Below are 72,089 nucleotides of genomic sequence, written 5' to 3' on the forward strand. Positions count from 1 at the left end.
AGGAGAGCTGAAGCAAGTGGTACCTGTGTGGGCTCAGCTCCTTTTGGCTACAGACAGAAGTCCAAGCTGTCTCAGATGTGCTGCCTGTGCAGGTGCCCACATTTGTTTCCCTTGCTCTGCTCACATGCAGCCTTGGGTGCAAGTACCCTTTGTCCCTCATAGCCCATCACTGCCTTCAGCCTTTGCTGCCCATCTTTTTTTTTAAAATAAATTTATTTATTTATTAATTTTGGTCACATTGGGTCTTTGCTGCTGTGTGTGGCCTTTCTCTAGTTGCAGCGAGCGGGGGTTACTCTTCGTTGCAGTGCATGGGCTTCTCATTGCAGTGTCTTTTCTTGTTGCGGTGCATGGGCTCTAGGTGCACAGGCTTCAGTAGTTGTGGCATGTGGGCTCAGTAGTTGTGGCATGTGGGCTCTAGAGCACAGGTTCAGTAGTTGTGGTGCACGGGCTTAGTTGTTCCACAGCATGTGGAATCTTCCCGGACCAGGGGTTGAACCCATGTCCCCTGCATTGGCAGGCAGATTCTTAACCACTGCCACCAGGGAAGTCCTGCTGCCCCCATCTTGTGGAGCTGCACTGCAGGTAGGCAGAGCCCTCCTGGACTCTAGGCATGTATGTAGTGGAGTGGCCACTGTCAGAGATCTGGCTGCTTCTGATGTGCTATTTGAGTAAATGCCAACAATGGCAGCCACAGCCCCACCCATTACTGGGTTGCCTCTGTGTCCCACAGCCAAGTCTTCTCTCCAGTCCAGTGCTACGATGTGTCATGGAGTGAGTGAGGCTGGAGTGTTTGCTTGGGAAACCTGGCAGCCATTAATGCAGACCTCTTTTCACCTGCCCCAGGGCTTCAAGCACACGAGAGCTCCTCAGGAGCTGAGTTCAGTCTTCCCATAGCCCTCCTGTTAGTCCTAGGGATCCCTAGGACTGGGACGCCCAGTCTGTGGTTCAGCCCACTCAATCCCCAAGACAGGTGTCCACCCATGCAATCTCCTTTTTCCTCTGAGTCCCCTCCCAGGGGCACAGATACAAACCCAATCATTTTTCTTCCCTCCCTACTGGATTATGTGTGTATCTTTTCTTACAACACTCCTATTGGTTGTACAGGAGTCCTTCTCCCAGTTTCCAGTTAATTTTCAGTAAGAATTGTTCCACATATAGATGTATTTATTATGTGTTCATTGGAGGGAGGTAAGCTCCACTTCCTCTTCTCCACCATCTTGATGGATCTCTTATAAACTCTTATATTAATCAGAGTCTAGCCAGGAAAACAGAAACAATTCTGAGTACCTTTTAACTTGGTACATGAAGGTTCAACCAAGTTAGAAGATGTGTCACCGCATACAGTCTTCAGTCAGAACTTGATTACTGAGGCTGGGAAGTCCCTTGATCTGTTATCCACAATCTGGAGGTTCAGGAAATTTGATGCTGTAGTTCCAAGTCCAAATCCAAGGCCTGAGTACCAGGAAAACCAATGGTGTTAATCCCAATCTGAGTCCAAAGGCCCAAGAATCGGGGGTGGATAGTGTTAAAGTCTCAGTCCAAGATGGAATGTCTGAGAACCAGGACTCTGATTCAGGGATGGATGTCCCAGTCAAGCAAGAGAGCAAATTCTCATTATTCTACTTCATATATTTAATTTTATTTTATTTTCTGACTTAGCCTTCTGTGATCAGATCACTTAATCTCTGCAACATGGAAATCTGTGTCACAGCATAATTGATTAATTTCAGTATTCTTTCAATTGTATTTAAATACATGTAATATAAGTATACACACATGTATATATGTATATTTCATTTTATAATTGATGTTAAGTTTTAATTACTTTACAATTTTGCATCAAGTTGAAAAAATGTGATCACCTCAAAATATAATTTTGATTTGAAAAGTTTAAGTGAAATCTTTGAGGCACATAAAGCTATGTGATTAAGATATATATGTATGTATTCAGTCATCTCAATGATCATTTTGATTCATGATGTAGAAAATTTTTTCTAAATTAAAATTTTTATGTATATCATAGAACTAAGACTAATTATGGCATATTCATATATAAAAATGTGAAGTTAAGTGATTCTGTTACTGACATTTCACATACTCTCAGACAGAAAAATATAAATTCCTTCTGCTTTTAGATTTTACTTTTTATGCCAAATATATGCCCTGGTCTAGTGGCATAAAAAGCTCTTCAGCTGAAACCAAAATGCAGTAAAACATAATACAATTTTTATACAGATATATATATATATATATACACATATATTTGTTTTGTTTTGTTTTTAGTAAGACTCCAATTTGTACTCATTCAAGTAACAAAATATTACAAATCTGAAAATACCAAATATTGATGAGGATGCCAATGCAAGGACTTTCTTATCCACTACTAACGGATATATACATTGATGCAACTATTTTGAATAGCAATTTGACATTACCTCCTAAAGTTAACCATTCACAAACCTACGACACAAGAAATCCTCTCAGTAATTTATCCAAAAGTAAATCATTAGAGTATAAGAATTCTGTACAAGAATTTTCAAGGCAGCACTGTCTGCATTAACAAAACCTTTAAACAATCCAGGTATCCATTAATAGAACAGTTCGTAAGTAAATTCTATTATATCATACAATAGAATATTATGGAGCAGTCAAAAAAGAATAAACAAAAGTGATAACAGCAAAATGGATCAATCATAGCAATATATTGAGTGAAATGAGTCTTCAAAAGTCATAAATCATGATAGATTTTACACACACACACATACTTTAGGAAGAATTATGGTTGTTAATATATAGAAGTTAAAGCAAGAAAAACAGGTGTTGAACACAGTACACATATGTACTTTTTTGAAGTATATATTATGATTCAGTACACTTTGTATAAAGAGAATGTTGAATATAGATTTGAATAATGAAGGTTATTTTGGGTGCACAGGAGCAGGGGCATGCATTTGTGGTGAAGACCATATATTTGAATGTAAGTCATTGATAGGGTTTGAGGTTTTGTCTTGGGTGATGAGTTAGAGCCATCAGGAGAGCCCTTCCTCTACCTATTCATTTATTCTGATTCCACTCATGCCTTCAAGACAGTTTTAAATTAACATTTTCACCCATCACTCCTGTTCCCATCACCCTGGTCTGATTTCTTCTTTTCTCTCTGCCTGTAGGAAAATGTGTAATTCTGTACAGATTAGTTTAATTCAACAAAACTTCATTTTCCATGTAGTAGTGTGGTGGTTTGGAGATGGATTGAAGCCTGGCTGTACCCATTCTAGCTGAGGGATCTTGGGCAAGCTACTTGATCACTCTCTAGCTCTGTTCCATTATCTATAAACGAGATGATAATAATTGTTCTTATTTCTTAAGGTTGTTCTGAGGGTTACATATGTTACTATACAAAGTGCTTAAGGGAAGGCCACTGTGTTTGGCACTCAGGATTTACACTAAGCAATTCCAGGAGCACCAGTGTAAGTGGTGTTCTTAGAATTGTTCACTATACTGCCTGAACAACCATAAATCGTTACCCTACTTGGAACACTACCTGGCACATAAAATTAACTAAGTATCTAAAAGTATTAGCTAAGGTTGTGATACATTGTTTCATAGTGATAAAAAAAATCTATATCATTAGATTATTTGTTGATTTCTCACTTCACCTCCTTTCCTTCATCATCTCCTGGAGAACTTTCTTGCTCCAGCTCTCCACTTACATTTAGTTTTAACCACTGTCAGTCAGCTCACTGTTCTTTACTCTGTGTAGTTTCCCTAGGAAACTACAAATTACTAAAACTAATGGAAGAAAATGGAGAAAAATTAAAAAGATAAATATCCAGGTAAGACAGTAAGAAAATTATCTTAAAAAGCCTCCCTTAGAAAAGGAACCCCTCTTGCACTGTTGGTGGGAATGTAAATTGATACAGACACTATGGAGAACAGTATGGAGGTTCCTTAGAAAACTAAAAATAGAACTACCATATGACCCAGCAATCACACTATTGGGCATATGCCCTGAGAAGCCATAATTCAAAAAGAATCATGTACCACAATGTTCATTTCAACACTATTTACAATAGCCAGGACATGGAAGCAACCTGTGTCCATCGACAGATGAATGGATAAAGAAGATGTGGCACATATATGCAATGGAATATTACTCAGCCATAAAAAGAAATGAAATTGAGTTATTTATAGTGAGGTGGATGGATCTAGAGACTGTCATACAGAGTGAAGTAAGTCAGAAAGAGAAAAACAAATACTGTATGCTAACACATATATATGGAATCTAAAAGAAAAAAAAAAAGGTTCTGATGAACCTAGGGGCAGTACAGGAATAAAGACACAGACGTAGAGAATGGACTTGAAGACACAGGGAGGGGCAAGGGTAAGCTGGGATGAAGTGAGAGAGTATTATTGACATATATATACAACCGAATGTACAATAGATAGCTAGTGGGAAGCAGCTGCATAGCACAGGGAGATCAGCTGTGTGTTTTGTGACCACCTAGAGGGGTGGGATAAGGAGGGTGGGAGGGAGATGCCAGAGGGAAAAGATACGGGGATATATGTATACATATAACTGATTTACTTTGTTATACAGCAGAAACTAACACAACCTTGTAAAGCAATAATACTCCAATAAAGAGGTTAAAAAAAAATCAAGAAGGATGGAAACTCAAAAAAAAAAAAGAGCCTCACTTCTCTATCAAAATGGCAGGCAAAAACGTTGTCTGTCCTGAATTCTTGTTTTTGAGATCAACACAATTAATTCTCTTCTAAACACCATAGAATAGTATTTTAAAAATTCAACAAATAGTGCACATAATAAATTGCATGTGTAAATATTCATACAGAAAACTCAAAATATTGCTAATTGAAACCTGTAGCTTATTTAAAAACACCAAAGTCAATATGAAGTCTGTTTTAGCTATAGAGGATGATTCATTTAAAAATATCTATGAATGCAATGACCATATTAACTAACTAATCAAAAGGTTTTTTTTGAATCATGGAAAAATATTTGGTAAAATATAATATCTCAACAAAAGAAGAAATCTTATTAGACCAAGAATAAATACATAATTCTATGATGTTTCAAAACATGTTTATATCTCAAATTGTCAGTATTGCACTTTAAGATTGAAATCAGAGCATTCCCTTTAGATTCAAAGAGGAGCAATGACTGATAATTAACATCACTGCTTTGTTTTGAAAGTATTAGGTAGTTCTATTAGGCAGTAAAAAATTACAAAATATAATCATAACATCTGTTTTCATCATTAAACTATATTCCTCTTAAGAGCAAGAAACTATGTCAGATTGGTCACTATATCCCCACTTCCTACTAAGCTTATCACACAGAAGGAGATTGTGTTTCGTTTTATTTCTAAAATTATTTTTAAGTAAACTACTGCTTCCTTTCAAATTTACCAGACATTTTAAATTTTCTAATTTCTTAATTATCATAGTCAATAAAAGCTAAAAATAATCGTCTTACCCATATTTAGGGGAAGAAATTGTTCTTCCCTTTACCTACCATGTCTTTCCCATTTTCCTTCATACTTCTTAGAAGAGAGATTATTAGACATTATTCATTATTAAAATGATTATTTTTTACCACAAGAACCTTATATTTCAAAATTTTTTCTCAGGATGTTATCTTTTTTTTTTTAATCACATTTTTTTTAGTACCTTAATTGACATGCTTAATTGTTTTCAATGCTCTATATTATTATGTTAAAAGTTTTGACTTTGTTTTTCCTGAGTTCTTAATTTTGATTTCTATTTCAATCGGCTAGAATATGTCTATTTTAAAATATATCTATGTATATATTATAGATATATTTATACATAGATAGATATATTTACTATATATAGTAAATATATATTTAAATAAATAGTAAATAGATATATCTACTATATATAATATATAGTAAATATATCTATTTATCTTATTAGATAAATTTTCTAATAGATATATGTGATTATTTCAGAGCCTTGAATATTCACGAATGCCTCATTTTCCCACCCAAATAACAACTTCATAGGTAAAATTTTGTGTCAAACTATGTTTTATTAAAACTTGCAATTCTCTCTTCTTTGTACATGTTGTATTATTCATGAGAAATATGCAGCTTTTTTTTATAGCTAAATTGTTTTTACTACCTAAACAATCGTAAGGTTTTTTCTCCACTATCTTTGCAGTTCTAAACCTTATTGAGAAAAATCAAATAAATAAGAGAGATATATAATTTTCATGGATTAGAAGACCTGAAGTGATATCAGTTTTCTCTGGAATTATCTCATTGATCAAATATCTAGTACTAATTTTTAGTGGAACATGATGGAAGTATTCTAATAAGAATTCTACCTATCTCTCTATCTCCCTATCAACTATCTATCTAACATCTATCTATCTATAGGTATCATATACCTAATAGATATAGATATCAGATATATCCAAGATGCCACTTGAAAAAGAAAACAAGGTAGGGAGCTCATTCTAATAGATATTGTCTTGATAAGAGGCTACAAAATGTATGACAGTATGGTATGCTCAGGATAAGAGGAAAGAAAGAACAATAGAACAGAAAAGAGATACTCAGAATTAGACTCATTCCATATGGTCACCAGATTTATGGTAAATGTTGGAATACAGAGCAATGTGAAAGAAACTATCTTTTCAATAAAAATGCTGGGATAATGGATATACACCTGGAAGAAAATGAAACTCCATTCCCATCTCCCACTGTATACAAAAATCAATTTCAATTATTAAAGGCAAAACAACAAAGATTTTAGAAGATGAATGAAGAATATCTCATGACATTGTAGTAGGAAAACTTTTCTTAAACAGGACACATTATGCATTACTATAACAGAAGAAGACTGATGAATTAGAAGATTGATAAATTTGACTACAGGAAAATTGAGAACTTGTTTATCAAATGTAATCATTGAGTGAAAATGGAAACCATGTAGTGGGAGAAAATGTTTGCAACATATGTAACTACCAAAGGACTCTTATTCAGAATTCCTACAAATCAATGAGAAGAAAACTGATAAATCAGTAGAGAAAATGTATTAAAAAATGAACACCCAATTCACAAACAGGCTATCCAAGAAGCCAAATGAAACTGTATTCAATCATAGAAATTATTAGGGAAATGTAAATTAAAATTACAATATCATACCAGTGCGCACCTGTCAGAATGGCTAAAATGAAGAAGACTGAGAATAATAAATGTTGGAAACGTTGTGGACTGATAGTAATTTTCATATACAGTGTTGATGTTATTGTCAATAAGGACAACCACTTTGGAAAATAGTTTGATATTATCTGTTAAAATTGGATATAAACATATCTGTAACCCAGCAATTCCACTTCCAGATATAAAATCAACAGAAATAAATGATCATATGCATTAAAAATATGCACTAGAATAGATGAATTATTCATAACAACTCAAGTTGGAAACAGTGCATATGTTCTTGCACAGTAGAATTATTAAATGAACTGTGGTATTTTCATACAGTGAAATGCTATACAGAAATGAAAGTAATACACTATAGATGCTCACAGCAATGTGGATGAGTCCTGCAGCCATAATTATTTTAGAAGATTTCAATAAAATGACAGGCATACTACATACGGTAAAAATACTAATCCATAACATTAGAGACACATACCTAGCTGATGTAACTATAAAAAAAAGGAAGGAGTTGATCAACATAAATTCAAGATAGTAATTATTTTTTGAGAAGAGTGAGACTTTTGTTAATGGGGAGAGGCCTGCTTAAGGCTTTGGTGATGCTGTTGCTGCTCTAAATTTCTTGACCTGGGTGGTGGCTTCATGTTTATAATTATGATAATTTATTAATGTGAACATTTATATTAGCCCCTGTGCCTAGAAGAGTGTCTGAAAGCCAAAGTTAAATTTTATGAAGACTAAATTTGTATGAAGAGTAAAGACAAAACTGAAGGATGCTGTGAACTGTCTTGAAACACATATTTCTCCCTATTCTGTATTCCTGTGATGGAAGTCCTTGGGTGGAAATCACTTTGTGGTATATTGTTTTCCTAATTAATCTTACTACAATGAAGGATCTACATTCAACTCTTTTTAAAAAACATTTTATTGGAGTATAGTTGATTTACAATGTTGTGTTAGTTTCAGGTGTACAACAAAGTGAATCATATATATATATGTATATATATATATATATATATATATACACACACATATATATATATTTATCTCCATTCTTTTTCAGATTCTTTTCCCATATAGGTTATTTCAGAATACTCGGTAGAGTTCCCTGTGCTCTACAGTAGGTCCTTATTAGTGATCTATTTTATATGTAGTAGTGTGTATATGTTAATCCCAATCTCCTAATTTATTATTTCCCCCCAGGTTTCCTCTTCGGGAACCATAAATTTGATTTTGAGATCTGTGAGTCTGTTTTCTAAATAAGTTCATTTGTATTATTTTTATATTCAACTCTTGTCTTCTTCAAAATCTATTTCCTTACTTCTTCCAGGAATACAGGCAACCTTTATTTAAAATAATGTGTCTTTACCATCTAGTTTCTTGGGGGCTCTGTTTCAGAGGACTCATTGCACATCCCTACTTGACCAGGATAACTGCAAATAGAACATAATGGTAACTTTATAACATTTGACCAGATTGGTCAAATCCTCTATACCTGCCTTTGGCCTGGAGTTACCGAGTTTTCCCTCTTGGTTGTTGGCTTTGGCTTTCTGGAATGCCCACAGACTGCAATTTTATATTTTATGAGTTATTTCCATTGTGTTAATTAGATGATCTCATTATTTAGTATTTTTAGCTTCAACTTACAAAGGGGTAAATCCTTCTCTGTTACATTTCTATGATTTTGTGTAAGTCATAGTAGAATGACTAAATCGGGTCTAAGACTTGTTGGTTTCTCTTTGAAAAAGTATTAAAGATCTTTAATTATACACTAAAACTTTTTGGAAGTAGGGAAGATGAATAGGAAGGCATTGTTAACCTCTATATAAGGGATATTGTTTTTGTTTTATTTTTTGTGTGTGCATGTTTTACAAGGGGAGATTCAACCATATTTACCTGCATTATTGGTGAATGTCTTGTGATGCCTGTCCAGTGGGCATCCTGCCAAGACTGGATACTAAGTAGAAGAGTGAATTGTCCCACCTGTAGGTGATCCCCCTTTTAGTATGGACTCACTTTATTTAAACTGTCTTTTAATCAGCTCCTGTTTGGCACAGACGGTAGGAAAGCACTTTACAGAATTTTAGGTCAAGCTCTAGGTCTGTTGTGATTTGCAAGGTATTTGGTCTTGAGAAGAGTATTTCCCAGGATGTCTGGGGAGAAAATGTTTTTCTGCTGAGCAGAGAATCACAGGCCATTAAGAGGGCACCGGAGGCCCCAGGCAGAGGTGAAAAAATCAACATGTTCTTGTGGTAGAATGACTTTTCCATCAGATTTCTGATTACCAGGAGCCAGCTGGGATGATTTTTTTAAACATAGAATTTGCAGCTACAAAACAGGGTTGATTTCTAGCTTCTACACTTCCTGACTGTGTGGTTTAAGATAATATTTCTCAATCTTGTTTTTCATTAATGTCCCACTAAGAAGCCTTTTTTGACACGTTTTCCTAATTGTTCCTTTATGAGATTTTAATAATACTAGAAATACTGTATATCCATTTATATACTATATGTATATCTGTGCTTCATACTTATAAAAGGTAAGCAGAAGTCTTACTCTTTATTCAATACAGGGTTAAGAATGACTAAATAATACTTTTAAGTTAAAAGAAAATTAAAAAACTGAAAAGCTATAAATATTTAATTTAACCTTTTAATTCTATTTGTTGAGTAACTTTTAATGTAATTTATTTACTTATATAAATTATAATATATCAAATTATATATGTAAACTAGCCATTTATATGAATATATAATATCAGTAGTAGCAGTGTAATCAAATTTTGGAAAAATCATACAAAACAGTTACTTTTCCAGCAAAAGTAAAACAATAAAACAGTTTCTTAGAAGTATTTTAGTACTTTTAACTTTGCTTGATATGAGAAAATACTTTTTAACTAGCTGTTAGAAACTTATGCAAATATTGTCAACATTTTTCTTTTCAGTACTGGAAAAATAATTTTAGGTTGAATATATTTTTAAAAATTAAAAAAAATACTAAAATATGTACTATTATTTACTTAATTTTCAAAGCCCAAGTCACACACAAAAGCACTGAGAATCAAATAACATCCAAAAGGCTGGCGACGGCAGCCAACAGACATGCACAGACACTCATGATATAGCTTTAAGATTGAGCAAAATCAACGTAGAGAAAGCCCTTCAATCACAGTCAGCTACTCATCATAATTTTATAGCTATGTGTCATATATATTTTGTGCATGTCTCATGAACTCACAAGGTCTTACAAGGGGGGATTCAACTGTGTTTACATGCATGATTGGTGGATCCAAGGTCTCTGAGAGCCTTGGATTTTTAATTAAAAATATAGGGATGTTATCAAACTCAGGTTTAAATGGTGGAAGCACTAATACAGTGCTTTGTTATGTACTTTACTATTGTTCAAACAGCATTTTTTGAGTGTTAACTATGTGACAGACACGATGATAGGTACTACGGATATACAGTTGAATAACACACTAATGACATGTTGTTCCTACTCCTCAAAAGTTTACAATATAAATAGATTGATAAATATGTAGGCAGATGGCTTTAATACAGTATGGCAAGTGCAGTTGTAGTAGTGGGCAAAGAGGAGGTATCTTATCTTAGATTTTCTTGTGGGTCAAGGAAACATGAAGATGGCAGATCATTTTCATCTTAAATGTGAATAGAAAATGAATTTGGTAGAAGACTCTTGGTGTATGAAGGCACAAGGTGAACAATCTGGTGAGGGAAACAACATGTGCAATGACAACGTGAAACAGTATAATTATGTGTCACTTGTAGAAGGAAAAGCAATTCTAAAGGTTTAAGAGGTAGGCTTAAAGGGACAGTGTGCTGGGAGGTGAGCTTGGGCTATCGGTGGAAGACAAGTCACAGCAATCTTCGTGATATTACATAGCTTGACTTTTATTCTGTCCCTCAGTGCTTCTTAATCTTTCTCACCAAAGTACACCTAACAACAGAGACTGCTATAATAATACTGCACTGATACTTTATCACTTAGCTTAAAATTTCATGTAAATTTTAGATTCTACTCCATTATATGTCTACTTAGTAATATAGTAATAATTTGAAAATTACTTGCTAAATTGCTTCCAAAAATATTTGAGTAAAATTGATGGTCTAGAAATATGTGCCATGTTTTTATGCTTTGAGTTTCTCTTGATACATCTCTATATGTGTGATAATAGGCATGCCTGAGTTTGAGGAGTAAAATCTTAGGTATGATGAAAATTTAAGGATCGTAGAAAGGTAGTAACATGTCATATTTCTTCTTTAAATAGAATATTCAGGTAGCAGAAAGGAGGATGAAGTTGAAGGAGATAAGAGTGGAAATAAGAAAAAAAAAAAGAGTGGAAATAAGTAGGGGGCTGCTGCAATAGTTCAAGTGAGTGTTAAAGAAGTTAGGCATTTTCCCGCCTACAGAAACTGGGAGATAGGCCCTATCTTCCTTGATGATTACATTGCAAAAGGATGGCTCCTAGGTCCTTTAGAAGCTCATTCCTGGGTTGCAAAACTAGCAAGGAGTTTTTTAAAAGATTTATATGTCAAAGGGACAGGAAAAGTATTTACACTTATAAATTTTCTAATGTAAATACTTCAAAAAATCTGAAGTTGGAGTGGGGGTGTCTATAGTCAGGAAAAAGCCTGTCTAAAGTTTATTTAAGATGAAGGAAACATTTAGGACATCTTTGTCTGTGCTAGACTACACTTTAAAGCTGGTCACCATCAACTTGTATGTAGAATAATAAGAGAAAGAGAAAGAGAGAAGAAAAAAAGTCAACATATAAATAAACACATGTGCATAACAAGCAAAGAGGAAATATCAGTAATTCCATGGACACGGGCCCCTGTATGCACTTTCTTTGCTTTGAAAGATTTACTTGATCAGAAGCAATGCTATTTGAAATATTATCACAGTGGATAATCAGGATCAACGTTCTGCAAAATAGCAAAGTAGATAGGTCTGTGAATGGTGGTGCTGGCAAGAGCACATGCGCAGGGAAGGTTAATCCATATCCAGAATATATGTGTCTATTTCATTGAAGATGAATCTCTGACCCCTCATAATGGAAAAGGTTCAACATAATCAACTGCCACCAATTGGCTGGCTGATTCTCCTCTACACTGGAAAGGGGTTTCAGGGGGGATCTCTTCCGTTGGCAGGTTAGTCACTCAGCAGTAATAGCTTCTAGGTCAGATGTGGTAACAGAAAGTCCAAGTTTTGAACCCAAGCATTGTCTCTATCCCTGCCACCAAGGGCACTTTGTACATGGGCTCATTTACCTTGTAATGAAGTGTCTATGGATAAGGACTGACTGATGTGCGTAATTTTGTCCACTGGACTATTGAAAGCCTCCTTTAGTGAACATTCACATGGTACAAAAATATTTCACAGTGTTTGCCCATTCTGAGAGGCTCATCCACATGAGTCTTTCCAGACTTTTTTGGATACTTATCTTTCAGCCCTGTTCCTTCCAAATCTATGATCATCCAATCAAACCATCAGCAGTTGCCTATGGGTCAGCCATCTTTCAGTCCAAAGTGGAAAACTAAATACACCATTTGAACTTTTACCCATGGGGAATACTTTACTTTACTGCTGTCATTCACTATCACACTATCTATTGCTGCATCCATCCACTTTATTTCTTCCTGTTTGTGGAACTCCGTATGAGGCTGTAGGTGTGTATTGAAGGAGAGGAAGAAACACAGCATGAGTAATTGTTAAAGGAGGGTGAGCTACCTGCTCATACATCTTGTATCTTCCATACCTGTGTGAACCCAGATTCTTTTATACTTTTTTCCTTTTGATTACAGATTATGTCAAACATACCCAAACTCATGGTTTGGTCTATCAGGTTCCAGTTTATGATAGGAAGCTCAGATTGCATGGCCAAATTATGTTAAATGGATAGGCTTTCAATCTCTATATAGCATTCTCATTTGCCAAAGACACTTAATGTCATTAGGTCTACACTCAAAAGACCCTAGTGGAAAATCAGTTTTCACTGCAGTATGGATTTGCCTTCTTTTTCTCAAACCCAGCAAACTTACCGGAGACTTGGTAGGTGGTCAGAGTAGCACATTCAAATGTGGAATATGTTGCCTCACAAATCCATAAAGACTTACCGTGTGTTGTACCTATTTTTGCATGGTAGATTGTGAGAGATGCAGTAACTCATTTTTCAAACTCAAGAGGATATCATCACACACTCCAGACAATTTTACCCCCAGAATTTTCACTGAGTTTATAGGTCCATGAATTTTCATGAGATTTATTCCTTATTCTCTGAATTGCCTCTTACTAAGACATCTAAAGTACTTGCTACTTACTGTTTATCAGATCCAGTCATCATAGTGAACCAATGTGATATTTTGCAGAATATTGCAATGTCCAACATCTCATGAACTATGTTGTGACAAAGAGCAGGACAGTTGTATTGTAAGATATTATGGAAAAACCTGGGCGAACTTTCTGGCCAACCCAGTATTAGCCCTGAGGAAAGATTGTAAAGGTGTAATTTTGGCCTTCTCAGGTAAAATAAAACTACTTTTGTTTGCTGTCATATGTTGTTGCAGGAAAACACATTAGCCTGGTCAGTAGCTGCATACTAGGTGCCAGGGGCCATATCAGTTTGCTCAAGTGAACATATTACACCTGGGAAAACAGCTGCAATTAAATTCACTATCTGATCAACTTTGTGAGAATCCAATCATCCTTCAGTATCCGTCCAACTTCCTAACCAGCTAACTGTATTATTTAAGTGAGCATGGGATAAGTATTACTACCCTTGCATCTTAACAAGTTTTCAGTGTTGGCAGTAATCTTTGAAATTCTCCCAGGAATGTAATATTGCTTGTATGAATATTCCAAGGGCGTTCAATTGGGCCTTTCTATTATGGACATTACCCCATGGCCCAAAGGGTCAGTTTAGGTATTCTGCTAATTTCCAATTAGTCTATTTTAATTATTCAATGACTGTAAGAACAAACAAACAAACAAACACATGATGAATCTGTGGATTTGCTGGGTTCACTATCATTCAAATTTGGGATAAGACTCCATTCATCACCTTACCATTATTCATCCTCACTTTGTGGGTTTGTGGGTTACGATAGCATTTTGAGCCCCTAGGAATTAATGACAATTCACCATGCCTGGTAATCCCCAGAAAGTTTACCCTTTTCCTTGTGCACTATCATTCTAGTTATTGGCTGTAGTTCCCTTTGGGAAAGGCTTGAAGAAATAATTATGGAATATACCAATGGCATTGCTGCAGTGTTCTTCTACAAGGAGATCCAAATTCCTCTTCAATTAAAAGATTCTGTGTTGCATGGTTTCCAATAAATATAGATGTAAATTTGTGTATATTATATAGTATGTAATTTCCTAGCTCTGTACATTAATAATGTCTGAGAGCAGTGACATCCCACTAGCAGTGAGCACATCTATCACCCAGATCTTAGTTTTGAAATACTATTCTCCACTAAAAGAAACCAGAGCTTTTTGAAGAAATGGCTGATTCTAAGGCTAGGGTAGGGAAAGTAGAAGATGAGCCTGGAACACCTTGTGCTACCAAAAAGTAAGGAGGTGCTCAAAGAATGCTGGAAATATGTCAAAAGGGTATAGGAACCAGTTAGAATGGGTTCCCACTGGCCAAATCTGGAAAAAATAGAGCATCAAAGTAAATGATAATAGTAACAGATTATAGCAATTAAATAAAATAAGAACCATAAATCCACACACAGTTATAACATTTTAAATGGATAACTAAATGGGTAGAAGGAAGGCTTTTCCTTGTGGTAGAAAGGCAACTACTAAATGTAAAAAGGGCCATGGTATTAGAAATTCACCATTTGGCAACCACAGAAGTAATAATTAATTGAGGCAAGAAACAGCAAGAGATGTTACAACTAGTGGGTGAAGGTGGAGTCACGAATGGGACTTTACACAGTATCAAAGTACCTCTCACAAAACATGTGTTAAATATAAAGTGGGGGAAAATATCACTTTAAGTGGAGAAATCTGCAGACACCATCTTAACCAAGCAATCAAAGTTAAAATCACTGGTAAGGGGACAAATAGACACCATGCACATACCACTCAATAGGTTTCCATGAAAAAAACACAGCATTTATGATATACTCACTGAAGATACTTAACCTGGGTCTAATGGAGAGGGAACAATGGACAAACAACAAACTGAGGAACATTCTACAAAATAACTACAAAACACACTTCAAAATTTTTAAAGTCATGACAATCAAAGACAAAGGAGCTGTTACAGATTGAAAGATCCTCGAGGAACATGACAGCCAAGTGCCAAGTGTAATCCTGTATTGGACCCAGTGCTATGATGGATGTTTCTGGAACATTGCCAAAACTTGAGTGGGGTCTCAGGGAGAAAGATATACAGGAGTTCTTTGTACCATTTTCACAAATTTCTGTAAGCATGAAACAAATTTTAAATAAATTTTTAAAATAAAGAATAAGAGATTCTGTGTCTTTGAAAGGCTTTAACTAAAAGGTTATAATTTCGCATTGTGATGACTCAAGTTAGGTTTTGGCTATCAGACCCAGAGTTATTTCTGTTATATGGTTCAAACAGTATCCTGGTAGGCCACCCATCTGTTTCATTACTAGGGACACTGTGATCAATTAGTCACTGTCAGAGATCTTTAAAAGCCAAAATATTTTTTTCAAAAAGTATTGTAACACTATTTATAATGACTTTTATAGCACTGTACATTCATTTCCCGCTATTGAGTTTTTTGCTATTTTGTCATACATTGTACATCTAAATACTACAAATCCCATATTACATTGTTATTTTGTATTTTATGTTATTCTCTAAGTATTTGGCTAGTTTTAAAAAAAAACATTATATTAAATTTTTTTTATATTTATTGAAATGTTTATTGTTCCCAGAACTCTGCATCACTTCAAGTAGATCCACATTTTCACTTGTCAATCATTTTATTTAAAATTTAAGGACGTCCTTAAAATTTTAAGGACGTCCTTAAAATCTGATCCAGTATCAGATTTTCGTTGGTGAGCTCTGATGACTAAAAATTCTCTCAGTTTTGTTTTTCTAAAAGTGCTCTTATTATACCTTTATTTATTTTATTGATAAATATTATTATTATACCTTTATTTTTATTTAATAGTTGATGTACAATATTATATGTTACAGATGTACAATATAGTGATTCACAATTTTTAAAGGTTATACTCCATTTATAGTTATTATAAAATAATGGCTATATTCCTTAAGTTGTATAATATATCCTTGTAGTTTACTTTATACACAATAGTTTGTACCTCTTAATCCCCTAAAATGTTTTGATTACTGGGATATCCCTGCTGCCTTTTGTGGCAAACATGTTCATCTTGTCTTTGGCAGTTAAGTGCTACCACTTGGTCCCTGCCATTCTAGGAATCCCATCATCTTTATTGAAATCAGGGGCCCATCTCAATTGTTACATCTCGGTTGTCATTTCTGGCTAACCAAGGAGAAGAAGCAGAGATTTTCAGGGATGAGGGTGTGAATCTTTAATGTATTTGATCATGCAGAATGAAGGGAGTATCCTCTGGTTTTCTTGGTCAGTGACTGTGCAGATCACACATTAATCCACTCCAACATTCCTGTCTCCTTAAGCTTTGAATTCCCTCCTGCTCATCCTTCAAGGCAAGCCCTAACATTTCCTTCTCATTGTACATAGCCATTAAATCGTGGTTTCAGTCAATCAATCAAGTAAGATATCAGAAACACTTCTAGGTACATGAAACCAATTCATTAAATTCTGATTATCTAGTAAGTGTACTCATATAAATGCATTTTGCTTGACCTGTTATTATATTCCACCTTCCCACATATACTCTCCAGGATTCACAGTCTTGCAGTTCTTTGGAGTATAATCTATTTCATCTGGGTCTCACCGTGTAACTGATACCTAGAGTGTACGCTTACAAGTTATCTGTCCCAGAGTTTTGAAGCAAAAGAAGAGTAGTCTCCTCAGACAGAAGAGTGGAAGCTACTGGTAAGGGAGGTTCAACATGTCTCAGAGATTCAAGTTGCTCAGTTTCATCTGAGTCCAACCAGACGTCCTCATTTAAAGTTTTAGGGGCTATTGTTTTCTGATCAATATCCTGATGTTCACATTAGAGAACTCAAGTGGTATAGAAGTAGCAAATGAAAAAAACAGCTACTTCCTCTAGGGTTTAGGCACAGCAAACAAGGAAAGACTAAGAATTGATCAGATTTCTTTTACCACAAGACTGAAATTCAAACCTTTTTGGAGGGGGTGGCTGGAATAGGAAAATGCAGTCTGCTAGTAACAAAGAAATTTGCCAGAGGTTGCAGGCCAGAGGTAGTGCAGTGTGTAAGAGTGGTCCTCCACATGACTGGAAATACTCACCAGAGGTTGCTAGTTGGACTGGTACATAAGAATAGCCAGGTGGGTGGTTAGAAAAACTTGCTGGAGAGTGCAGGCCATAGTTCTGTGAGGATCATGAGGGTGAGTGCTACTGGGGCTACCTACACACCTGGGCCCTCCCACATACCAATCTGCTGGCAACAAAACAAAGCCTGCACACTAGAATATGGAAAGGATAGCCCTTCCTTCTATTGTGGCTTTGCAGGGTCCCTCCATTACCCTCTATTAACAAAGCCTAACAATAAGCTGGCTGGCAGAGGTTTCAGAGTCCAGATCCAGTATCATAAAGCAAGGAAAAGAAGGGTGGATCTGGAGCTGAGATGAGTAAATTGGAACTAGTATAGATAAGAAGACAAGTACAGTTTTGGACATTGGGATTGTTGACTGAAAAAAATGCATAACCTAAAAATTTTAAATTATGTCTTATTCATAGGCCTTACTGAGAACTATAGCCTGGGATGGCAGCCTCTCACATAGCTCTGAGGGACTGTTCCAAAGACGTAAAGGAGGAGCCAGGATGTATAGGAGTTTCTGCTGAAAAAAAACCATGTAGTTGAACATCAAAAGATTATAGCTGATCACAATATACATCTCAAGTTAATGATTTTAGGGCTTTTTTATGTATGGGAAGATGCCACAGTCTGGGCTTTATGAAATCATTCCTTTGATATACATTTTAACTTTCTAGGATCTTGTTTTTCTCCATCTTATATTCCCTTCAGGGTGCACCATCAGGTGGCTGCAGTAACTGATGGCTTTATGGCTGCCACATATTTTGTTTACTGAAATGGCAGGTTTACAGACATTCTTTGTCCATAGGATTGAGGTACCTATAACACATTAATGTAAATAACTAGCAAATCTTTAGATGTGATGTTCCAAAAAGATTTCAGGGGTTAAATGTAGTCAGAGTTGTTATCCACATATGAGTGTTTGAAATCTCTAAGAAGAACATGCAGAGCGATGGCTAGTGGGCTAAAACAAGAGCCAGAGGAAATGTTATTATTTAAGGGTTGGTGAAGGAGGAGGAGAAGCCTACAAAATAACTCTGGAAGTCCGAGTAGGACATTCAAGGGTGATAGATTTCTTGGAAGCCTAAAGAATAGAGTTTCAGTGCTTCCCTGGTGGCTCAGTGGTTGAGAGTCCGCCTGCCGGTGCAGGGGACACGGGTTCGTGCCCCGGTCCAGGAGGATCCCACATGCCGTGGAGCGGCTGGGCCCGTGAGCCATGGCCGCTGGACCTGTGCGTCCGGAGCCTGTGCTCCGTGGCGGGAGAGGCCGCGACGGTGAGAGGCCCGCGTACTGCAAAAAAAAAAAAAAAAAAGGAATAGAGTTTCAATAAGGAGAGAGAGATCACCAGTGTCAAATCTAGCAGAAGGTCCTAGCAAGAAAAGACATGAGTAAAGGCATTATATATTCCTGATTTAAAGCAGTCTGGAATAAAATGAATCTAAGTTTTTTATTTGGAGACATATATGATTATTTTGAGAAGTTTAGTTTAAAAGGACAGACAAGAAGCAGAGCTGCAGGTGTGATGCAGGTGGCAGCTGAATGATCGAATGAAATATCTAACTTTGCAAGGAAAAACCTGAACATTTTTAGCCTGCAGATGTCCTTTGCTTGGCTCACATTATGTTCTTTTTTAAAAAGGTGACCTTGGGCTTCCCTGGTGGCTCAGTGGTTGAGAGTCCGCCTGCTGATGCAGGGGACACGGGTTTGTGCTCCGGTCCCGGAAGATCCCACATGCCGCGGAGCGGCTGGGCCCGTGAGCCATGGCCGCTGAGCCCGCGCATCCAGAGCCTGTGCTCCGCAACGGGAGAGGCCACAACAGTGAGAGGCCCGCGTACCGCAAAAAAAAAGAAAAAAAATGTGACCTTGACAGTCTTGGTGGAGGGCATGAATTATCTTTTATTTTATTATCCTTTATCCATCTTGAAACATTTATTTATGCTAACTGCCTTATTCCTGCAGACATTTTAGAATACTGACATTTGCAATGCATGTTTCTTGAATTGAATGAATGGACAAAAAGAGATTGTTAGTAACTGTTCCAGAAAAGCAATTTATAGCATTATAAATATAATGAACATTGGGATTCAAAAAGAGCTTTGAAATAGTTGATCTCCATGCCTTTATTTTCCTTTCTACTGGGAACATTTTTTTTAATTGAAGTATATTTGGTTTACAATATTGTATTCCATGCCTTCATTTACTGTTTGTGTCCTAAGACAATTGTTGTCCTAAGATCAGCAAAGGTAAATGACTTTCTCAATATCACACAGCCAATAAATGGCAGATTGTGGTTAAAACTGAGGCTCTTATCCACTCCACTCTTAAGAACATCACCATCGTCTACATGGCACGTTCATTCCCATCCTGTCACTCTCCTCAGTATTTAGTTTCAAAAAAAATGTGGACCAAAGAGAAGGCTTATAAAAGTCTCTTTAGGAATTGGCCAGAATGTGATTTAATTGTTTTTCTTTTCAACCAGGAGATTTTTCCTATGTATTATTAAACAAGTTAAAACTCTGATTTGCAACTTGCTAGCCCTGGTTTTTAAAGTCAATAATATCACTTATTTTCACCATACCTTAGAGAATCTCTTGGTGTATGTCTTCTTTCAGCAATACTGAAATGGCTGAAAGAAGTCATTACTGGAAACTATGTAGTCAGTAGAAACACCATTCTTTAGTCTGCGAAATTGCTCCTTGTCTCTCACTAACAGAGATGAGGTGAGAATGAAGGAAGTAATGTTGATAAATTGCTTTGAGATTCTTAGATGTCAGTGGAAACCAAATATCAGAAATCTCAGTTTTCCTCTTCCTTCTCCAAGGAGTGTATTTTTCTCAGTGTTGCATACATAGAAAACCAAGGAATATCAAACTACAGAAAAGGGAGGGAAACACTCAAACTACTTTTGTAAAAATTTTCATGGAGACAGGAAGGAAATGAAAAACCTGCTACCAATTGTTGAACAAATGGTCTTTCTGACAAGGCTCGCTGAGATCTAGCTTGCCCCTTTACCTACCTTGTTTTTCATATGGACTGAAGAGACAGTCGAACTCAGTAGTTAAGAAGAGACTTCTAGAGAAAGACAGATATGGGTGTGATACCAGGAGCTGCTTCTTGCTGTCGGTGAAAACTTGAGCAAGTGATAATCTCTTTGACACTTGGTTTCCATCATTATCAAATAGAAATAAAATGATTCTAATTTATTAGAATAAAAATAATAAAAGAAATTGTAAGAAATCAATGAAAAATGCACAGTAAGTGCTTAGCAAAGTGCTTCACAAGCATTTAAAAAAGGTTATTATTTATTACTATTATTACTATGGGTAATAATAATACTAGTAATAATAAAAATAATCATACAGTCCTTATGTCACTATTTGGTATAAACCCTTCCAGTCACTTTGCTCATGCCAGAAAGTTAATGTTCAATAGTATGGATTCAGGGTCATGAAATTTGTTACTTCCAGATTATAACACACACAGACACAAACACACATTATACTACATCTAGATTGGCTTGCTCATCCTTCCCAAACATGTCAAGTCATTTTGTACCTCTCTGGTAGATGTTTGCACTCTTTTCTCCACTTATCAAGAAAACCTTTACCTCTATTGCTATTTTAATAAAATCCTACTTGCATCAAAACACCTATTATAGAAAGCATTTCTAATCTCCAAAATAGCAGTTTTCTCATTCATTCTTGTGTGGCCCACTGTTAAGAAGATTTTCTTCTGTATTAAATTGTAAGCCTTTAAGATTATGGACTATTCTCTCTTTATCTGTACACACACAAGCATTGGGCTAGTGCTTTGCAAATACTATTAAAGATGCCATACAGTCTGTGAAAAGAATTAAGTTCCATTTCACTCCAGATGAAGAGGGCAGTCCATCTCTGCCTCACAGGCTATTGATTGCCCCTTTTATTACGTTTTCTTGCTTGGCTAGTTGTTTCCCCTACCTGGTTGTAGATTGGCAGTGGATGTGGTATTCTGTAACATATGACTGTGCTCTGAGGATTAGGAACGTTGGAAGTAGACCGCATGAGGAGAGAAGGAGAGAGGCAGTGTGATGGGAAAGCATCCCAAGTTTGCAGAGCGGACTGCATGGTTTAACTCTGACATTTATTAGCCATGTGACCTTGTATGTGTTCCTCAGCTTTCCAAGCCTTTGTTTCTTCACCTGAAAAAAAGAGAATAGTTATTTTTACCTCATAGAATTCAATAAAGGACCAAATGAGATAAAATGTGAAGCAACGTGTGCAGATCTTGGCACTCAACACATTGTACTTAGTGCAAGTTACTTTTTTTCCTCTTTTTCTCCTGAGAGGTGTCCAAATATAATTTATCACCAAAAGAATAGGTTTTTGTCCATCTTATAGATAAGATATTCAAAGCATATAGAGTTTTTATGAATATAGGTCACTTGATAATTGAAAATGAGCAAATGAACAGATGATAAACTAGAATTGATAGTGAACATAGTGTTTATAAGGCATAAAAAGTCATAGAACAAGTGCTCGTTAATCTCTTAACAATGTCCATTACAGAATCAGAGGTGAGTGAGATTAAATTGTCAACCTTATGATATGGTTTTTTTACCTTCTAAGTTCTTGGTTTCCAAGTGACATAAAATCAATTGAAGCCTGACAGCTGTTTGGTAAGCCATGTAAAAATGAATTCAGTGAGTCAGCTGAGCTCCTAATGGCTAATGTCTTCAAAGTAGCAGATATGTCTGATAGGTCTAATTTGTCATCAGTTATTGCTGGCTATTCTAGCAATTTGGCTGGAAAAAAAAAAAAAAGGATGGGTTATGAGTCCTGTTACTGAGTTTTTCTTCTCTCAACAAAAATATCAAAGCACTGAATTATAAACAGCATTAAATATTAATAAGTTACATATTTATATTACAAACAAGCATAAGAGTATACCCTGATCCTTCTTGTTCTATATTTTCTGTTATTATACATTAGGAAACTTTAATACAATTCTGTTGTATCTCTTCCCAGAAACATACCTTCTCAATTTTTACAGTCTTCTTTTTGAGTCCTGCTGCTGATCAAATCATAGATGGACAATTTCTCTTCCTTTCTAATTCATTCTAATTAAAGCAACAATTATTATTTCCCTAAATTACTTTAATCAGATTGCTCCCTACACGAGAAACCATTGTGGCTCTTAATTAGCACTTGAATCAAACTCTTCAGCATCTGTCCCAAGGCCTTCAAGCCCTGTTGCTTATTTTACTGGTTTTAATCTATGGTACACATATTAAGATAGAATAAGCCTCCCTCTTTTCATTTAAGCTCACCTAGTCACTTCTGTCTCTGAGCTTTCAGGCTTCTTTTTCTTCTGGTTAAAAACATGCTCTTCTTACATTGTAGTAAGTTTGTCCACATCTAACTTCAGATTTTTTTCTTTAAATTCACCATCTTATTCATCTCCTCTGATTAACTCTCCTAGATTCTGGCAAATCCCTCCAGTTTAGCATTTACTTAGTTTGGGTGATAAGAGTTCTACAGGGTACTCAATAAACTTTAGCTATAATATAGATATATAATAAAACATAAATATATAAATTAATTATATAAATCATATAAATATATAAATATAACATTAAATTACATAAATTATGTAATAATAATTATATAAATTATATTTATGTAAACATAATAAAAATATATTTATTCCAGGCTCTCTTTAACCATTTTAGACATATGTCAAAAAAATGAACACAACCCTATAAAGAAGGTACTTTTTTTTTTTTTTTTTTTTTAATAATAGTTATGTCTGACTGTGGAGAATTCAACTATTACTTTGAAATAAACTTCTGAATCTATTAACTACTGTTTAGATTTGATTTACATTTGAAACTGACTCTTCAGATGGAATACAATAGCAGAACCCACCGTCTTCTTAACCAGTTTAATTACCTTTCTCTGAGCCTATCCAACTCGCTTACATTATTAAAGTCTTTGGAATTTAGAACTATATACTTATTTTATAGTCATTTTACTAATAAGGAAAATGAGGCACAGAGAGGTAAAATACCGTGCACAAAGTAATTGGCTGGTAGGCGTTGGGAGTGGATTTTTTTGTACTCTTCATCACCAAATGCTAAGACAGCTGCATTAGCTTACATTCACCGGTGAGTCTTCTCTGTTGGAGGTTTTCTGTCTTAGTTACATTTTCTCATTAAACTCCTATATTTTATTGGCAGAACCGAGAGGTCAGAAACTCCACAGATGAGTCACATATCTAGAAATATGCTGTCCATAGAATAGAATCTCAAAACATATTGCTGCCCACTAGCTAATATTTCAGGATCGTTTATTTTTCTTGTGAAATTTTGGACTAAGGTTTTAATTTCTCATGTGGTTTTCACTCAAATTTAAGGAAGTAAAAAAGTTGGACCTCTACAAAATTTTGAAGATGATGTTTTCTTCATGTACTAAACACTACATGTTGGACATTGGGCTAACACTGGGAATAAGCAGGGGAAAAAAATCACCTCTGGGCTTCCCTGGTGTCGCAGTGGTTGAGAGTCTGCCTGCCGATGCAAGGGACACGGGTTCGTGCCCTGGTCTGGGAAGATCCCACATGCTGCGGAGTGGCTGGGCCCGTGAGCCATGGCCACTGAGCCTGCACGTCTGGAGCCTGTGCTCTGCAGCGAGAGAGGCCACAACAGTGAGAGGCCTGTACTGCAAAAAAAAAAAAAAAAAAAAAAAAAAAAATCACCTTTATTTGATGGAAACAGCTATCCCATTGGAGGAAATGAATACTAAAACAAAAATAGGCAAAATTAATTTTATTGTAATTAAATTATATGAAAATATAGTTAATTATAATTTTAATTGCAAGTTTATTATAGTTTTCACAAGTTCTCTGAACTAGACATACAGGGAATTATAGGATTGCATAACTTTTTTTTTTTAACATCTTTATTGAAGTATAATTGCTTTACAACGGTGTGTTAGTTTCTGCTTTATAACAAAGTGAATCAGTTATACGTATACATATATCCCCATATCTCTTCCCTTTTGCATCTCCCTCCCTCCCACCCTCCCTATCTCACCCCTCTAGGTGGTCACAAAGCACCAAGCTGATCTTCCTGTGCTATGCAGCTTCTTCCCACTAGCTATCTATTTTATGTTTGGTAGTGTATATATGTCCATGCCACTCTCTCACTTTGTCACAGCTTACCCTTCCCCCTCCCCGTGTCCTCAAGTCCATTCTCTAGTAGGTCTGCATCTTTATTCCCATCTTGCCCCTAGGTTCTTCATGACCATTTTTTTTTTTTTTTTAGATTCCATATATATGTGTTAGCATATGGTATTTGTTTTTCTCTTTCTGACTTACTTCACTCTGTATGACAGACTCTAGGTCCATCCACCTCCCTATAAATAACGTTTAGGGAATCAGAAAAGGGTTCCTTGAGAAGGCAACATTTAAGACTTAGAGGATCATTGGAAGTTGGTGAGTAAAAGGGATGGGTATGGAGGAGCATTCTCAACAAAAGAACAGCATATGGACAGGTCTTGAAAGGATTAGGAGTTGGAAACTTTGAGGAGCTAAAAAGAAAGCCAGAATGGCTGGACCACAGTGACTAACAGGATGATAGAGCGGGATGAGGCTGGAGAAGTAAGACATGGGCCGAAAACACAGGACTTTGTGCATTGTAGTGTTACCTGTGTTTAGCACCATAAAATCCTTTTTCTGCATCCTTGTCTTTCCTCCTAAGAGAGCTCCCTTAGCCCTCAATGTTTCTATGTGCTCTATCTCTTTCCCCTCTCAACACCAGCTCTTGTGAAATGATAAACTTTTCAGTACTGATTGCAGAGTCTTAAAGTATAATATTGCTCATGGACTTTGGTATTATAATAGGAAGCAGAGCCTATGTTTTTTTCCAGCCAAACAAATAAAGATATACTCACTGTCTTTTACTCATTGACCATTTAGATATGTGAGCAGAAGAGCAGCTATTTTGGAAGTGGTAATACTGACATCATTCCAGTAGGCCACCTACCTGCTAGTCTAGACTTGGTAATTATATGAAGAAAAAAGTTCTTTCTCCTTATTCTTTGTCCTTTAGGCATGTCATCTTTGTCTTTTAGGCACATTGTCTATGTTTCCTGTCCTTGTGAGGGTGAAGGGAGTGGGGATGAGAAGGATGTGGGTCATGGCATGTAAAGAAGACAGTTGAAGCATTCTATATGGTGTGTGTGTGTGTGTGTGTGTGTGCATGTGTGTTAATAGGAAAGGCAATTCCAATCCAATAAATTTGGTATATAATTCTTTAATCAGGTGGCTGGCCACTCTAGCCCATAAGTAAATCAACATTTTTTTAAATAATCCTGAATTTTCTACATGTTTTTCACTTAAAGGAAGAACACACATTATGAAGGTCTTTCTTCACATATCATGAATCATGTGGTACTTGAACCTGCCACTTAGAGCTTTGATTAATAGTATGCTTAATTGCTTTCCTTTTCCTTCTCACAGCTGGCAGATGGAGTGCTATAGATGTGACTGAACCACAGGGATGGTATTTGTGTTGCAAACAAATGGTGTTACAGTCTGTGGATTTCTCCTCTTTGATCCAAATACCCTCAAGACAAAGCAGAATTCTTGAAAATTTATCTGTGTTTCCACTTTGGTCTCTGCTGCCTTCTTAATTTTTGGAGGAGCGCTTTGGGATTTGGGCCCATTTCAATGTGAATTTGAGGACTGTAGCTTATTTCTGTTCAGTTCTCAAGATGAGTGCCTCAGAAAGTAGAAGCCTTGAGAGTGATAATCAGGATATGTATTGTTTGCCTTGAGAAGAGCATACATTGGCATTCCTGTTCTTCATGCTCTTTGCTCTTGCACGGAATGTGTAGCTACACAATCAGAATAAATATGTGTCATTCATTCACCGGATTAAAAAATATCCATTTGGATGTTTTGCAGCCCCCAAACAATTTTATTTTTCACTTTTGCTAGTATTTCCCTTCAACTTGGGATACAAGGTCTATTCAGTTCCGTGGCCTCTGGGATTGGAGCCCTTGGGAGAAGGAATCTCTCTTACGAGGTATACAGTATGAGGGACAGGCAGGTTCAGTGTTATCAGAGGTGAAGCCATCCTCTTCACAGGTAACACCTGCTGAGGGAATGATGTTTTGAGGGACATTTTAGTTGCACAAGTCCTATTACCTGAATTGAAATGTAGCAGATGGGTAGAGAATAAATAAATAAGAATTAACTTTCAAGGATGGAGTTTGCTGAGCAAAGGTTTTTACATGGGGATAAGTAATGTTCAATAGCACCAGGAAAATAGAAAAACATTAAAATAATACATTTTGGATTTTGAGGTTAAGTCAGTCCCCTGTTCCCTCCCTCATTCCCACCTTCCTTCCCTCCTCCCTCGTTCTCTCCCTTCCTTTCCTGCTTCCTTCCTATCCTTTCTGGTTTTGGTTTTTTACCAAAGTTACACACACATAGTCTTTAAGGCATTGACTAATCTTCAATCTCTTAGCTCTCACCACTGCCTATAACCCTTACCCCTCACGACAGCAAGAACACTTTCTTTTGACTATGTTTTGGCTTTTTCATTTACTTAAGCTATTTAGGGCTATTTTTATATCCCTAGGTAACTTGCTTTATTGACATCTTTATTTTTCAATTAGATTATTTTTTATTCTCCACTATAGAAGAAGAGGAAATAGTCCTTTCCTTTTTTCACCCTCGTTTGACAGCCCCTGTTACACACAAAACATTCCTTTCCATTCCCATTGTCCCAGTGTTGTTATACGGCAGTTTCAGTCAGATCAATTCCATGTGTATAGTATTTGACTATGTAAGCACTAGTCACAGCTGAGCCATGATGCTTCTTTGGATTATGTTCTCTGTCCTGTCTATCTTTTTTCCCCCTTATAATTGTATAGTTGTCTCATTTTCATATAAAATAATTTCTATTTACTTATCATTAATTGTATCCCAAATCCTCAGTCAATTGTCTAAATCTCAATATATTTAGGTGATTTAAAAGTTTATAGTTTCAAATTTTTGAAGATACTTTTGTGATCTTTTAATCTTCTGGTTGCCCTGATACTGGGGACATGGTAGTTCTTGTGAGAACTCCTTTACCAGCATTGCAGGGCCTCCTTTTACCTGTATTCTGATAAAACCCCTATCTCTTGTATTCCATGTCTTCCTTCTAACTTTTTCACTTTGTTTGTGCACAACCTCTAGTAGCTGTGAAGAAAGGGAGTGATGGGATTTAAAATTTTCAAGATCTGGCCTATTTGAAATATTTTTATTCTATTCTCACATTAAGTATATAAAATCCACTGTTAGACATAATTTTCCTTTTGTCTTTTGTAGGCTTCACTGTCTTTACTTTCCATAAATATTATGTTTGGATATTCTGATCCTAGGTGTAGAAGTGAGGATGATGATATTAGTAGCAGACTCACATAAGATTGTTGTGAGGATTTAATAAATTACTCTGAGTCAAGCACTTAGAAGAGTACCTGGCATATATTAAGCTTTTAATAAGCCTTAGTTTTTTACATTCACTTAGGCAAAATTCTTTTGAATAGTGTGTTTGGGTGAATTTCTCCTCTTCCATTTCTCCATTCTCTCTGCCTGTAACTATATTATTCCTGAGCAGGATCTCTAAATTTCTTATCTTTTCTCTTCCATTTTTTGTTTTTTTGCCTTTGCCTTTTGTTCAACTTTCTAGGAAATTTCCTTACCTCTGTTTTCTCTTTTCTTCATTTTTAATGCCATATTTTAATTTCCAACACTTTTTTTTTGTTGTGTGTTTTATAGAATCTTGTTCTTGGTTCATAGATGCCATATCTTAAATTTCTGAAGATATTAATTGTGATTTAACTTTTAATGCTTTGTTTCCTGTGAACAGTCTACTTTTCTTCTAAATTTAAACTTATCTTTGTTTGGTTTGGATTCTTTAAGTTAGAGACTTTTCCCAGGTACTCAGTCATGCTTAATTGTCTGCTTTATTAGAGACCTCTGTTGTCTAACCATTGGATACAAATCTGTTTTTATTGAAGTATAGTTGATTTACAATATTGTGTTAGTTTCATGTATACAGCAAAGTGATTCAGTTTTATATATATATATATTTCAGATTATTTTTCATTATAGGCTATTACAAGATATTGAATATACAGGAACTATATTCTTGTTTCAACAAGGACAATTCAATAAGGATGGTAAATCCTTGCTGCTTATCTGTTTTATGTATAGTAGTTTGTATCTGTTAATCACATGCTCCTAATTTATTCCTTCCCTCTCTCCCTCCCTTTCCCCTTTGGTTACCATAAGTTTGTTTTCTATGTCTGTGAGTCTGTTTCTGTTTTGTAAATAAGTTCACTTGTATCATTTTTTTAATTACATTCCACATATAAGTGATATCATACAATATTTGTCTTTCTCTGTCTGACTGACTTCACTTAGTATGATAATCTCTAGGTCCATCCATGTTGCTGCAAATGGCATTATTTCATTCTTCTTTATGGCTGAGTAATATTCCATGGTATATGTGTTCCACACCTTCTTTATCCATTCACTTGTCGATGGACATTTAGGTAGCTTCCATGTCTTGGCTATTGTAAATAGTGCTGCTATGAACATTGGGGTGTAGGTATCTTTTCAAATTGGAGTTTTTGTCTTTTTTTGGATATATGGCCAGGAGGGGAATTGCTGACTTCTTTTAGACTTCTTTTAGATCCTTAAAAATTCTATGCTTGTTTTGCCCTAAGAATATTTGTCTTTTTGCTAGAATGATCTTCTTCTGGGTTTTCACAGAACTTTCTCCTTTTTACATTCGACCTTGGCTAATTACAATGTCTTCAGAAAAGCCTTCTCTGGTGTTGCAAGTAAAGTAACAACCCACTGATTCTCTACCATATCCACTGATTTTAATTCTGTATAAAGCAAAGATCACTGTTTTCTGTTTTTTATGTTTACACTATTTATTCCTACATGTACTGTATTTCTGTTTATTTTTTTATCTCCAATCAATTAGTTTAAAGTTCGTGAATGTAAGGACCTGGTGTACAACTATATTCCTACTAGCACTCAGTGGTCACTCAGTAAATATTTTTTAAATACAAAATAATATATGTAATATAAAATTGCTTATTGAAGGCCCTGGATATAGAGGTATGAGTAGAAAGCCATTACTTTCCCCCAGTACTCACTCTGCAAATGTATTCCATGAACTTCTTTCCCCCTGTGGATTAAATGTCCACCAGGTCCAATAGCTTTTCCGTTTGCTTTCACAAACGAAAAACCTCAGCTAATTTTATATTAAAACTCTAGACCCTCACCTAATGAAAAACTCTCCTGCCCTAGTGGGCTTGATTCCTTCCTGGAGTCCTATGGTAGGAAACGGCCAGGAAGGAAAGCCCAGGGGACAGCATACAATTTTCCCACATTACTCTTTCCTCTTCAGTGCTCACTCACTAAGAATTTTTTGTCTCCTTTGAGAGAAAACTGGCTGCATAGCATATCATTTATACTGGGACTCTCTTATGAGGAAAAGGGCATTGTTAGGAATTACTCCTGCACAGCAGGCATCAAGTGGGACTGCCCCTGGCACACTAGGACAGGGTACATGGTTTTCTTATTCTAGGCCCAGGAATAGTGATGGCGGGGAGAGATAAAGGGCAGAAAAACTTTCAGTTGGTGGGTGCAATTTTAACTTGGCACCCAAGCTTTCAGCATGGTAGATGCACACTTGCTGGGTTTTTCTTGCATGGAGCACCTTTGAGGACTTTTCAGAGCAGCACTGCCCCTGCCTCCCCTATACCTAGACCCAGAAACCTCTCTTTCTGAGGTTTCTGGCACAGGTGTTACCACCTCTGGCTGTTAGCCATGGCCTCTGACTCAGAATCTGCATTCTCAGTCTCATCCTCTGCCTCCTTCTGCTGAGCTCACTTCAGAGCAGGTGTAGAGCTCTCTTGGGTTCGTGTACTTTTCAAGATGAATTAGTGTCACCTCCTCTCTGGGGGATCCATGTTGGGTACCTTAGTCTCTGCCATTAGTTAATGGACACTTTGTTCTTCAGTGGCCCCCTCTCTCTTTTCTGTCAACTCTAGATCACTTGTCTTCTGTAGCCATAAGTCAGGTACAACTGGTGTACAAAGGGATAACCCCATACCCCCAGGGATGTGTCAAGCTCCCTAAATATTTTTCTGAAGGCCCGTTTACAAGGTTTGGTATAGATGATCTTCCATCTTCCTCCCACGACTCTCCGCAAACTCTAAAAAATCCTTCCGACCATTGATTTTAACTTCCTGAAGTTTCCTTTTTCCTCCCTTATGGAGCCTGGGGGTTGGCAATGGGCTATTAATACTGGCAGCACCAGTTCTACAATTAATCTCTACAAAGGCCTAATACTTTCATACCTAGAATATGGAGTTCTGAGCACATATGGTAGAGTTCTTAGCCTTTAAATCTCAGTTCAAACTCCAAGACAGTAAGAAAACGTCACATGTAATACCCTGTTACACTAATTTTAATCAAAGACTGTTTATGTGCTGAAAACAACATTGGGCATTTTGCATGTTATTTCTGCTTTAATCCTCATGATAAGTCCAATGAAGTAGTAGCCATCTCCATTCTACAGATGAGGAAACTGAGGCCAAGAAATGCTAAATAATGAAAAACAGACAAATCACAGTCACACAAATGATGAAAAGTGGAGCCTGGATTTGAATCCAGGAAGACTGCTTTAGACACTATAGGCTTGATCACAATACCGTGCTGCAAGTGAGGGGTAGGTGAAGTAGGCATGAAGTTGTCTGCCTCCTTCACTCCTTGTCTCGTCTCAATCTTACCCTAAGTGGTTTATAGCATAAGGAGACAGCAAAGGCATTTTATGAAAGCTGATTAATAATAGCAAGAGAAAGTTCTGTTTGCCATGTAAATAATCCACTTTAAGGTGTGTGAGGATCCAGGCTAAACTGGGTTCTCCCAGGTGAAGTATAGGGGACAACTGCAAGATGCAGCTGGTACCATGCAGGAAACAGAGAGAGAAAAGGGAGGTGACCTGAGGGGGAGAGTAGAGAAATGTTTTCATCTTTCTCTCAACTTCAGGTTTTTCTGCTTAGCTCCAAGGAAGGTAGGATTCTTTCTGATGATGGAATGAAGTTTTCCAAATACTCAGGAGCAAAATGGCAGTTTACATATAGTATAGAGGAGAGAGAGCCAGAGTATTTATCAGTAAGAATATAAATAGAACAGAGGTGAAGAGCAAGTCAGGTCCCATTGATTTTGGCTGCCTTTCTAATAATTATCATGACTATTTCATGAATAAAAGTATTTTGTTCTTGCTTCTCCAGCAGTTTAAAATATTTTCAGTTTTATTCCTTTATTATCCCATTAACACGTTGCTAAATCATTGTATTTGTAATCTTCTCCATCTTAGAAACCTCCAGTTCAAAATAGTTTGGCTAAAATAGATTTGGAAATTAAACTTGATATTTTACTGGGGAAGGTAATAGAGTGTAAGACACAATATTTTCCAGCAGGAAAAACATTCTCAGTGATTGTCTAGTAACCATGAAAACTATTATGTTTGTTTTAATATTGACATTATCCATCATCTATACAACTATCAGTTCAGTTAAGATAGTTAACTTATTTAATGATATCCCATAACCTTAGCTCCCTTACCCCCACCTTCCTCTACTAATATATAGACATTACACAAATAGATGGACAGTTTTTTACAGGAGGGAGAAATGCATGTAATATATCTAAGGGCAGCACCAGATTAAAATTTAAGTAGTCTCACATTATAGAATGCATTTAGACTCATGAATCCAATGCCTGAATTTATTGCTTCCAATAGGTCAACTACCAAGAACTGCCTTTTTTTTTTTAATAAAAATGATTTTGTTACACTTATATAAATTGGCCACACAAAGCTGCTTAGTCAAAAGGTAGGCATTATTGTTGCTGTCTGGAAATGGAGTTTGATTGAGAGCTACTGTGATACTTAATTCCCAGCAATATCCATTGGACATAAATTAATGTTATATTAAAACCCATTTTCTCAACTGAAAACCCAGTTTCTCAACTGTAAGTTGAGAAACTAGAAACATATTAGGTGATGTTTATCTTTGGGTCTGTGGTCTGTGCTCTGCTCCAAGGAACACATGATCATATTGCTTGGCCTCTCACAGCTAGAGCAGGTGTTTGCTCTTCTGCAATGGCTGGGCATCTACCATGACTTCTGTCACTGCTTTCCTGATGACAGTTTTTCTCCTCTGCTTGATGAAACCAATTATCTTTTTTTCCCCAAGAGTGTGTCAATTATGTCACTGTCAATGTTGCAGCCAAAGGGACATCAGTCTTGCTTTCTGTTAAATTCACTCTGAAGTCTTGGCATTTTATTCTAAGGCCTTTCTCTTTTCTCTCTGCCTTTTGAAAATGTTCTTCCTGTACTGTAATTGTATTTTGTTGTCTCTTTTGATATGAAAGTGTCTGCACTTGACATCCTTGTCAGAGTGTTTTTCTTTATGTCTAGTACTTTATTGTGTATGTCACTGTGGTTGTACAATTGCGTCACAATATTTGTCACATTCTCAATTTTGATGTTCAGTATTTGTCTATTACTGCCACAGATACAAGATAACTTTCTATCAAATACTTTTAGAGCCTTCAGACGGTCTCAAAGAGTAGTGAAGAAGTTATTCCTTTTATTCCTGAAATGTTCTGCAGACAATTCTAACAAACAGAGGAAGAGCTTTCTCAAACCCACAGAGTTCCCCAATTATTTATTAAAGCTGCCAATTTCATTGCATCCTTTTCATCAATTCTTATTTTCATGTCATGCTAAATAGATAGTTGAATATTTTTTTCATATTCTTGTTTGAATTTGGTGGCTCTCTTGAAATGGAAGTTTGAGCTTTATACTGTGAGCACTGCCTGTAGCAGAATTCTAATTTGTAGGGGAGAAAATATGCCTCTTGGAGTTGATATGATTGTAAAAGTATGTGTAAGATGCTATAAACATTAATTATATTTGGAGGAAAAGGAAAATTAAAAAGTTTCTTCTTATTCTACAGGGTTATCTAAGTAAACTCTTAAGGAATAAGAGAATAATCTGCTCCTAAGAGCTAGAAGTGATTTCGATAATACAGCTATGAGTTATGTTACTGTTTTTACAGAATATAAAATGAGCAACAGCTCAGTGTTAATGACTTTTGTTTTTCCCAAAATGACTCAACATCCTTTGGTTTTGAAGGCCATAATTCTTCTTGAGACCTCTAAGATCTCTTTTACCCTTTAGTCCTTCTAAAATTGTCAGAAACTCAAATTGGAACTCCTTCCCTTTTTGCAACAAGGACTTATCCAAATTTAATTTCTAATGCCCTCTCCCTCTTGATCTTCCTTTTATTTCAACCACTTATTTCTTCAGAAGACAGACTAGAATTTTAAACTTTTGTTAACATTGAAAGAGCCCTGATAATTTTAATTTCCAATCACTTGGTTAACAGGGAAAAACAGTGAAATCTTGGGTTAGGGACATGGTGAAGGTGTCAGAGGTTGTATCGTTTGAATCCAGCTTTCCCAAATTCATTTCAGTGCATGAAATCTTTCTCTATCCCAGGCTATGGCTCTTTTCATGCAGTTATTTAGGAATAAAAAGTAAATACAAAAGCAAAATATCACTGAGAGTTCTTCTCAGTGAAGGAAAACTCATTGGTGTTGGTCATCAATCCCAGTACTACAGTTCAATTTCATCCTATATATGTATATGCCCATCTGTGCTCATGTTAGCACAAGATGTTTCTCTCTTGTCTTTAGGAAGAAATCTTCAATTATGAGTAAAGGGACAGAATGGCTTTCCTTGCTATTTTAGCTTGTTAAAGTAATTGCTTAGTGTTTCTTGTACTAATTAATTATCTCCCTGTTTATTTTGTGCAATTATTTGCTTTTACTTAGTGGGTAGATAATGAATTCCTGTTGGCAGAAGGGGATAAAAGCAGAAATTAGAAGAGATCTAAAACCTTGACTCAGGATTTGGAACATGAATGGGAAAGTTCAAAGGCATCATTAGGATTCCATGTATTGGCATGAACTAGCATTGCCTTTGGTCACTTTTTGAGCATCAGTTCTGCTTGCTGAATTACTGAATTATGGTTCCTCAGTGTTTGAACTTGCAATGAACTGCTTGCTCTAATAGGCTTCATCTTCATTATAAGTTGAGATAACAAATAAGTGTAAACATGTAATTAGAAGCTAGAGCCCTTAAAGATTGATTTATTAGAAGACAAATTTGGGGTAACAAATATAAGGCTATTAAGATGTTGACCGAAGATTAAGACAGTCACTATCAGAATTTTATATACAAGTGTTACAGTCACTCTTTAATGAAACAGTATATTTAAATAAGCAAATTATTGCCTGCATTTCTCCTTGACATTTCATTAACTCATGAATTACATATTCAGTCTGGCCATCATGATATAAAAGCTTGGTTGCTAAATAGCAGATTAAAAAATTGATGGTGAATATTTCAAAGATTTCAGTCTCTCAGCAGTTCTTATATCGATCCCAGCAGTCTATTTCACAATGTGTCAGCAGACAAATGCATTTTAGATAAACGTGATATATTCAATAGGATACCATTTTTTAACAAGATTTATAACAATCAGTTGACATGTTCTATGATCTACTTTCTGATCGGCCAAATTGATTCTGTCAAAATCAAAGGAAATTGCCCCTAACATTTCTATTTGTGTTGTTTGCAGCTTGTTATTCAGTTATTTACTAGAATGTGATACACATATATATTTTGAAATACCCATAAGATTTAAACACGTTTTGAAGTTTTAAAGTTTTAGAAAATGAAATTATTTGGATTTAGTTGGGAATTTGTCATATGTTATCTCAGTTGGAATAAATTTTCGGCTGTGAATATGATATCAGAGCAAGATGGGATGAAAGTGTTAGTGATGTTTACAACTTCTAGGCATGAACATTTTTCCTGTTCTAATTAGCTTGAATGCCATTATGAGACATATTAATGAATTTTATAAGGAATTTAAGCAATTTTTTAAAAGATGTGAGTCAGAAAAAATCTGCAATTAAATCATTGTTTTGCTACATTCGTTATTTAATTTTTAAGAAGGAACTTGCTGTATACTTACCTTTTATTACCTATTATTATATGAGGTAATAATATAACTTTTGATGCTGCTGTGCGGATTGAATGTAAAGAAAGAGGGAAAAGTATCTAGATCGTTCTTGCTTGGCATTTAATGCAGTGTCTCGAGGATGTGTTAGGCACTTAGTACATATGATCTTTAATCTTCCCACAATAACAAATAGATAATATTTATTGAGAACTTACTAAATGCCTCCCACAGTTGTAAATGTTTTTATATGTAATAACACATTTAATTTTTTACCGTAAGTCTATAAGCGACTGTTGAATTAATTATATTTTACAGGCAATGGAACTTAAATAACATATCCAAGGTCAACATATTTTTATTTGACTTTATTGTGCCATTCCTTATATGATGCATCATTATTTTATGTTAAAACTACAAGAAAAAAAACACTGGAGGTAAATTATGACTTATGCCATCTACTTTGAAGAAACCAATTTCAGAGATGTCAGAATGTGAAAAAATGTGCATTCTTTAATTGATGAAACAATATGACATCTAGAAAGTGGGAAAACCAGGACTTACCATCCAGGCAGTCTTTTCCCAAAGCTTTCCTGCTTATTCCTGCCACTATTCTTTCCCTACACAGAGTAAAGTTTCAACATAAAATTTTACTGATGAAAACAATGGGCAAGGCCAACAATATGCAAATCTCTACACTTTTTGGACAGATCTCACCTAGCTATTTAGGAGATAAAGGAGGTGAAAGAGTGGGGGTAATGTGGAATTATTTGAAAATATTTCTAACTCTCTTCTTGACAAACGTCACTGGGTGTTTACTGAACAAAGACACACCTGGTATGTATGCAATAAATAATTTGTAGAGGAAATGATCAGCTAATTGTGACAAGTGAAATGAACATAAAATGTTTATGAATCCTCTTTTCCTGTCACAGTTATTTTTTTTAATTTATTTTTTTTGCGGTATGCGGGTCTCTCACTGCTGTGGCCTCTCCCGTTGCAGAGCACAGGCTCCGGACGCGCAGGCTCAGCGGCCATGGCTCACGGGCCCAGCCGCTTCGCAGCATGTGGGATCTTCCCGGACCAGGGCACGAACCCTTGTCCCCTGCATCGGCAGGCGGACTCTCAACCACTGCGCCACCAGGGAAGCCCCACAGTTATGTTTTATTTTATAACATCAACATGTAAAAAGAAAGATAAAAACAACTCTCCTTATTCGATGTCCCAAAACAAAACAAAACTTGTGAATGCCTTTTTCTGAATCAAAGTTAGCATTCTAGTGTAGAAGGGTGTTTCTACAGCATAATGTTGTTTATACTTATATATTCTATACTTTATATTAAGTCATTAGCGACAATTCTCTTGAAACTTAAAACAGACAAGAATTTCTCGTTCATCAATTTCTGGAAGAGTATTTAAGAAAATGAGTATACGAAGTGCCTCTGAACAGGGAACGGGGTGGCTGGAAGACAAGGAAAGGGGCATATTTTGCTGTATACCATCTAGAACAATGAAAGAAAATGGTTGTTGTGTCATGAGCCTTCATTAACACTAAAAAGTAAACAATATAAAGTAAAAAAAAAATTACAAACTCAAAATATTAGCACGCAATTTTACACCTTTCTGCATTTTCCAAAATTATACAATGAACATGAATATTAGTTAAATAGCTTAGCTTATGTTTATACGATGGGGCTGAATTCACAATGCCTGCTTCACCACTTAGTTATGAGACGTTGTGTTGCTTACCTAAGTCCCAATTAGAGCTCTTTGTAATATATTTCAGTAGCATAATTTAATTACACTCATCACACTTTTAGGTTATTAGTCTTATTTGTATTATCTATCAGACTATAAGATTTAAGAAGGCAGGAATTGTGTCTGTCTTGTTTATTGCTGAATCCCTAAAGCCTAATATAGAGTTGGAGATGAACTTGGCAGTCAATATATATTTATTTAATACAGCAGGATAAAAATAACTAAGACAATTGAAAATGTTTATACTTTTTAAATCTTAGAAAAATAATTTACACTTGATATAAACAATAGATTTATAAAAACAAATTGAAAATATTAGAAAGCATTATGCAATCTTAGAGAAATACAGTTATTACTCATAGGGTAAACTCAGATTTGGGGTTCTGAATAAAGGGATTCATAGAAGCTGCTTATCTTTTAGGAATACAGCAGACTGGTTATGTAAATGTTTTGGGAATTTTTAAAAATTTAGGTATGGTTGATTTACAATTTTATATTAGTTTCAGGTGTACAGCAGAGTGATTCATTATTTTTATAGATTATGCTCCATTTAAAGTTATTACAAAATAATGGCTATATTTCCCTGTGCTGTACAATATATCCTTGTAATTTACTTATTTTATACATAGTATTTTGTACCTTTTAATCGCCTGCCCCTGCCTTACATCTTGCTCTTGCCCTCTCCCCACTGGTAACCACTAGTTAGCTCTGAGTCTGTTCTATTTTGTTATGTTTATTTGTTTGTTTTATTTTTTAGATTCTAAATAGTATCCAGTATTTGTCTTTCTCTTATTTTACTGAGAATAATAACTTTTTGGTCTATTCATTTTTTGCAATGGCAGAGTTTCATTCTTTTATGGCTGAGTAATATTCATATATATAATCACATGTTTATACATTCTTCTGTTAATGTAGGGATCCCCAACCCCCGGTTGGCAGACCAGGCCTGTTAGGAACCAGGCCACACAACAGGAGGTAAGCGGCGGGCAAGCAAGTGAAACTTCATCTGCCGCTCCCCATCGCTCGCGTTACCACCTGAACTATCCCCCTGCCCCCTCCCCTCCAACCCCCATCCGTGGAAAAACTGTCTTCCACGAAACCGGTCCCTGGTGCCAAAAACGTTTGGGACCGCTGTGTTAATGGACACTTAAGTTTCTTCCATATCTTAGCTATTGTAAATAATACTGCTATGAACATTGGGGTGCATATATCTTTTAGAATTACTGTTTTTATTTTCTTTGGATATATACCCAGGAGTGTAATTGCTGGATCATATGGTAGTTTTATTTTTATTTTTTTGAGGAACCTCCATACTGTTTTCCACGGTAGGTGCACCAATTTACATTCCCACCACCAGTGTACAAGGGTTCCCTTTTCTCCACATCCTGGCCAACATTTGTTATTTGTAGACTTTTTGATGATAGCCATTCTGACATGCATGAAGTGATATCTCATTGTGGTTTTGATTGGCATTTCTCTAATTATTAGCAATGTTGAGCATCTTTTCATGTGGCTGTTGGCCATCTGTATATCTTCTTTGGAAAAATGTTGAAGAGAGGTTTAACCCCAAAAAAACCTTCCAGTCAGTGACTACTGATAATAGGAGCATGTATTTCTTTGCCATGGAATAGGACATTTCCCCCCTTATTCTGTCATCTTAATTCCTTAATAATTATAAACTTAGGAGTAGATCCAGGACTATACTTAAAAGCTGGGATCTGTGTTGCTTGCCTCCTATGTTGGCTTATTCCAGGTGTGGAGTTTGTGATTAAATAGATCCCCTGGACCCTGTGATGACCACAGAGATTTCCTTCATTAAAAATGAGATTGAAGTCTGTGTCTTCAAGTATAAGCAGACCAATCACAAGCACTGAAATTAAAACTGTGATTAAAAATCTTCCAAAAAACAAAAGCACAGGACCAGATGTCTTCATAGGCAAATTCTATCAAACATTTAGAGAAGAACTAAAACCTATCCTTCTCAAATTCTTCTAAAATATAGCAGACAGAAGGGCACTCCCAAACTCATTCTACGAGGCCACCATCACCCTGACACAAAAACCAGACAAAGATGTCACAAAGAAAGAAAACTACAGGCCAATATCACTGATGAACATAGATGCAAAAATCCTCAACAAAATACTAGCAAACAGAATCCAACAGTACATTAAAAGGATCATACACCACGATCAAGTGAGATTTATCCCACGGATGCAAGGATTCTTCAGTATACGCAAATTAATCAATGTGATACACCATATTAACAAACTGAAGGAGAAAAACCATATGATCATCTCAATAGATGCAGAAAAAGCTTTTGTCAAAATTCAACACCCATTTAGGATAAAAACCCTCCAGAAAGGAGGTATAGAGGCAACTTACCTCAACATAATAAAGGCCATATATGACAAACCCACAGCCAACATCTCTCTCAATGGTGAAATACTGAAACCATTCCCTTTTAGATCAGGAAGAAGACAAGTTTGTCCACTCCCACCACTATTATTCAACATAGTTTTGGAAGCTTTAGCCATAGCAATCAGAGAAGAAAAAGAAATAAAAGGAATCCAAATCAGAAGAGAAGTAAAGCTGTCACTGTTTGCAGATGACATGATACTATACATAGAGAATCCCAAAGATGCTACCAGAAAACTACTAGAGCTAATCAATGAATTTGGTAAAGTAGCAGGATACAAAATTAATGAACAGAAATCTCTTGCATTTTTATACACTAATGAGGAAAATTCTGAAAGAGAAATTAAGGAAACACTCCCATTTACCATTGCAACAAAAAGAATAAAATACCTAGGAATAAACCTACCTAAGGAGACAAAAGACCTGTATGCAGAAAACTATAAGACACTGATGAAAGAAATTAAAGATGATACAAATAGTTGGAGAGATATACCATGTTCTTGAATTAGAGGAATCAACACTGTGAAAATGACTATTACCCAAAGCAATCTACAGATTCAATGCAATCCCTATCAAACTACCAATGGCACTTTTCCCAGAACTAGAACAAAAAAATTCACAATTTGTATGGAAACACAAAAGACCCTGAACAGCCAAAGCAATCTTGAGAAAGAAAAACAGAGCTGGAGGAATCAGGCTCCTGACTTCAGACTATACTACAAAGCTATAGTAATCAAGACAATATCGTACTGGCACAAAAACAGAAATACAGATCAATGAAACTGGATAGAAAGCCCAGAGATAAACCCACACACATGTAGTCACCTTATTTTTGATAAAGGAGGCAAGAATATACAATGGAGAAAAGACATCCTCTTCAATAAGTGGTGCTGGGAAAACTGGACAGCTACATGTAAAAGAATGATATTAGAACACTTCCTAACACCATACACAAAAATAAACTCAAAACAGATTAAAGACCTAAAGGTAAGGCCAGACACTATAAAACTCTTAGAGGAAAATATAGGCAGAATACTCTGTGACATATATCACAGCAAGATCCTTTTAGACCCACCTCCTGGAGAAATGGAAATAAAAACAAAAATAAACAAATGGGACCTAATGAAACTTCACTGCTTTTGCACAGCAAAGGAAAATGTAAACAAGATGAAAAGACAACCCTCAGAATGGGAGAAAATATATGCAAATAAAGCAACTGACAAAGGATTAATCTCCAAAATTTACAAGAAGCTCATGCAGCTCAATATCAAAAAAAAAAAAAAACCAAAACAACCCAATCCAAAAATGGGCAGAAGACCTAAATAGACATTTCTCCAAAGAAGATATACAGATTGCCAACAAACACATGTCTGCTCAACATTACTAATCATTAGATGAATGCAAATCAAAACTACAATGAGATATCATCTCACAACAGTCAGAATGGCCATCATCAAAAAATCTAGGAACAATAAATGCTGGAGAGGGTGTGGAGAAAAGGGAAACCTCTTGCACTGTTGGTGGGAATGTAAATTGATACAGCCACTATGGAGAGCAGTATGGAGCTTCCTTAAAAAACTAAAAGTAGAACTACCATATGACACAGCAATCCCACTACTGGGCATATACCCTGAGAAAACCATAATTCCAAAAGAGTCATGTACCACAATGTTTATTGCAGCTCTATTTACAGTAGCAGGACATGGAAGCAACATAAGTGTCCATTGACAGCTGAATGGATAAAGAAGATGTGGCACATATATACAATGGAATATTACTCAGCTATAAAAAGAAACAAAATTGATTTGTAGTGAGGCGGATAGACCTAGAGTCTGTCATACAGAGTGAAGTAAGTCAGAAAGAGAAAAAATAAATACCGTAAGCTAACACATATATATGGAATCTGAAAAAAAAATGGTTCTGAAGAACCAGGGGGCAAGACAGGAATAAAGATGCAGATGTAGAGAATGGACTTGAGGACACAGGGAGTTGGAAGGGTAAGCTGGGGCAAAGAGAGTGGCATGGACATATATACACTACCAAATGTAAAATAGATAGCTAGTGGGAAGCAGCTGCATAGCACAGGGAGATCAGCTCGGTGCTTTGTGACCACCTAGAGGGGTGGGATAGGGAGGATGGGAGGGAGATGCAAGAGGGAGGAAATTTGGGGATATATGTATATGTATAGATGATTCACTTTGTTATAAAGCAGAAGCTAACACACCTTTGTAAAGAAATTATACTGTAATAAAGATGTTAAAAAAAACCCAATTCTTTAAACACATCCACTCAGAGGAATAGTATTCAGTCATAAAAAGGAATGAAATGCTGACACCCACTACAACATGGATGAAATGTGAAAACATGATGCTAAGTGAAAGGAGACAGACACAGAGGCCACATGTGTTATATTGTTCAATTTAAATGAAATATCCAGAATAGGCAAATCTACAGAGACAGAAGGTAGATTAGTGGGTGCCCGGGGATGGGGGCAGGGAACAGAGGGGATGGGAGTGACTGCCAGTAAGTACAGGGCTTCCTTTTGGGGTGATGAAGGTGCTCTGGAATTAGACAGTGCATGGTTGCCCAACCTTGGGAATATACTAAACACCACTGAACTGTACACATAAAAGTGGTGAATTATATGTCCATAAAAATAGTACATTAAAAAAAAATAAAGTCTGTGTCTTCATAGCTGTGAGTACCACTACACCCTTAGAAAAACATTCCTTGGTATTTTCTTTCCCTGTTCCAAATGATATGCTTATTATTTGTTTAAGGCTTCTGTTTTGGTTCCCAGTCTTTAGTTTTGATCCATTGCATTTTTTAATATTCCAGTCCCTAACTGACTAGTCCTACACTGTATACCACCAATGGAGGTCCTGGCCCCTGCCTAAGCTCTGTTTATGAATCTCTCTAAAATTGAGTCTCATCTTGTGCCTCTGGAACATTGCACTGGACCCTACTGGGTTTGGACATACATCCCTCCTTTATTCTATGGCACCATGATTGAATGTTTATTCAGTTGTAACTTGGATCCATCCAGTAACAGGAAGCTCATTATTTCATAAAGTAGATCACTCCGACATTAACTATTTGTTTCTCCTGCTGTTTGAAAATTCTGCCTTGGGAATCAGATTCTGGTTCATTGTTCTACTCCTTAGGATCACATAAAATAGTCATTTATTCCCAAACTTGGGGAGATTTAGAATGAATAAGCTCAGTCCCTCAACTCTGTCTCAAATGTCCTGGTCTGTAGAGACAATGGTCATCAGGATTTGTCCATGTTCCACCTTCTCAAAATTCTTAAAATGTGGATGTTTGAACTTATGCCAAATGATTCATTATTTAATAGGAATATCTAACATTTATTGCATGCCTAGAGTGTATGAAGCATTATTCTAAGAGCTCTACATCTATTAACTCATTACTAAAATTCCCTACAATTTTTTTTTTTTTTGCAGTACGCGGGCCTCTCACTGTTGTGGAGCACAGGCTCCGGACGCTCAGGCACAGCGGCCATGGCTCACGGGCCTAGCCGCTCCGCGGCATGTGGGATCTTCCCGGACCGGGGCACGAACTCGTGTCCCCTGCATCGGCAGGTGGACTCTCAACCACTGCGCCACCAAGGAAGCCGTAAAATTCCCTACATTTCTTAACAGACAAAATGAGAAGTAGAGAGGTTATGTAGCTTCTCCGAAGACACATAATCAGTGGTAGAGCTGCACATCTTTAAATTATAGACATTTTCCATTTCTACCAGTAATATACAATGTCAAGTTCCCATATCTCATGTGGACTATTAGAGTAGCGTCCTAACTTCTTCCCTCATTTCCATTTTGTCTTCCATGCACCTTATTTAAAACACTATTACAAAATATACATACAAAGAATCTATCTCCTAGATATAGAATTAATGAAAACCATAAAATAAACCTCATTACACTATAGAACATTTTCAGGATCTTTGAAGACCTTGGTGCATTCCCCCCAGTATCTTCTCCATTCTCACACATCAGAAGTGAGTGTTCTCAAATTTGTTAATCATCCCTTTGCCTTTTTAAAAATAGTTTTACCACACATGTAAGATCTTTAAATAGTGTCTTTTAAGTTTTATCTGCTATCATTCTTCTATAAAAGGAGTTCTACTTTTTAATTTTTTGTGACTTGTTCCCTTACTCAGCAATATTTACTTGAATTTTTCAGTGATAGCTGGATACAGTGATAGCTGTATCTCATGTATTCATTTCTAATGATGAATAATGTTCCAAATATGTCTACAACTTTTAAAATATTACAATATTTAAAATCCCTTATTTTGTTTTTGACTTTATTTTTCTTTTTTTCTATTTTAAAACAATTATGGCATGGACATTCCCTTTTATGTCTCTAGGTAAGCATGTACATGTGTCATCCCAGAGTTACCACATTATAATTAATCAAAGAAAATAAGTATGACAATAGCAAGGGATCAATTAAATATTGTTGTATAATGAAACAGCTTAAAGTGTTAGCAAATTAATGCTGGTCTTGTGAGATTGGCTTAGCTGTTTTGCTTATCTGGCCCAAACTAAGCTGATCGCTCCTGGGTTTGTCATGTGTTAGCCATCAGTCTGTGAGTAGGCTGGGACTGGATAGACCAGGATGGCGGCGTTGGGGAAAATTCAGCTCTTCTCTGCATCATCTCACATCCTGAGCAAGCTCGCTTGGGCTCATTCTCATACTCATTCTCATGTAGTGTCAAGGTATCTAAAAGACAAAGCAGAAACATGCACAGCCTTTCAGAAAAGGCACACCAACCCCTCTGCCACATTCCTTTGGCTAAAATAAATCTCAAGTTCAGCCAGGATTCAAGGAATAGAGACATAGACTCTTGATAAGTTGTGCTGTGACGTCACATTGCAAAAACCAAGAGTACAGGGAGCAGGGTTGAATTGCACCATGTTTGTAATCAGTATACTACACTGACTCAGAGGATGAATTGTAGTGGGAGCTCTCCTACTCTGCTGGCAACAATGTAATTGATACAGTCACTCTGGCAATCAATTTTGCATTACATAGTAAACTCCAAGATTCTGTTCTGTTGCTCTATGTCACAAGATTTTCAGGGGCAGGTCATCTAGGAAGGACAGCAGGCAAGCCTATGATTGTCCTGGTGTACCTGTGCCTGGGTAGGTACATTACATGCCTAATTCTGGGGTGCAGTGTTAGGAAGTCTTCTGTTCCCATGTATCGGAGGGATCAGGAATAGGGCTGACATTTTGACCTCTATCTGCCTCACTCCTTATCTATTTCTCTACTATTTCAGAACAAGGGCTGGGAAAAGCATTATTATGAATTGGGCTCCCTCAGATCACAGCAACACATTGCCTAATATCTGTCTTCATGTCTGAAAAATAAACCTCTTTTCCCTGCAATATAAGTCATCATGTTGGTGTAATTCAGTACAGTATTTCTAGCACTCAGAACAGTGTCAAGGTACTCCATAAGTATTACTGGACTGACTCAGTGAATGAATGAATAAAAGAACTTTTTCCTCTTGAAAGAACTAAGAGAACAAAGTGAAGCACAGTCTTGTTCTTTAGGTTGCTGAGATATTTTTGGCTCTGACCTGTTTTATTTTTACACCGCACTATAGTCAGCACCTTTGGCTCGTGTTCACATGGTGTATGCGATCCTTCACATTATGACGCTGAATAATCACTACCCACTGGTAGGTATCACTTCTTTCCAGGTTGTCCTGTGATGGTGACCTCTATAAAGACAAAGGCAGCACAATGAATTAGCAATCCTGCCTACTTAGCATCTCAGCAATGGACAGTTGGTTTCAGGTTTTTGGCACCCCCAGCATTTTTCGTGGGATCTACTGAGAGCAAACACGTTAACAAGGGCATTTATAAAACCACCCTTTGTAGAAGACGATAAGAGAAAAAACTAGGTTTCATTTCTCTTAGAGGGGAGAAATCTATGCCAAGCAGCTTTCTCCAGAGGGTGTTGCTGATTTATGGAACTCTAGAGAATTATGTATTTTTAAGCTTGCTATTTTAGAAAATTTCATATTTATACTAAAATAGAGACAATAGTATAATAAACTTTATTACCACCATCATGCTGAAACAAAATACAAGAGGACTATAATCTGGATAATAGGACACAGAAGATCAAAAGGCTGAAGGTATAAGTTCTTATATTGTTCCATCTTTCTTAGAATGTGATGGTTACAAAGTAATAAGAGCTCTGAAGTCAGAGTCAAAGTTTAAACAATAACTCTGTAGGACTGTGTTATTGTTTATTATCATTTCACCTATAAGGAAACAGAGGCAAGGAGAGACAGAGTAATTGACACAAGATCACAGAAGTGGTAAGCAGTGGAGCGAGGTTCCACGGGTCTCTCTCAGTCCTGAGGTCACAATTTTACCACCATCCCACTCAGTCTTACTGCTCTCCTCAGCACACCTGCATCCATGCCATTGATTCTTACTTGGATCTCTGGATGCCCTCTTTCATGGTGAACAGAGTCTATGCAATCGATAAATTCTCTTTCCTTTTTTTCTTGTTATTTCTCCAGTGAAGCTCACTTGTCCCATGCCTTCTGGAACCCATACTGATCTTTGCTTTATGTCTACTTCTGGGCCATTGTTGTGCTGTACTGCTTAAATAGTATCTTTTGGAATATGATTCCTCTGCCTAGGACATCTATTTTTTTGGGGGGGGGTCATCTCTTGCCTCTTCCGTCTTCCCCTTTTCACAGTATCTTGCTTATCCTTCCCTTGACATTAGCCTTTAGCATTTGTGTTGATGACCCTTATACACCTGTAGTCTCACAATTATACAAATTTCCTGATGGTGATGATGTTCTCCACTACTTCACATTTGGCAACTCATTATCATTGCAGAGAGGGTGAAACAAAGCTTAGTGATAAAGAATATCAACCTTGAAACTAGATAAACCTAAATTAGAAAACGTGGCTTACTAGCTACATGGCTTTGGGAAACCTGTCCTCTGTAAACCTTATTTATCATCTGTAAGATTTACTTAGAGTATCTTTATATACAGTTGTTGCTAAAACTAAGCGAGAAATTATCTGCTAAAAGTATAGCATAAAGCTTGGCATGTTGTGTAAATCCTTAGTAAATGTTGGCACTAACAATGTGTGTATACACATTCTTCTTTCCTTAGAATTACTCAACCTTTAAGGTCCATTTTCATTCTTTTTAGAACCATTTCTATGTCTCTCACTTCTCCACTTACTATAAATAAAAAAGCTGTATTCTACATTCACAGCACATTTTTGGTTATTGTTACAATTTGTTAATCCTTCTAAATTCAATGGCCTGTTTCTTCACTGTAAGCCATTTTCATAAATTGCTTGCTAACAAGTACCATTGAATCCTTTGTACTCTTCCAAATGTAGAAATTCCTCAAAAACTACTTTCTTTGAGCCTGTATTTTCAGCTTACATATCTTTGGAAAAGTCATATTTTTTCTTAATGAATCTCTACATATTCATGTTATTTAACTTCATCTGGTCCATTTATGTTCAGAAATGTTTTATTTATTTAATTGACTCCAAATAAATTGAATCTGATATAATTTCTTAAAATTTTCTTTTTTTCTCAGAGCAGCAACATTGCTTTAGTGAGACTGTCAAGACTTTTGGATGAAAATATCATTTACCTCTTTGTGGGTCTTATTCAGAAACACATTGCTCCTATTCTAAGTTTTACCTGACTGCTAAGATATTAAGTGTGACCCTCCCAGACTCTGTGGGGTCATTTTTCCTATTAGACATTTCTGAAAACAGAGAAAGCAATTGCAACTACTGTTCTAAACAACTGCACATTTCTTATTTTAGACTGAAATTGCACACAATACAGCAGGAATATCAGTGTGTCTATATTGTTAGAATACTAGCTTCTGGTAATCTTGGGTCTTGTCAAGGATAGCTGTTCTTTATAGTGGTTGTTGCACAGTTATCTATGGTTCTTTATCTGGTGGTGTCTTTTACTTCCAGTAGACAGCAAGGGAATTGATAATTCCTTCCCCTCTCCTTCTCTTTTGCTCTTTAACTAACATTTATTATACCACTACTACTGTAGTCCCTATTATATTGTGTTGGCCACTGCAGGATATAAATATCCAATCTCTAATTTCAAATATCTTATAACTGACATATGTCACTCTGATTTTTCAATATAAGCCATTCTTATGTTTCCTCCCTGTATTTGAAATAATGATTCTCTCTACTCAGTATCCACCCTATCTCATCCTTCTCTTCAGCAAGGGAAAGTCTAAGCTAGATCTGTAAGCCACATCGTCTGGCTTACTCATTTCACAATTCACAACCAAGTAGCATTTCTCTCCTATTGGAATTTACAAGTTAGACTTTCTGTAACTTCAGAGTTGGGGATCAACTTAATTTCTAAAGTTTAAGAATGAAGTAGTAAAGAAAGAGTTCAGCAACATGATACAGATGTCATGTCTAAGCATTATTTTTTCATCTTTAAATTTTGTGAAAACTTAAATTGAAGGAAGAGAGAAGGGACCTTGATTGGTCTCAGGAGGTACACAAATCAGAGAATGGGATGGTCTTACAAAGTCACCTCCGGGAAAGCCCAGCCTATAGAGGATGATGATCTTTATTTATGGAATCAGTGAGCTGCTTGTAAAAGACTGGCTGGGAAAAATATGCTTTTTTAGAGAAAATGCTGTCTTCGTCTTTGACTAGAAAGGAAGCAGCTTTAGCTTACCCTCATTTTGCCCTGGGAGTGCCACATCTGCAGCTGAGACTTTCCTGAGTCTCAGATGAAAGAATAGGCAGATGGAAGTTCTAACCTTTATAAAGGGTATATCACATAAAAACTGTTGGGAATTTAATCAATTAAAAGATAAAGCCATTTATTCACTGGTCTTCTTCCCTGAACAGGATGATCTTTTGCCTGCAGGCATGCAAAGGCTACTTTACTGTTTCTTAGGTTATTTTTAGGTCAAATCTAAAAACAGATAGAAAAGTCATTGCCCAAAATGTCAGTGGACACTACTTTCAATTAGTACTGACACATAAGTGAGTTTTCAGGAAGAAAAAAAGCCCCCTTACAAGATGGTTTTATTTTAAAGTCTGAATATACATTCTTAGCAATTTTGGTTGGCAACAAATTTCTCTCCAATGAAACTGCATGTTTTGCAAAGTCTTTACCTTCTTGATACTTTAAAGATTAGAGATTATATCTGTTTAATGAAAAAAAAATCATTTACCTATGTATGAAGTGTTGTTGAAAAGAAAATCTTAATAAAAACTAACAGTATAAAATTGACAGTGTTTTTCTATTTCTCAGAAACACATTAGGCAGAGAAAACTCATCCACCTCAAGTGTTTTAAGTGGGTATTTTGAATTCTCAGTCTCAGAAGGACTTAAATGATTAATAACTGACAGGATGTTGGCATATCTGTAAATATCTAAATAATGGAAAGGGTAATGGGGATGAAAACAGATAGAAGGAATAAATGGCATATCCAGAGACTATCTGGATCTGGAAGTACTCTTGAGAGAGAGTTTGATCTGTTACAGGTGAAGACACCATATTGTAAACAACACTATGGAGAGATGTCACCTACCACTCTACATCTAGTACCAAGCACAGTGCCTGGCACAAACAGTCATGAAATAAATCTTTGTTGAATAGATAAATGAGTGAGTGACCTGGAGTGGAGTCATTTTATTTGGATTTGATGAAATTCTCTTGTCTCCAGAATAAGCATAAGACTGCCAGGGATAACAGCTCCACTCAGGATATCACAGTGTTGAAGGAACAGCTCTGGATAGTTCGTCCCTGAGGATTCAAATTTCAAATGCCTATTTCTCTATGTATTTTTCCTGTCACTTACTAAAATTATTTTTAATCTGTAGATTGAGAAGTCTAAAATTTTTTCGAAAGCCTTTCCTGCAATCTAATCTATAACAAATTTCTGTTGGTTCTCTGAACTATATCTTAAATATGTTTCTTCTTCACCATTCCCCTTCCTGGTGTATATCATGTGATTGATAAATGCTTGTTGAATCAAGGAGTAAGTGGATTAGACAACAGAGTGATCTTATTCCAGGTATTCACTCTGAAAGTCTTGAAGAAGAGAGTTAACTGTGCACAAATACACCTTCCTACTTTACAGGGTTTTTCTTTGTGTACTTAAAATCAGGATGGAATAAGATATTTTCTCAGCTGTTATTTTTATTTCTGTCCTCTCCAGCTCCCATAGTGCCTGTTTGGTATCCCTATTTGTACGTCTTATTGTGACTGCAAACACAACACTTTTAAAGCAAGTTTATAATCCCCTCACCCTAAATCTCTCTCCCTTCAGACTTGCCTTTTAGTTAATAATGTCATCATTTTTCAGACCGTACACTCCCACAGCTGGGAGCCAAGTTTAACCACTGTTTCTAGCAAAATCAATGGCCACATCCTTTAACATATTTCTCACATCTATCCCTTCCTTTCTATTCTGACTGCTGGTACCCACGTTTAGGTACTTATATTTCAAGACTGGACAATTAAAAGAGATCCATAATTGAACTCTGTCTCCCAACGTTGCACAAGTTCACCCAGGCTGTAGCTATGGGACACCTTCAGTAACTCCAAATCCTTTGGTATTTATATGTCTTTGGCATTTGAGGTTATCTAAAATCTGATTTAGCAACTTTCTCTCTGTGTCTCCAATTGTTGCCCCAAAGGAACTTTTTGCTTCATTCAGACCTGACCATGAACACTTTGATATCAGACCCAGGACCCACCCTCTTTCAAGAATAATACTCCCTCATACTGCCACCCAATTAAATAGCTCAGTTTGACTATGTGCCGCTGCATTATGGAAAATGAATGTAAATAACTGTGAGTGCAGCCACAATTTATTATAACACAATATGAGCAAGAAACAAATAACAAGGGAAACGACTAATACTTGAATAATACATATACAAAGAACAAAGAACATGATAATTGGCTCTGAGCCAGGGGGGTGGGGAAGATTATAAAAATCTTTTATAACATTCCTAATTGTGCCCAAATTGAAAACTAAGAGTTTATGGCTAAAAAAAGGGAGCATAATTCAGCAATTCTCTCTTTTGTGGATAATGGACTGGGGAGGGAGTAAAACTCTGCACGTATCAGCTTTTTGGTGTGTGATAAAGGATGTTATAAATGTATTTACTAAATTGCAATCTATTTCTGATATTTATAAGGGAAAAAATCTCTTATTCATCTTTTATTTACAAAGAAAATTCAGCAAAACTTTTAAAAGACATCTTTCAGAAAGATTTGAGTATTTATCTTCTGAATGTTCAAGAGTGAGTTATTTAGAATTCATCATAGTTCTTTCCTAACACAGGCAGAAGTACTTCAGGGAAACAATGGCTTTGGAGGAAAGTCTGATTTTGCCATGATTATGAATCAAAGTCACAAATGAAATGCATCTACATGGAGGATCACATTAAACTGGGAAATTACTATATTATGCACAGATCTAAATAAGTGCATTTTGACTATATTTTATTACTGTGCTTTTCAGTGAAAATACAGAAGATATCCCCACTGCTGACTCAATGATAATTTAAAATTCAATTATTTATGAAAAATAAAAATCTTGAGGTATATTTTACAAGTACTTCAACTGAAGTTAAATTAAAAAGCTAGACTAAATGGGGTTTATTTAATGGATGTTAAGATGGACTCAAACATTGTCACTAAAAGAAAAAGGGGGATAACTAAGTGATAAAAATATGCTAGGGTTTTACAAAATAAGAAAAAAATATTGTAATTATAGAAGCTTCACCACACAATGTATTTAAAATTAAACAATAGCAACAACTGAAAAAATAGAATATTTATCAACCACATAGGAATTTGACAAGTATATTTTGAGTTTTAAAATATGCATTTTAGTCTGATCTATTTAAAAGTTAATGTTCTGAGCTATAACATTTGATCAGGTAAAACGTAATCAATCAAGTGAAAAGGAGAATCAATAAAAGGCTAATTCAGTCCCCCCATTTTAGCACTTCTTTTTCTGGAATTAAATATATATAATGGAGATGTTTTTTATCATCTCCCAGTCAATAAACTATTTTCACTATATTTTAAGTGTAGGCTAAGTTATAGGGTGTTGGAACAGGGGCTTGAGGAATTTCCATATGCTAGACTAGGAGAACAACAACCTAGAAGATTTGCAATGTCCATTTGAGACAGATAAATGTTGAGGGCAAACTCATTGGCAGGTTTGGGGATGAAGTCCAGTCATACAGTGTGGTCTCTGGAAAGAGATGGCTACAGGTGATTGGTAGCCTTGACAGAGGATTGTTGGTAGGACCATCTAACAAGAGGGACAGCTGTCAAGGGGTGAGCATCACACTGAGGATCCTGAAAACAAGAAATATTCAAAGGTGGAATAAGACAGCATTCTGATCAACATCAAAAAATTTGACAGCAGAGATAACCCCATCTATTTCCTATGGTGTCCAACAGAACCATAGTACAAAGATCTCTAAACAGTTTTTGAATGTTACTTCTAACAGGAAAGACAGAAGTGGGTATCTACATTCCATATACATATATTTATGTATGTACTGTACATGATTTACAAGAATTTAATATCTAATGGCTTACTATACACTAAAAGGGGTTCATAATTAACATAGAAAGAGTAAATCAACTTTTTAGATGGTCTTCTTGATTATTTGATTACTTTTGCAAACTTCTAGTCATATATGATGAAATCATCATTGTTTCTCCTTTGAAGTGTAGCTGATGAAGAGCTTATATTTGTCATTGCCATTTTCTTAGTTTTTTACAACTCTTTATGAATATTATTTTTAATCTTTGGTTTACTTGTATGGGCTACTTTGAATTCATTTGTCCTTTTTGTGAGGGTTAGTTTACATTTCAATAAATATCTAAAAAGTTGCTCCATCTTTTTAGTCACCTGGGAGATAAAAATTAAAACCACAATGAAATACATTTATACAGTTTCCAACATGGCTGAAATTAAAAATACTGATAATACCAATTATTGACAAGAATGTAGAGGTACTAGAACTCTCACTGCTGATGGTGAGTCAATTGCTTCAATTATTGGGTATTTTTTTTTTTGCAATTTCTGCTGAACATATGAATAATAAATGACTCAGTATACCAATTGGACTCTTTAGACTTTATACTCAGTGGTAATCCATGCACATGTGTACCAAAGGACGTGTGCAAAAATGCTCATAGAATTGTTATTAAAGCTGGGAACAATCCAATTTCTATCAACAGTAGACTGAACAAATGAATAGTGCTACATTTTACAAATTAATACTACTAAGCAATGAACTACCTAAAATGTGCATGAATCTCACAAATAGAGGCCTTAGCAAAGGAAGTCAGGTACTGAAAAAGTACATATATCTTATTCCATTAATAAACATTTCAAAAACCAGCAAACTATTATGTATGGTAATAAGTCAGGTTAGGTATTACCTTTTTGGAAAGGGTAGATAGTGATTAGGAGAGGTGAAGAGGAAGCTTTCTCTGGGACTACTAATGTTCTACTTCCCAATCAAAGTTTCCTTAGTAAAAATTCACAGAGCTGTACACTTATGACTTGTGTAAATTTCTATATTTTTAAAAACTTTTAAAATAAATGTATTAATTAAAGAAGTTGTTTTAAATCAGACAGATTGGTTTTATTTCTCTTTTGTCCATTCTGTCTCTCTGAAATTAAAAGAAGAAAATGGAAATTTTTACATAAACTGAAAGTGAACAAAGTTCTGGTGACATGATTGTTAACACTTCAGACTTAAAACTGTCCTCTTTTTCCCTAAATTATCACTGCACGTTTGTGTGTGTGTGTGAAGTGACATCTTACATGTGGATCCAACAAAAGTGACACTGTCTAATATTAAATATTAGTTGTTTCAATTTTCTTATATTTTAAGATGAATAGAAATAAAATAGAAAGTCTAAAAATTGTATACCAGAATTCACTGCATCACCCACTGTGTCTCCCCACTTTGTAGATTACTACTATAATTCCCCCTTAAGAACATTTGAATGAAAGCCTCAAGCTTGTGGAGTTAGGCAGTGATTTCCAAAGAGTGTATAACTATAGAGGTTCAATGAAGAAGATTATTGGGTCCACCTTTGCTGAAGGGATTTGAACAGAGATAACAGGTAAGGAAGCGGTTTGAGAGTACAGGGATGCATAAGCATAAATTCCAAAATCATCTTGTCAAATATCTTTTATATAGATTGGTCTTCATTGAAATGGAGGTTCCAGTACTAAAAATAGCACCTAAAGATATAAGAAACTGGTGTCACACCTGGAAACAAAATGGTAAACAATTTTTAGAACTGGGGAATAAGTTGTGACATTTAGTCACAAGAGCAAGGAGAAACAGAGATTAGAACTGAAATGCTGGCAGGACAGAACTAAAAATGATGTTGACTTGAGTTTGAATAATCTAAGGAAATGAGGAAGAGTAAAGATGTTCTAGAACTTCTTATCTTAAACAGCTTTTTGTGCCCTCTACATCCTCCTATAGTTACTGCCCTATTTTTCCCCTTGTGCCCCAACCAAACTTCCCTAGAGTTACTATAATTTTCTCTCATTAACTTTTGAAACCATTGCAATCTGATGGCTCCTACTACACCACTGAAATACTGTTTCATAAAGACCCTAATGAGCTCATCTCGCTCGAATAGCTGAGCACTGTTAATGTATTCGTCCATGCTTTCCCTGTTGAAATACTGTAAACATGCTTTTCCCCTGACTTTCATGATACCACACTCTTCTAGTTTCCCACCTATCTCTTTAACTGATCATTCCTAGACTCTGTTTCTTCTAATTTAACATCAAATTCTGGACTTTCTCAGGGCTCAATCTTATTAACTACATTTACTTCCTTGGGAAATATCTTCTACATCTATGTTTGGAATGCCATCTATATGCTAAATGTGCATTTCCAGTTCAGACCCCTCTTTTGAATTGCATATCTATAAATGTCTCATAAGTAGCTCAAATTCAGTATATACAAAACAAAACATATTACTTCCCAAATTTTCTATACTTCCAATAAATGGTATCACTATTCTTCCAGGTGTGATATATATTTCCTACATACTAATTAAAAATTAAGCAATAGCAATTCCTAATCCCAAATAGTTCCCTGGATTTTCACCTCTCTCCATGCCTACAACCATTCCTCTAGTCAAAGGTGTTACTTCTTCCTTTAACTCTTGCACTCTTCATGGTATTTTGGATTCTGATAACTGGTCTTTCCTTATAAATTTTGGAACCACCATGGTCTCTTGCCTGTTTAAGAGAACAGGTAAAACTCACTTTCCCTAGCTGGACCTGGGAACCCTCAGCTCTGTCCGGGGAGGGTCTTGGTGAGGAGAGCAGTTTAGACTAGCTCTGAAGACTTTCCGTTGTAACATCCTCTAAGGTCCTTTTCTGTGTTTGTGGTTTTGTACAGATTTGTTCTTGAGTGTTGGGTAGCAAGGACAAGGTAAGGGGAGCGTTCTTTTTTAAGAAACATTTTTTTAGTTGTCATTCTCCCTGTTTTGTGGAAGTTCTCATACTGAGAAATTTGTATATTTTACATTAAATCATTTCTTATTGAAAAAAAAAAAAAAGAGAGAACAGGTAAATCTTTCTCCTAAAAGTAATTGTAAAATTCATATGGAATCACAAAGTGCCACCAATAGTCAAAATAATCATAAGAAAGAAAAACAAGCTAGAGCATCACACTTCCTGATTTCAAAATATATTTAAAGCTATAGTAATTAAAAGATCACGGCATGAAGACAGACATATAGACCAACAGAACAGAATAGAAACTCCAGAAAAATACTCACACGTATATAGTCAACTGATCTTTGACGAGGGTGCCAAGAATACACAATAGGGGAATAATAGTCTCTTCAACAGATACTGTTGGGTAAACTGGATATCCACATGCAAAAGAATGAAATTGGACCCTTTTCTTACAGCATACACCAAAATCAACTCAAAAATGGATTAAAGACTAAAACTCTTAGAAGAAAACATAGGGAAAAGCTTCATGACATTGGTCTTGTCAATGAGTTTTTGGCTATGACACTAAAAGCAGAGGCAACAAAAGCAAAAATAGACAAATGGGACTACATCAAACTAAAAATGATTGTGTACAGCAAAAGAAACAACAGAGTGAAATGACAGTCTACAAAATGGGAGGAAATATTTGCAAACTATATATTATAATGGGTTAATATCCAAAATATATAAGAAGCTCCTATAACTCAATAGAAAAGAAAATTTTGTAATTGAAAAATGGGAAAAAGGACTTAAATAGATATTTATCCAAAGAAGACATACAAATGGCCAACAGGTATATGAAAATATACTCAGCATGACTAATAATCAGGGAAATGCAAATCAATACCAAAATAAGATACTAGTCCACACCTGTTAAGATAGCCATCATTTTATAAAAGATAACAAGTATTGGTAAGGATGTGAAGAAATATGAACACTTGTAAACTATCAGTGGAAATGTAGAATGGTGAAGCTATTATGTAAAACTGTGTGGAGATTCCTCAAGCAGTTAAAAATAAAGCTACCATATGATCCAGGAATCCCACTCTGAGCATATATCCAAAAAAATTGAAATCAGGATTTCAAATAGATATTTATACTCCTATGTTTATTGCAGCATCATTCATAATAGCCAAGACAACCTAAATGTCTATCAACAGATGAATGGATAAAGAAAATATGGTCTATACATACAATAGACTATTATTTATCCTTAAAAAAGAAGGAAATCCTGCAATATTGTGGGATGCATGGATACATCTTGAGGACATCATGCTAAGGGAAATAAGCAAATCACGAAAGGACAAATATTTTATGATTCCATTTATATGGTGTATCTAAAATAGTCAAACTTAGAGAAGCAGAAGGTAGAATGGTGGGTGCCAGGGGCTAGGGTGAGGGGGAGATAGGGAGTTGCTAATCAAAAGGTATAGTTTCAATTATGTAAGATGAATAAATTCTAGAGATCTGCTGGAGAACATGGTGTCTATAGTTAGCAATACTGTATGGTACACTTAGAAATTTGTTAAGGGTGGATCTCCTGTTAAATGTTCTTACTGCGATAAAAAAGAATTAGAATTTAGAATTAGCCTTATTTCTTATAACATTTGCTCTTGCTCACAGGGTTTCAGCCACACTAGCTTCTTTCTGCTTTTACCAAGCCCCTGCTAGCCCAGGTTCTTCAGAAAACTGTTCTGTCTCATTACTGTGAATCTGGTTTTCCTCACTTCCTGACCTCTCTCCCCCACCTTCCCTTCCTCTTTTTCTCCCGGGTATTCCTAATTATTCTCCTAATGTCACTTCCTCATGGAAGCCTTCTCAGATTGCTGCAGTATTTCCTCTCATTGCACATTGTATGTGTCCTTTGAATAACTCACCACAATTTTAGTTAAAAATTATTTATATTATTAATTGTTTAATGTCTATCTTCTCACTAAATTAAAAATTACTTGAAGGCAGTTCTGTGCCTGATTATTTATTATTACAGCATTTCTGGCAGGCCAGAGTCTGGCAGATATTGTTTGTTCAATGAATATTTGTTCAGTAAATGAATAAAAAATAGTCTGGAAGTGAGCCACCATTAGACTTTGCATTAGGTAACTTGTTCTAATCTGTACTCATCTACTGGCCAGCTGTTGTCCTTGAGCAAGTCACTTGAATGATTCAGGTTCTCATTTTTTCATCCCTTATTAAAAGAAGGGATTAATCTAAATCATTAAAGTATTTATTTCTATAACTTTGAGTTCAATTTGTGTGTCTAGATAGCTAAGTGAATGTCTTTCACAAAAATTTTTACTACAGTTCATAATTAGTTTTTCTCTTAGAAAGTGATATTACTAAATTATAATAAAGATTTGATTATAGATTATCTTTCATTTGCTACATATGACTCTAGCTTAGACTGAATTGAATAGTTCATTTTTTAGTTTTGGCTACATTTAGAATATTTTGGGAAAATATTTAATGATGATTGGAACCTTATGGTTATCACTAAGGAATAGTGTACCTATGTCTTATTGTTGCAGTCAAATAAATGACATATTCTTTTAAAAAACATGTTATTTTGTTTTTTACTTTGATGCCTTTAAATTAGTTTTCTTACTTATAATGTGGAAGTAATAAATAATTCTAATAAACCATTTGGTCCTAAAAAATAAAATTCTCAAAAAAAAAAAAAAAACACCTTAGAAATGATCAGGCCACAGTGTGAATAATGATTAAACCTCAAATTTAAATTACAATCCTCCCTGAATTGACTAGCCTCTGGTTTTTAATATCATTAGTAAAATGGTCTTCCTCTTACTGAATATTGGTCTCAGTTCTCTTTGCTGTTATTTTAGCAGAGAATTATTCTTTACAGATTCTCATTCATCCAGGTCTGACCATAGCAGGCAAGAAGATTAGTGTCTCCTAGCAATTAAAGACCTATGATACTGGTATTTGTTACTTTAATAACATTAGAAAGAACAGGCATGGGTTTAAATGAGAATTTTGGTAAAACAATAGAATCTTAAATGTGGTAAGCTGTAATCAAAGGTAATAATAAAACCTTTATAAAAAGGGGAAAAAAACATTAGAAACTTACTATCACAGGGATGATACATGCAGAATATTTAAAGTTGTTCAAAAAGTATTTGGATAAACTCATAGGTGAGAAGAGTGTCTTTCTGGAAAAACACAGGTCCTGGTACTTGTGGGTCCTTGGGAAAATCATTTGACCATTCTGAAGGGCTCAGATTTTTCATCTGTAAAACAAACAAACAAAAAACAGCATAATACTATGTGTTGTTTTTTTAATATGTTTGTTTTAAAGATAAAATCAAATAATGCTTGAGGAAGTGCTAGCATGGACTCTGACAAACCACACACATTCAACAGATATTTTAAAAATCTGAACCTATTTAATGTGAAAATCCAGGGGAATGGACTAGGGAAATGGTTGCAGAAATGGAGAGAGGTAAAACTTAGGAAACTATTTGGGAATTAGAATAGATATTCCCTTCCAGAACTATTTGGGAGTTAGATATTATATAGGTTGGTACTTAATCAGGGGTGTATTGCAAAGGAGCATTCTGACCCTTGGGAATAATGTCAAGAAATTAAAAGGGCATTATGTCCCATGGATCCCTTTTTAGCCTCTGTCACAGAGAAATTCTTAGATAAGAAAGGTACAATTCAATGAACCTACTGTGCAGAATGACTTAAGCGAGTGGAAGTGGGACCATTGCCTCTTTAATATGATTCCCAACTTCCTTCCTGCAAGAGTCCAGGAAACATCTTTGACTTTACAAAATCTGGATTGTAGTTTTCCCGGTTTTCAAGATAAGTATTTGTGTCTTCTTCAAGTTTTATTTGCTTAATCCTGGGAAAGATTTATGACCTCATGATATTCTTCACATTTCTAGGTAGCATGAGGTTTTGCACACAGCAGGTGCTGGACTCTAGGTGACTTCATCACACGCCTCTCTGTGGTGCTGTGTATGTCCTAAGAGTCCAAGGGTGTATGTGAAGACCCAGCAAGCCATAGGAAACATGAAGAAGAAAAGCTCCAAATCCATGTGGAAGCAGAGTATGAAGCAATGTTATGGTGCCCAAAGCTGAGAACAACAGGAGGAGGAAGTCTATCCTGGCAGGAGAAGCTCATCATTGCCTTGCAGGCAAGGAAACGAGGGTCCACATTATAAAACTCCCTGTGGCTAGCAGCAGCAGCCCTTGTTTCTGGAACAGACTGTGAAGGTGACTAGTGCTGAAGGAACTGCTATCTGGCTTGCTAGTGACACAATAGTCTCTCCATTTTCACCTTTAGGCATAGGAAACTGTATCTTTTAAAAGCTGAAGTAGAGAGAAACCAGGGGAGGCAGCTCTTGTTCTATCCCGGCATTGACATTCTCCACCTTCTCTCTCTATTTGGGTATTTATATTTAATTCTGCAAACTGAAGCTCAAGTTCACTTCTTTTCTTCTCTTTGAAGGGGCAAAATTAGAAAAAAAAAATAAACATAGACTGAGAAGAGTCTGTCTTTCATTTAATAACAACATTCAGTAATACTTTTTTTTTTTAATTTGGGAGAATAAATCAGCTTCTTTAGTTTTTGCTCTTGACCCCTAACCTATAGTCACATAGCCAGCTTTGAATTCATAGGTGGTTCCTCCATATTGTTTGACGTGGCACCGAGAGGAAGGCCTGTAGCCTGTCAGTGCACTGCTGTGTGCACTGCAAATAGAACTGACCCGTTCCTCCTCATGAATGGTAATATGAATACCTTTGCTGACTGTATTATATATACAGTTCATAGAATGAACTGAGACATTCTCTATTAAATCTCTCTCTGAAACTAGTCTTCTGTTTTCCGATTTTTCCCTTAGAACATATACCTCCTTCTCATTGCCCCTATATCCCTCACTTGGTCTGTTTTTAATAATCTCCAAAACAGCATGCCTATATTCCATGTTTTCTTTTTGTAGCTATATTTTACCCTGTGGGAGTCCTCTCATTATTTTTTTTAAAGATTTCCATAAACTTATGTATCAAAGTATAACACACATGGAGAAAAATGCATAAATAATATGTGTACAACTCAATGAATTTTTATATATTCCATCATGTTTCTTTCTTACTCAGCTTACATTCCATGGCCATTGTTGCAATCATTCTTTTTCATCACATTCAACTAATTTTCCTCCTCTCAATTTATTGTATGCACTTGACAAAACTCCAACCCTATTTAAATCAAGCTCTCTGCCTACTCAGTTCCTCCTTGCAGTAAACCATGGTGACTGTCTTTCAACTCATGACAAGTTACTTTAAGTTGACCCTTAGTGCTGGATGGCAAAAATACTATATTTCTTAGTCATTCACTCTCCCACTTTTGGAAATCATCTTCATCTGCTCTTTCTTGAAATTTCCCACATCCTTCTCTCATCCTCATTCTCAGCTGATGCCTGTTCTTCCACTTGCTAAGAAAAGAGAATCCATAAGAATGTCATTTTTGCAAGTTTCTGCCACAATATTTTCCCACTTGGCAGTACTCTTGCAGATAGTTTGTACTCTCTCTTTCTCCCTGTTACTGTGGTGGGACTGCTCAAGCGCTTATCTAAATCCTCTACTTATCACTAGATCACATTATCTCTCACATACTCAAGAGAAAACAAACATGGTTACGGGGGGCAGGGCGGGAATGGGAAGGAGGGATAAACTGGGAGATTGGGATTAATATATACACACTACTACATATAAAATAGATAACTAATAAGGACCTACTGTATAGCACAGGCGACTCTACTCAGTACTCTCTAATGACCTATATGGGAAAAGAATCTAAAATAGAGTGGACATATGTATAACTGATTCACTTTGCTGTACAGCAGAAACTAACACAACATTGGAAATCACCTATACTCCAATAAAACTTAAAAAAGAAAAGAGAGAATCTCTATGTTAATTATCCCCTCTCAACAGTACAGTGTCAAACTTCCATTGATTTTGTCTTCCTCACAAGCATAAAAACAAGTCGCCATTTCTCCAACCTTAAAAATAAATATTTAAATGTATATATTATATATATATATATATATATATATATATATATATATATATATATATATATTAAACCCACTTACCCCTCCAATCACTGCCTCATTTCTCAGCTCTTTTTTACAGAAAAACTCTTTGGAAGAGTAGTCTCTATCTGCTGTTTCCAACCCCTCTTATCCCAGTCAGGCTTTGATTTATACAATTTCTTGAACACTACTCTTTTCAAGGTCTCTAATGCCTTCTACAATGCTACATCCAATAGTCAATTCTAGGTTTCCATCCTTCTTGATCTATCATCAGCATTTGACAGAGGTATTATTCCTTCTACTATAAAACTTTGCCTTTACTCAACTTCCACTCTCCCCTGGTTTTCATTCTACCTCACTGACGACACCTCCTTGCATCTTCTGGACCAGTGGGTCAGCAAACATAACTTCTATAAAAGGTCACATGGTAAGTAAATTAGGATTTGTGAGCCAAGTGTGATCTATGCTGCATTTTCTACTTCTCCTCTTTTTTTAACCCTTATAATATGTAAAAAACATTCTTACCTTGTGGACTGTAAAAAAGTAAACTGCAGGCTAGATTTGGCCCTCTGGGCCAAATCTATAGTTTGCCAACCCCTGTTTAGACTTCTAAATTTCAAAGTGTCCCTGAGCTCAGTCCTTGGATCATTTCTGTAGTCTATATGCTAGAGTAGAGATCACTCATTCATTTGGGGATTCCATTCAATCTTATGGCTTTAAGTACCATATATATGCTGATGTATGTAAATAGGCATGTATTTAGCTCAGACCTTGCTCCTGAATTCCAAAACCATATTTCTAACTACCTACTTGATATCTCTGTTTGGACATTCACACTTAATATGCCCCAAACTGAAAAATACTGATTTCTTCCCCAAAGTTGTCCTTGTATTCCCCATTTCAATAAATGCAGCTCTAGTTTCTCAGGATCAGAAGTTGCTGTTCTCATGGACTTTTTCTGTTGTTGTTGTATACCCCAAAGTTAATGCACCAGCAAACCCTGTGGGCATGTAGGAATATAGTTATTTATATCTATATCTATCTATATAGATACAACAATATCAAATCGGTCTTTTATTTTTATCCATATCACTATCGTGGTCTAAAACATCATTATCTCTTACTTGGCTTATTGCAATAATATCCTAAAATAGTGCTTCTCAAAGTATGAGCCATGAATGGCCTATTGCTCTACAAGGAGAAAAAAGAACTTATGTCACTATATAAATGAACTGTATCACTATTCATACAATTTAGTTCAGCAAGCTTTTTTCCTTGGTAAGACTTTCTCAATACAGGAAGCAGTGTGTTTATTTATATTTGTCACAAACTTCTCATCTAGTTGTGAACTGACATTTTGAGTATCACAATCCTACAGGTCTTTCTGCTGATGGGTTTTACATCTTATATTTCATTCTCATTACAGTAGTTTAAGTCGTCATTTTAAAAACATAAGCTAGATCATATCAAAACCTCCCAATGGCTTTACATCTCACTTAAAGCCCAGTCGTTAAATAGCCTTCATTCCTTTATACATTGTCTTCCTTGTCACCTCTATGAATGTCTTTCTCTTTCTCCCTTGCTCACTCCATTACAGCCAAATGGGCAAAGTTCCTTCTCTAGGGCCTTTGCACTTGCTCTTCCCTGTGTCTTCTTCCAGATAGCTGTAGGGTTCACTTTCTCATGTTTGTCAGGTCCTTGCTCAGATGTCAGCAAAATGTCAGCATATCCTTCTTGATTAGTTTATTTAATTTTTCCACTTTTATTTCTAGCACTCTATCCCCTTTTTCTGCTTCTTTTGTCTTTATTGCACTTATTGCCATAGGACACACTATATGTTTTGTTCATTTTCTAACTTCTATACTAGAACATAAATTTCATGAAGGCAGGGCATTAGTTTCTCTTATTTAATGATGCATTTCCAGTGTCTAGAACAGTGTCTGATACATAGTAGGTGCTAAAAAAGATCAATTGAGTCTACTAATAAACAGAATAAACAGGTTATATTGCAAACTTTTATTGTAACTTTTATCATAGTGTAATAATTGCATATATATCATTTTTAGAGTATAAATTAGCAAAAGAAACATTTGTTTTTGCAGCAATAGTTCTTAGCACAGTGTCCGTAGGAGAAAATGCAGAAGGCACACAGGAAATTGATGTTAAATATAAGACCCTATAGCAGGGGTCCTCAACCCCCAGGCCATGGACAGGTACCAGTCGGTGGCCTGTTAGGAACTGGGCCACACAGTAGGTGAATGGAGGGCAAGTGAGCAAAGCTTGATCTGCCACTCCCCATCACTGGCATCACCACCTGAACCATCCCCAATGCCCCCACCCAGGTCTGTGGAAAAATTGTCTTCCATGAAACCAGTCCCTGGTGCCAAAAAGTTTGGGGACTGCTGCCCTATAGAACCTTTTGCCTGCAGTGTAAAGCCAGTACCACCAGATGGCGATGACACATATATAAATTACTGAGATGTACTCCATGGTATCTAAAAATGTGAAAGCCATCACAACTAACTGCTGAACAATCATTGACAGGAAGACACTGGAACTCACCAAAAAAGATACCCCACATCCAAAGACAAAGGAGAAGCCACAATGAGATGGTAGGAGGGTCAATATCACAATAAAATCAAATCCCATAACTGTTGGGTGGGTGACTCACAAACTGGAGAACACTTATACCACAGAAGTCCACCCACTGGAGTGAAGGTTCTGAGCCCTATGTCAGGCTTCCCAACCTGTGGTGCTAGTATTGGGAGGAGCAATTCCTAGAGAAACAGACTTTGAAGGCTATCGGGATTTGATTGCAAGGGCTTTGACAGGACTGGGGGAAACAGAGACTCCACTCTTGGAGGAGACACACAAAGTAGTGTGTGCATTGGGACACAGGGGAAGGAGCAGTGACCCTATAGGAGACTGAACCAGACCTACCTGCTAGTGTTGGAGGGTCTCCTGCAGAGGCAGGGTGTGGATCTGTCTCACCGTGAGGACAAGGAAACTGGCAGCAGAAGTTCTGGGAAGTATTCCTTGGTGTGAGCACTCCCAGAGTCCGCCATTAGTCCTACCCAAGAGCCTGGGTAGGCTCCAGTGTTGGGTCGCCTCAGGCCACGAAACCAACAGGGAGGGAACCCAGCCCCACCCATTAGCAGACAAGCTGATTAAAGTTTTACTGAACTATGCCCACCAGAGCAACAGCCAGCTCTACCCACCACCAGACTCTACCATTAGGAAACTTGCATAAGCCTCTTAGATAGCCTCATCCACCAGAGGACAGACAGCAAAAGCTAGAAGAATTACAGTCCTGCAGCCTGTGGAACAAAAACCACATTAACAGAAAGATAGACAAGATGAAAAGGCACAGGGCTATATACCAGATGAAGGAACAAGTTAAAACCCCAGAAAAACAACTAAATGAAGTGGAGATAGGCAACCTTCCAGAAAAAGAATTCAGAATAATGATAGTGAAGATGATCCAGGACCTTGGAAAAAGAATGGAGGCAAAGATCAAGAAGATGCAAGAAAAGTTTAACAAAGACCTACAAGAATTAAAGAACAAACACCTAGAAGAATTAAGAACAAACAAACAGAGATGAACAATACAACAACTGAAATGAAAACTATACTAGAATGAAACAATAGCAGAATAACTGAAGCAGAAGAACAGGTAAGTGACTGGAAGACAGAATGGTGGAATTCACTGCCATGGAAGAGAAAAAAGAAAAACAAATGAAAAGAAATGAAAACAGCCTAAGAGACCTCTGGGACATTAAAAGCAACAACATTCACATTATAGGGGTCCGAGAGAAAGGACCCGAGAAAATATTTGAAGTGATTATAGTAGAAAAATTCCCTAACATGGGAAAGGAAATAGCCACCCAAGTCCAGGAAATGCAGAGAGTCCCATACAGGATAAACCCAAGGAGAAACATGCTGAGACACATAGTAGTCAAATTGGCAAAAATTAAAGACAAAGATAAATTATTGAAAGTGGCATAGGAAACAGGACAAATAACATACAAGGGAACTCCCATAAGGTTAACAGCTGATTTCTCAGCAGAAACTCTACAAGCCAGAAGGGAGGGGCATGATATACATAAAGTGATGAAAGGGAAGAACCTACAACCAAGATTACTCTACCAAGGAGGATCTCATTCAGATTCCACGGAGAAAACAAAAGCTTTACAGAGAAGCAAAAGCTAAGAGAATTCAGCACCACCAAACCAGCTCTACAACAAATGATAAAGGAACTTCTCTAAGTGGCAAACACAAGAGAAGAAAAGGACCTACAAAAGCAAACAAAACAATTAAGAAAATGGTAATAGAAAGACACATATCGATAATTACCTTAAATGTGAATGGATTAAATGCTCCCACCAAAAGACACAGGCTTGCTGAATGGATACAAAAACAAGACCCATATATATGCTGTCTACAAGAGACCCACTTCAGACGTAGGGACACATACAGACGGAAAGTGAGGGGATGGAAAAAGATATTCCATGCAAATGGAAGTCAAAAGAAAGCTGGAGTATCAACACTCATATCAGGTAAAATAGACTTTAAAATAAAGAATGTTACAAGACACAAGGAAGAACACTACAAAATGATCTAGGGATCAATCCAAGAAGAAGATACAAAAATTATAAGTATATATGCACCCAACATAGTAGCACCTCAATACATAAGGCAACTGCTAAGAGCTATAAAAGAGGAAATCGACAGCAACACAATAATAGTGGGGGACGTTAACACCTTACACCAATGGACAGATCATCGAAACAGAAAATTAATAAGGAAACAAAAGCATTAAATGACACAATAGACCAGAGAGATTTAATTGATATTTATAGGACATTCCATCCAAAAACAGAAGATTACGCTTTCTTCTCAAGTGTGTATGGAACGTTCCCCAGGATAGATCACATTCTGGGTCACAAATCAAGTCTCAGTAAATTTAAGAAAATTAGAATCATATCAAGCGTCTTTTCTGACCACAACACTATGAGATTAGAAATGAATTACAAGGGAAAAAAAAAACAACACATGGAAGCTAAACACTACATTACTAAATAACCAAGAGATCACTGAAGAAATCAAAGAGGAAATTAAAAAATACCTAGAAACAAATGACAATGAAAACACGATGATTCAAAACCTATGGGATGCAGCAAAAGCAGTTCTAAGAAGGAAGTTTATAGGTATACAAGCCTACCTCAAGAAACAAGAAAAATCTCAAATAAACAATCCAGCCTTATACCTAAAGGAACTAGAGAAAGAAGAACAAAAATACCCCAAAGTTAGCAGAAGGGAAGAAATCTAAAAGATCAAACAGAAATAAATGAAATAGAAACAAAGAAAACAATAGCAAACATCAATAAAACTAAAAACTGGTTCTTTGAGAAGATAAACAAGATTGATAAACCATTAGCCAGTCTCATCAAGAACAAAAGGGAGAAGGCTCATCAACCGAATTAGAAATGAAAAAGGGAAGGTAACAGCTGACACTGCAGATATACAAAGGATCACGAGAGATTATTACAAGCAACTATATGTAAATAAAATGGATAACCTGGAAGAAATGGACAAATTCTTAGAAAAGCACAACTTTCCAAGACTGGACCAGGAAGAAGTAGAAAGTCTGAACAGACCAATAACAAGTTATGAAATTGAAACAGTGAATAGAAATCTTCCAACAAACAACAGTCTAGGACCAGATGGCTTCACAGGTGAATTCTATCAAACATTTAGAGAAGAGATAACACCCGTCCTTCTCAAACTCTTCCAAAAAACTGCAGAGGAAGGAACACTCCCAAACTCATTCTATGAGGCCACCATCATCCTGATACCAAAAGCAGACAAAATACTACAAAAAAAGAAAATTACAGACCAATATCACTGATGAATATAGATGCAAAAATCCTCAACAAAATACTAGCAAAAAGAATCCAACAACACATTAAAGGGATCATACACCATGATCAAGTGGGATTTATCCCAGTGATGCAAGCATTCTTCAATATATGCAAATCAATCAATATGATACACCATATTAACAAATTGAAGAAGAAAAACCATATGATCATCTCAATAGATGCAGAAAAAGCTTTTGACAAAATTCAACACCAATTTATGATAAATACTCTCCAGAAAGTGGGCATAGAGGGAACCTACCTCAACATAATAAAGGCCATATACGAAAAACCCACAGCAAACATCATTCTCAATGGTGAAAAACTGAAAGCATTTCCTCTAACATCAGGAACAAGACAAGGATGTCCAGTCTCACCACTATTATTCAACATAGTTTTGGAAGTCCTAGCCATGGCAATCAGAGAAGAAAAAGAAATAAAAGGAATACAAACTGGAAAAGAAGAAGTAAAACTGTCACTGTTTGAAGATGACATGATACCATACACAGAGAATCCTGAAGATGCCACCAGAAAACTACTAGGGTTAATCAATGAATTTGGTAAAGCTGCAGGATACAAAATTAATGCACAGAAATGTCTTGCATTCCTATACACTAATGATGAAAAATCTGAAAGAGAAATTAAGGAAACACTCCTATTTACCATTGCAACAAAAAAAATAAAATGCCTAGGAAAAAACCTACCTAAGGAGACCAAAGACCTGTATGCAGAAAACTTTAACACACTGATGAAAGAAATTAAAGATGATACCAACAGATGGAGAGATATACCATGTTCTTGGATTGGAAAAATCAATATTGTGAAAATGACTCTACTACCCAAAGCAATCTACAGATTCAATGCAATCCCTACCAAATTACCAATGGCATTTTGTACGGAACTAGAACAAAAAATCTTAAAATTTGTATGGAGACACAAAAGACCCCGAATTGAGAAAGCAGTCTTGAGGGAAACAATCGGAGCTGGAGGAATCAGACTTCCTGACTTCAGACTATACTACAAAGCTACAGTAATCAAGACAATATGGTACTGACACAAAAACAGAAATATAGATCAATGGAACAAGATAGAAAGCCCAGAGATAAACCCATGCACTATGGTCAACTAATCTATGACAAAGGAGGCTAGCATATACAATGGAGAAAAGACAGTCTCTTCAATAAGTGGTGCTGGGAATACTGGACAGCTACATGTAAAAGAATGAAATTAGAATACTCCCTAACACCATACACAAAAATAAACTCAAAATGGATTAGAGACCCAAGTGTAAGAACAGACACTATAAACTCTTAGAGGAAAACATAGGAAGAACACTCTTTGGCATAAATCATAGCAAGATCTTTTTGATCCACCTCCTAGAGAAATGGAAATGAAACCAAAAATAAACAAATGGGACCTAATGAAACTTAAAATCTTTTGCACAGCAAAGGAAACCATAAACAAGACCAAAAGACAACCCTCAGAATGGGAGAAAATATTTGCAAATGCAGCAATGGACAAAAGATTAATCTCCAAAATATATAAACAGCCCATGCAGCTCAATTTTAAAAAAAACAAACAATCCAATCCAAAAATGGGCAGAAGACCTAAACAGACATCTCTCCAAAGAAGACATACATATGGCCAAGAGGCACATGAAAAGCTGCTCAACATCACTAAACATTAGAGAAATGCAAATCAAATGTCCAATGAGGTATCACCTCACACCTGTTAGAATGGGCATCATCAGAAAATCTACAAACAACAAATGCTGGAGAGGGTGTGGAGAAATGGCAACCCGCTTGCACTGTTGGTGGTAATGTATATTGATATAGCCACTATGAAGAACATTATGGAGGTTCCTTAAAAAACTAAAAATAGAATTACCATATGATCGAGCAATCTCACTCCTGGGCATATACACACAGATAACCATAATTCAAAAAGACACGTGCACCCCAATGTTCATTGCAGCACTATTTACAATAACCAGGTCATGGAAGCCACCTAAATGCCCATGGACAGCTGAATGGATAAAGAAGATGTGGTACATATATACAATGGAATATTACTCAGCCATAAAAAGCAACAAAATTGGGTCATTTGTAGAGACGTGGATGTATTCTAGAAACTGTCATACAAAGTGAAGTAAGTCAGAAAGAGAAAAACAAATATCGTATATTAACACATATATGTGGAACCTAGAAAAATGGTACAGGTGAACCGGTTTGCAGGGCAGAAATTGAGACACAGATGTAGAGAACAAATGTATGACACCAAGGGGGAAAGTGGCGGAGGGTGGGAGTGGGGGAAAAGATAATATAATAAAAACAATATAAGCACCATTAATCCAAAAATAATAATAATAATAAATAAATAAACATGTGAAAGCCAAAATTTCTTTAACATTAAAAATATTGTATAAAAATTTGAAAGTAAAATTAATAACATTTTAAAAATATATAAAGTGTAATTTAATTTTATATTAAAATATAAGCACAAATGTTGGTAGCAGAATAATGTTGCATTAAGTTGTCTGATTTAGAATGCCATTTGCTATATAAGGAAAACAAAATTATAGAAACTGAAGTAGCTTACTACATCTAACTTCCTATAATCTGTCACATTTCCAGGGACTTTTTAATGGAAAATTTATTTCAAAATCCTCTTGGGTTCTTTCTTTGGAACTAGGAATCTCTTTAGAGGCTGGTATGGTGATTTTTTCCTTGCAAACTTTTATTAATTGTCTTTGTTCATAGCAAATAGCTCCCACATTTTCCTGGGCTTTACCTCCAGGAACTACACCATGTTCACAGTTGAAGATGAAGAATGAGAACCTTTAGTTTTGGCAGGGGGTAAGGAAGAATAAACTCTGAAATACACCTGGGACCTTTTCCATGATAAGACCCATACTCCAGGTAAAATGACTTTGCTAGACATTTAATCTTCCTTTCTCACCTAACGAAGGAAAGAGAAAAACAGTCAATAAGAGTTACAGATTCAAAGAAATAGCCTTGAGAAGCTAAAGAGGAAAGCAGTGGGCAGAAGGATAAAGCTACACCACTGGAGACACATTGTGAAGGTCACAGCCTCAAATCTGTGTGACTCACAAAATGACTGATATTTAATCATAAGATTCTAAGGTTATCACCACACCAACAATGTTCCAGCATGACAACCATGGGTAACAGCTGAAAAAGCTGAAATACACAGACTCTTCTTAAGGAGAGGGACTTAAGGAAGTCTAAAGTCAAGAAAGGAGACAAAAACAAAGACACTAGAGGAATCTGAAGCCTCTGGCACATATACTTATAGCCAAAATTAAACACATCCCAGCTCCTGGGAAGATTAACATAAACCCTCACTTAAAAGCCTTGTTTACCTCAGTTTCTATTACTCAGTGTAACATGTATAGCTTTCAACAATAACAACAACAAATTACAAGGCATGCAAAAAAAAAATCAATATAAAATACAGTCTGAAGAGACAAAGGCAATCATCAGAACAGAACAAAGATATGACCCAGATTTTGGAAGATAGGTAATTTAAAATAACTATGCTTAATATATCAGAGGTTCTAATAGAAAAAGTGAAGAGCAAGCAAGAATATATAATGTAAACAGAGTGATGGAAACTCTAAGAAAAATCTAAAGGAAATGCTACAAATAAAAATCATGATAACAGAGATAAAAAATGCCTTTAATGGGCTCATCAGTAGACTGAAAAATGGTTAAAGGAAGAATCAATGACCTTGAAGATAGGTCAAGAGAAATATCCCAAACCATAACTCAAAAAGAAAAAGAATGAAAAATAGAACAGAATATCAAGAACTGTGGGACAGTATTAAAAAATGTAAAATAATCATAATTGGAATATCTGACAGAGAAGGAAGAGAGGATGGAGCACAAGAAATATTTGAAATAATAATGGCTGAGCACCTTCCAAAAAGAATGACAGACACTAAGCAAAAGATCCTGGAAACTCAAGGAACACCAAACAGGATAAATATCAAAGAAAGTCACATCTAGGCATATCATATTCACATTGCAGAAAACCAAGGTCAAAGAAGAAGATCTTGATAGAAGCTGAAGTGGTGATGGTGATGGAAATCCTTACATATGGAGAAAGAATAGGAATTACAGTGGACTTTTTTTCATAAACCATACAAGGAAGGAAAGTTTGGAGTGAAATATTTAAGGCTTTGAAAGAATAAGCCCACCAAACTAGAATTCTGTATCCAGTGGAATTATCCTTCAAAAATGAAGGTGAAATAAAGACTTTCATAGACAAAAAAAAAGCAAGCAAACAAACAAAAACTGAGGTAATTCATCATCAACAGATATGGCCTAAAATAGACATTAAAATAAGTTCCTCAAGGAGAAGAAAAATGTTATAGGTCAGAAACTCAGATCTATATAAAAAAGAATGACAGAGAAGAAATAAACAAAGGTAAAAAATATTTTTCTTATTCTTAATTGATCTAAAAGATAACTGTTTGCTTAAAACAATCTAGTAATA

This window comes from Globicephala melas, chromosome 8 (assembly GCF_963455315.2).
Source record: "Globicephala melas chromosome 8, mGloMel1.2, whole genome shotgun sequence".
NCBI classification, from domain to species: Eukaryota; Metazoa; Chordata; class Mammalia; order Artiodactyla; family Delphinidae; genus Globicephala; species Globicephala melas.